Source organism: Asparagus officinalis, chromosome 1 (genome assembly GCF_001876935.1).
Source record: "Asparagus officinalis chromosome 1, Aspof.V1, whole genome shotgun sequence".
In the NCBI taxonomy this organism is placed as follows: Eukaryota; Viridiplantae; Streptophyta; class Magnoliopsida; order Asparagales; family Asparagaceae; genus Asparagus; species Asparagus officinalis.
Genome location: NC_033794.1, coordinates 14,578,929 through 14,651,017, shown reverse-complemented (window position 1 = coordinate 14,651,017; position 72,089 = coordinate 14,578,929). Strand labels below are relative to the sequence as shown.

The 72,089-nt window shown below is 38.1% G+C and overlaps 4 protein-coding genes and 1 pseudogene across 7 annotated transcripts in view; 3 read left to right on the top strand and 2 right to left on the bottom strand.

Annotated features, from left to right (window-relative positions):
• Positions 14,740-22,348, top strand: LOC109851243. The gene is made up of 10 exons (XM_020421286.1): positions 14,740-14,840; positions 14,964-15,436; positions 15,520-15,560; positions 18,113-18,271; positions 19,629-19,715; positions 19,814-19,879; positions 19,971-20,036; positions 20,813-21,127; positions 21,787-21,820; positions 22,136-22,348. Exons 1-10 carry the CDS (start codon positions 14,755-14,757, stop codon positions 22,138-22,140), a joined length of 1,332 nt encoding a protein of 443 aa, XP_020276875.1. The 5' UTR covers positions 14,740-14,754; the 3' UTR covers positions 22,141-22,348.
• LOC109851235 lies at positions 25,313-29,622 on the bottom strand (annotated as a pseudogene).
• On the bottom strand, positions 30,427-39,153 carry LOC109851218 (chaperonin CPN60-2, mitochondrial-like). Its single transcript, XM_020421256.1, has 18 exons — positions 38,987-39,153; positions 38,829-38,853; positions 38,571-38,702; positions 36,560-36,719; positions 34,691-34,866; positions 34,400-34,495; positions 33,555-33,659; positions 33,373-33,459; positions 33,176-33,265; positions 32,990-33,070; positions 32,796-32,864; positions 32,382-32,459; positions 32,198-32,293; positions 31,809-31,908; positions 31,628-31,731; positions 31,426-31,531; positions 31,243-31,321; positions 30,427-30,836 (listed from the first exon to the last, which is right to left on the bottom strand). Exons 1-18 carry the CDS (start codon positions 39,022-39,024, stop codon positions 30,767-30,769), a joined length of 1,692 nt encoding a protein of 563 aa, XP_020276845.1. The 5' UTR covers positions 39,025-39,153; the 3' UTR covers positions 30,427-30,766.
• On the top strand, positions 42,210-44,118 carry LOC109851227 (GDSL esterase/lipase At5g33370-like). Its single transcript, XM_020421266.1, has 5 exons — positions 42,210-42,477; positions 42,817-42,944; positions 43,015-43,257; positions 43,326-43,578; positions 43,684-44,118. The coding sequence occupies exons 1-5, from the start codon at positions 42,234-42,236 to the stop codon at positions 43,914-43,916; spliced, it is 1,101 nt and encodes a 366-aa protein (XP_020276855.1). The 5' UTR covers positions 42,210-42,233; the 3' UTR covers positions 43,917-44,118.
• LOC109851191 (haloacid dehalogenase-like hydrolase domain-containing protein At2g33255) overlaps positions 65,291-72,089 on the top strand; it is a 9,943-nt gene continuing 3,144 nt past the window's right edge. For 2 of the 4 annotated variants that reach the window (XM_020421236.1, XM_020421247.1), the window contains exons 1-3: positions 65,291-65,700; positions 65,785-65,827; positions 71,738-71,798. In XM_020421236.1, coding sequence (XP_020276825.1) covers positions 65,340-65,700; positions 65,785-65,827; positions 71,738-71,798 — 465 coding nt within the window. In that variant the 5' untranslated portion in view covers positions 65,291-65,339. The remainder of the gene's footprint in view (positions 65,701-65,784; positions 65,828-71,737; positions 71,799-72,089) is intronic. The other 2 variants (XM_020421244.1, XM_020421228.1) reach the window with 2 other exon arrangements.

Sequence of the window (72,089 nt, the reverse complement as noted above, 5' to 3'; positions counted from 1 at the left end):
TGATTTTCATGTTTTGAGAGTAAAAACCCATCTGCTGCAGACAACTGCCACAGAAGTTGCTGAACAAATTTGCATTCACTTTTACCACCTTCTGTACTAAGCTTATTAGATGCATAAATACACTAAAGTATGGAATTATTAATAGAATGCACCATATTATTGATAGCTTAAAGAAATGAAAGTATTAAACCATGAACAAATCCAGATATTTCAAAGCATCTATGCATCTAGAGTTTGTTCTCTTTATTCTTGTCAAAACCATGCATATGAAATTTTCAAGAATAAAAATGTGCATTGCTGCAAATTTATAGCATGTTTCAAATGCGAGCATATTCACTAGCACAAGGGGATAAGGGTAGGTTTTAGATGATTCTAACAAATATAAACTAGGCTTTTAGAAACCAATGAAGGTTCTTTGATATTCATAACTTGCAATAATTATTGATTATAAAACAACTATAAGATAAATGTAATTAACTGTTAAATTAAAATAACAGAAATATTTAGCTACAATTTTTTATTATTAATTTTTTTTATTAAAAAAAATAACCAAAACTGTTTACATGAATAGTAACTTTTTAAATAAGACGAACAGTAACGTTTTCAAAATAAATGAATAGCAACAGTTGCATTTTGTGAACAGTAACATTTTTTAAATAAAATTAAAACTGTTTTAAATGAACAGTAAAATCTTTATTTTCGGAATGAACAGCAATAGTTACAAAAAAATTTTTATTTTCCAGAAATTAACTAATAGTATTAATTACTAGTTATGCCAACAAATAATGAAAGCAATTAGATTAGATGAACAATAATAAAATTGCTTAATAAGCAGAAAAATTCCTTGGTGAACAGAAACCCTCGGTGAACAGTAACAATTTTCCTTTTTTAATATTATTTTAATAATAACTAAATTAAATTATTAGTTAACAAATAAACAAGAGCAAGTAAAGCAAATTACAACAAATTAACTATTATTAAATTTTTTTTCTCTCTCTCTCTTTTTTAAACAGAAAGAAATATATATATTTTCCTGGATGAACAGTAAAAATGATGAACAATACTTTTTAATATAATTTTTCCGGATTAAAAGCAAAAGCTATAAACTTCTCAATCTTCTAGATTGTTGGAAATTTTATAAAAACAGAGGTTATAGCATATAAATTAAATCCGAATTAAATAAGTAAGAAATAAGAAAATCAGGTCTGACGGGAGCAGTCGTGTATTCACTGTCCTAGAAGATTGATAACCCGCCTATCGCCCTGGCGCAGATGGTTCCCTCCCCCCCTAGCGGTAAAAGCCCTCGGAAACGGTCGACCTCTGCACTCGGGCGAGAGTGCAGAGCTTCAGCTCAGACGAAGGAAGTTGCCCATAAAATAAAACTAAGATGTAGATGAAAATAATATGTAGGGGAGAGAAGAAAAACAAGAGAAAACTTGTTGTATATTTTTTCTTATGATTTTGAGCTCAACATACGGATATATATATAGGGTTGGAAAAGACGTTACAAATCCCGTAACGTTCGTCATAAATTTTGTAACGTTCCCCATAATTATATAGCCGTTACACATATTTTTAATTGTATATATATATATATATATATATATATCAACTTCAAAAATATCTTCTTTTATATATTTCATAATTTGTTTACAAAAATAATCTAAACAAAAAAATCATCTTTTGAAAATATGAAGTAACGAAAAATGTTAAGAATTGTTCTTTAAAACCAAACATATTTTTGCAAACTGTTCAAATACATTTTCCAAAAAGAAATGAAACTGAAAACGCTAAAAATCTTAATTTTTAAAATCAAAAATATTTTGGCACTCAAACACTTGGTGCCGAAGAGTCTAAGGACATGACTCCTATCAATAAAATCTAAGGCCCTTGGGTTATGATCCTATTTGGGCACATTTTATGCACGTGTCCAGTCATAGCAATAATTGCACAAATGACTCATTCTATTACAATACGTGCAAGGTATTGAATGCATATATTTTTGATGAACTTTTAAATGTGCATGAAAAACATTTTTAAACAAAGGTGGTCTTTTTGGAGCATTTTGTAAATTTGAAACTTTTGCAAAACAAAATAAAATTTTGCTAAATGTCTAAATCTACCATAAAAATCACATTTAAACACACTAACATGCTGGTGATGATCAATGGGTGCATGTGTGTGAGTGTGTGGTGAAGAAACTTTATGAGATACACAAGGAGCAGTAATATTGGCATTAGTGGGTTTTTATGCATCATAGCAAAATTTAGTGAGATGGCCTTTGCGACCACAAATAGAACAATTATAAATTTTGCTATACATGTGTGCATAGTGAGTTTGTGATTTGGAAGAATTTACACGTGATTTAGCACACAAGTTCATAAGTTTCTTATTATTGTCAATGCATTTAGTTAGGGTTGAATCTAAAGAAGATATGCAGTTTTTCACATGATTCAACTCATCATTTGTCATATTTACATTGGCAATATAAGTAGAACAAACATGATCATTTTTAAAAGAATTAAATTCATTTCTAATAGTTTTTACTTCTAGTATGACATCATCTTTCTCATGAGATAAACTAGCAATATCCCTTTTTTTAATTTTTCATTGCTTTCTTTAATATTCATGTTTTCTTTAGCAATGATATCAAATTTAGTGTAGGCATATAAAATTGCTTATAGGTCCCCTAGCATAGCTCGGCACAAACCGACGAACCAACGACATATTTTTAATTGCTAATTAAAACATGTTTTAATTATAAAATTTTATTACTATTCATGAAGGCAAAATTTTCTTTTCTTAACAAAATATCTAACAATATGTATATGTATATGTATATGTAGACATGTATATGTAAATGTATATATACATATATAAACACGACGATAGTTATTTAAGATTTAACCATCAAATCACAAATTAAACAATGGTAAAGTGTGAAAATGACTCGACCAATACACAAAAACTTTGAAGTTAATTGTGAAAATTGAGAGGTGTACTTTTATATTCTACCATGTCCATGTATCTTGAGCGCCTCTTTTTTTTAGATCGAAACCTAGACTCAACACAATAATGTCAATTTTTAGAAAATCCGCTGTAAATTTGTGGCTGATGGCCAGATTTGAACCTGGATTATTCAGATATAACTATTATACTAATATTTCGAAGTTGTGGTGAAGATTGATGGTTATACTTTTATTAACATAAAGTCAGAGGTCTCAAAGAAAACTGCTATGCGCATAACATATCTAATTAAGCACATTAAGATAGAAACTGAGTAGGTATCCTGCACTGAGATCATATGAATTATGAGCAAATTCCTACCGTCTATAAACTTTCCGTCAATTTTTTTTTTGGAAATTTCTTTATTCCTATTGTACATGCACAACTTCGGTAGTATTTAACACCTCTCACCGTGTTACATAATATTTAAGTATCGCCCCTGAATTCATGGAAAAAGGAATTATTTGTAATTTATCATCTTCAATATTTCAATCTCAGATGTGATTAGTGTTAATAAAAAGATTAGCAGATAGGAGCTTACTAAAAATATAAATCAAGAATTTATTTCCAATTTATTCTATTACCAGTGAAGGAAAATGTTTAAAATATTTTAGCTAAAATTGTGTGTTTAGTACTGGCTTGAACTCTTGGAAAAATTACCCCATGTTGTAATCTTGTTTGTTTTATCTACATACATTATATATATCAAAAGTAAGAATCAAACATGAAATATAAATGTAAATATACAAGAGAAGAGATATGGAGAAAAGTGATTCTCATTTTATTCATCTTCCTCATTCCGCTATACATTTTGTAGTCCATGACATACATTATATAGATGAATAATAAGAAGACTAAAGGACATGGGCTAATGAAGAGTCACCTAATTAATTGTTCATATTCAATTATTGTTCACACTCATCTTATCTTCTAGATTTCAACACTCCCCCTGGACATTACTTCGTGATGTCAATGCCTCGTTAAAAACCTCGCTAGAAAAATCCAGTGGGAGAAAAACTAGTCAAGGAAAAGAGTACACGACATAAGTAAATTCTTGTATTGCATTAGTTACCTCATTAAAAACATTTAGCTAAGAAAACCCTATTGGACAAAACTTAGCAAAGGGGAAAAGAGTACAACTATAGACCTTCAAGACCCAATCTTCGGGATTGTCTTGAAAATTCGCTCCCCCTGATAAAGAGTACAACTATAGACCTTCAAGACCCAATCTTCGGGATTGTCTTGAAAATTCGCTCCCCCTGATGATGACAATCTTCTGAGTGTATGCTAAGAAATTGTCTTGAAAATTCGCTCCCCCTGATGATGACAATCTTCTGAGTGTATGCTAAGAAAAACCCAGTAGGACAAAACTAAGCAAAAGGAAAAAAATATGATGATAGACCTTCAAGGTCTAATCTTCAGGATTGTTCTTTAAGAATTTGCTCTCCCTAAAGACGATAGTCTTCCAAGTCTGCGCATACCAATATTGTGAATATATTTCTCAAAAGTTGATGTAGGTAGAGATTTGATGAACTAATCTACAAGATTATCACTTGAGTGAACCTTTTCGATGGTGATTTCCCCATTCTTTTGGAGCTCATGTGGATAAAAGAATTTTGGCGTAATATGTTTTATCATGATTCCTTTTACATATCCACTGCTCATTTGTGCAACATAAGCTATATTGTCCTCATAAAGGATAGTGGGGGTAATATCGTCTTTCGCTAGACCATACGAGTCACAAACGTGTCATATCAACGATTTCAACCATACACATTCTCGTGAGGCCTAATATAAAGCGATAATCTCTGAGTGGTTAGAAGAAGTAGTCATCATGGTCTGCTTAACAGACCTCCAAGAAACGACAGTATCACCACAAAGAAAAATATAACCAGTCTGGGATCTGGCGTTATGGGGATCAGACATGTAGCCAGCGTCCTAATAGCCCACTAATGTCATATCTTGGTTTCTTTTATATAATAGTCCAAGATCTTTTGTACCTTGAAGATAGCGAAGAATATGTTTAACACCATTCCAATGCCTCCTTGTATGAGAAGCATTATATCTTGCTAGAAAGTTCACCGCAAATTCAATATCAGGCCCGGTGCAATTTTTGAGATAGAGAAGCGCTCCAATAGCGCTCAGATAGGGAACTTCTAGCCCTAACATTTCTTCATTATCTTCTTTAGATCTAAATGGGTCTTTACCCACTTTGAGGGACCGGATGACCATTGGTGTGCTAAGTGGATGAGATTTATTCATATAAAATCTTTCCAAAACCTTTTACACGTAGGTCGACTGGTGTAGAAAAATTCCTTCTGGGAAATGTTCGATCTCCAGGCCAAGACAAAACTTGGTTTTTTCCAAGTCTTTCATTTCAAACTCCGTCTTTAGGCATGAGCTAGCTTCTGTAAACCCCTTGTGCGTTCCAATAACATTTATATCATCAACATAGACTGAGATGATACAGAAACCATTTTCGGATTTCTTTATAAACACACAAGGGCATACATCATTATTTGCATATCTCCTTTTCAGGATGAACTCACCCAGTTGGTTATACTACATTCTACCTGACTATTTCAAGTCGTATAACAACATTTGCAATTTAATGCTATGCATGTTGTGATTCTCGTTTTCTCTCAATTCAGGAATTTTAAGTCCATCAGGGACTTTTATATAAAAATATTAGCGTCTAATGACTCATATAAAATGTGGTCATGATGTACATATACTGCATATATAAATTCATAGTTTCTACCATAGGTATTAACTTGCGGATCGTAATACAATCACTAATAGGAGAATATTTTACATCTAAATCGATGTCGGGTCTCTGCGTGAACCCATTGAACCCATTGAGCTATGAATCTCGCTTTATATCTCACCACCTTACAATTCTTATTTATTTTTCTTACGAAGACTCATTTATATCCTGTAGGGATATATAGAGTACAAGTTTAAAATACTTTAGCGAGTTTAGCTCAGCCTCAATTACCACTTTTCCATCTCACCTAGTCTGAGTGCTTCAAGCACTCTGCTACCGACTTAGGTTCTAGATCCAGATTATTTTCAGAGATAATAAGAGCAACTGTAGATGCAACTATGTTGTTGACAACTTTCATATTTCTATTATATATTTCTCCTTTTTTCACAAATTCGTGGCCACTTTAATTCTTATTTTATGTCAACTTATATATTTCTCCTTTTTTCACAAATTCGTGGCCACTTTAATTCTTATTTTATGTCAACCAAATCCTCGTCATTTCCCTTAACAATTGGATTTGGTCATTCCGCATCTCCAGTATTGTGATTATCAAGCACATGCAACTTTACTGGAGATTCCATCTTTAGGATGAACCTCTTTCGGAGGTTATGGGAGTGACTGTCTTTCTATATAGAATTTAGTTTGTCGCGAACTTTTATCTTTTACACTAATATTTTTCATATGCTTCAGGCGTACCAAATCATCAATGATATACTCAACATGAATATGGGGCTTAGTCACTCTTTTCTTAGCAGATTATCATGTGAACTTCTGGTTCAGTTTGACTAGTACGTGGATATAAATATTGAAGATCTTTTTTATTAATGGAATTTCTTGACATTATTTTGTATTTTGGGCACTAATCTCCCCCTAATGTTGAGAATTGATCTTCAATAAAAAATACAGTCAGCGTACCAAATTACAAATTGATCCCCTAACATGGGCCATAGGTACTAAATTATTGATTGTGTTTCATAAATAATGTATGTACCTTCACTGAGGTCCCATAGAGGTACGCTATGGTGGTGATATAAAAAATAAAGAATACGTAGATGAGAAATGTTTCGCTTCTTCACAATGTATTAGATAAAGGGGGGAAATTATGATATGCAGTTGGTCGGATTTGGTTTGAATGCCCCTATTTAATTTAAGGAAATCCGATAAATCATATTTTGCTCAAGATGACCCAATAGCTCATGCCAGAATTTAAAAGAATTTGGGTTCCTAAATTTTAAAAATCATCGCAACATGGTGTATTTTAGGCCAGACAAATTCTAAAGTGTATAAATAAAAACCACATAGGTTCACAAGAGTTTAAAGCAAACTCAAGTTAAATCAAAATTGTCTGAAAGATGCATATAATCCAAATATAGAAAAACCAAATAGTTTACCTTGACAATCTCGATAATACTTCAACGTCCACTACCTCCCCCTCGTCCACGCTTATGAATATTAGTTTGAATTATGACATGTGCTTCAGGCACTACGTGTGAACCAATTAAACTTGCATGAATTATGACATGTGCTTCAGGCACTACGTGTGAACCAATTAAACTTGCATTATGGTTTCTCACAACAGCTGGTTGTGTTTTTAACAACTACTAATGCAATTGCATTATGGTTTCTCACAACAGCTGGTTGTGTTTTTAACAACTACTAATGCAATGATTAGTTCATAATACTTAATATAATTTTTAGTTGTACTATTGTAAGAGTACAAGGTTATTTGTTGAATTGTATTCAGTCGAGGGTTTAAAATCCAAAATTGGCTACAGGATTAGATTTTCTACTATGTTCATAGCCTCCCCCTTGTCCACGCGTATAAGTAATTTTCTAAATTGTAGCATGTGCTCCAAACACAACTCGTAAGCCAACTAGTATAACATTGTGATTTCTCATCAACAATTTGTTGTGATTCTCTACAACTCCAAATGTAGATATCAAAGCAGAATGCTTGGCATAATTTTTGGCCATGTACTGCTGCTGGAGTATAATACTACTTGCATGGAATGAGAAAAAAAAACTTTTCGATCAATTCTGGGAGCTTCACCCGCTAGACAATATGGCACATAGTTGAATCATATTTAGTCATGTATTTGAAATCCAAAAGGTTCCGATTCAGTCTGCCAGTTACGTTTGAGGGAAGATTATTGGCTTCCATAGATCAAAGCGATCCTTCATGGATGGCCCAAAAAAGTGAATATTTTTTAAGTGAGGCATTAATTTTTCACGTCTTAATTGATAGAGAGAAAATTTAAAGTGTTTGCCTTCTGGGCAAATATACTTAAAGAATCAAGAGATATAATCGTGCATAAATCACAAGGGTGTTAGTAAAAATGAACGTTCGAGGCCAAAGATAAGTAATAATTACTATCATATATCATAATGCACTAATCATAGGGACAAAAGATTAGTGCATGAGAAATTAGAAATATTCACATTTTAATAAGATCACACATAATCACCAAAATTATCAAGCCCCTTTTTATAAAGATCTTTATAAAGGTTATCTTTCAAATGTTTGCTTCTGGCAAACTAGTCTAATATTAAAATTCACACAAAAATTTTTAATGCTCGGACGATCAATGGCGATCACAAACTCAAGCAAGTAGAAATTAAACAAAAGCATAATCAGTTTGTGCTATCCTTTCTTATAATCTCAAGGTTGCCAGATTCAAAATACCACTAAGGTAATTTTGGATATAAACTAATATTGCATAATTACAGTGGAGAAGGAGAATCAATGCAATTAGCAATAAAAAATGGATCACTTATGGACGCTAACATGAGCTTTAAAACCCACAACTTAATTTCAAGTTTTCATGAGGCTTAGATTTTACTTCAAGTAAGCAAATAGAATATTTAAAGAAAAAGCATCAAATTGATATATTATGATAATTTTTATGATTGATGTTCTGTCTATTCATACTCTAAACTAGATAGCTAGTATGTTTTAATTTTCTATTTTTTTACAAGTAGACAATGTATTTCGGCAGATTGTAATGGGATAACAATTGATAGAATAAACAAGTTCTAGGAAAGTAATTTTTGGTGGCATGTGATTCGAGTGATAGATACATTTTACCTAAAAATGAATGCAATGTTTTGTAGAACCTCTGACATGATGCTAAAAGTTTTATATACAAAGTCATGTATTCATTAATTACAGGAATCTGTGATTTGATCTTTCATATAGGTTTGATTTCATACATAAAAATAAGGTCATCATGTATGTAAAGGAATACATTGATTCAAAAATTCACTTAGACATAACAGATAGTAGTACATTTGTTATTATTTTCAGAATAAAATATCATAAACTTCTCCCAGAAGACAAAACATATATCAGAAAACAAATTAAAATAAACATCTTTATTACAGAGTTGTATGCTACTATCTAAGATAAATCTACGTTTTTAGCCATGTATATGTAGCCTATATTACAGAGTTCAAAGAAAACCATTTGGATCATCTCAATAAGAGGTTTGGCCATTAACAGAAATGGAGTTCCAACCAGCTATTCATATGTAGGAGCAAATTGCATTATAATATAACGTAAACCACAAAATTAATTTACATGAACTTTTGTTCATTAGATGGGATAATACATTAGGAAAAGCTCTAACAAAGCCAACTAAAGATCAGATAATAGATAGTAGAATAAACTACTTAGTAAGAACAAGACATAAGATTTGCAGATGAAAAGAACATCTTTTTTAGAGGGTTACAATTATTAAAATATACCACAGCGTATTTGTCCCTCACATTTAATGGAAAAAAGTATGATGGTGAAAAAGACAGAGCTTAGAAAATAAATAGAAAAAAAATCACCGAATATCTATTTTTTTAAAGGAATACTAAGGTAATCATTCTGATCAGAATAAAGCAAAATAAAAAAGTATCATGTGAAAATTGTTACCTCGTAAGAGGTGTACACCGAAATATCTCTTACCACCAACGAACGATTACGAACCGGCTAACTAGAGCTTTCGTGCTGATAACGTGTTGTAATCTTGTTGTTATATCTACATACATCATATATATCAAAAGTAAGAATCAAACATGAAATGTAAATGTAAATAGACAAGAGAAGAGAGAGGGAGAAAAGGGCTAAATACCCATATTGGTATTTTAATTCAACCTCATTTGCCAAGAAGGTATTTTAAATAAAAAAATCGGCGTTAAGGCATTTTAATTGATTAAAATTACCAATTAGGTCTTTTTTCTCGTCGGCGACCACTTTTCCGGCGAGAACTCGTTACGTGCGTGGCACGTGATGACTTAATCTGTATAAATATCCATATTGGTATTTTAATTCAACTCAATTTGCCAAGAAAGTATTTTAAATAAAAAATCGGCGTTAAGGCATTTTAATTGATTAAAATTACCAATTAGGTCTTTTTGCTCGTCGGCGACCACTTTTCTGGCGAGAACTGGTCACGTGCATTTTAATTCAACCGGTTTTCTGACGTGGTAGTGGCAGGAAGAATAAGAGTCGATGCATTTTAAAATCCCCCATTTCTAAAATTGGTAAAAAAATTAGCGAAAAATTAGTGGAGAAATTACCGTATAAATAGAACCTCTTTCTCTTGCATCGATCCATGGCCGCGCCGGCGGCAATCTAGTCTGCAGTGATCTTCGTCTTCTCACTCTCTTCTCTCCGAATTCCCATGGCGTTTTCTTCTAGAAGTTCCTGGAATCGGGGGTTTTGGCTGCTTCTGTTAGCGGTAAAGGTAAGATAATTGAGTTGGATCTGAGATCTGGAGTGAATGCGTGGAAGTTTGATCTTTGTTTTGAAATTTTTAGGGTTCGGGTTGGTTTGTTTTGGACTTAAATTGTGATTAAGCCACATCAGCAGCTAAAACCGAGCCACATCAGCAAATCGAGCTACATCATCAGCTAAAACACAGATTAAGTCATCATGTACTACACACGTGACGAGTTCTCACCGGAAAAGTGGTCGCCGACGAGAAAAAAACCTAATTGGTAATTTTAATCAATTAAAATGCTTTAAGGACGATTTTTTATTTAAAATGTCTTCTTGGCAAATGGGGTTGAATTAAAATATCAATATGAGTATTTATACAGATTAAGTCATCACGTACCACGCACGTGACGAGTTCTCGTCGGAAAAGTGGTCGCCGACGAGAAAAAGGACCTAATTGGCAATTTTAATCAATTAAAATGCCTTAACGCCGATTTTTTTATTTAAAATATCTTCTTGGCAAATGGGGTTGAATTAAAATACCAATATGGGTATTTAGCCGGGAGAAAAGTGATTCTCATTTTATTCATCTTCCTCTTTCCTCTATACATTTTGTAGTCCATGACATACATTATATAGATGGATAATAAGAAGACTAAATGACATGGGCTAATGAAAGTCACCTAATTAATTTTCCATATTCAAGTAATGTTCACATAAAAAATGATTTAAGGACCCAAAATATAGGACCAAAGGAGAGGACATGTGAGGTGTCCCCTCCCTATTGCATAATGAGTTGGCCATGCCAACTCATCATGCAATAGGAAGGGGACACCTCACATGTCCTCTCACTTGGTCCCATATTTTGGGTCCCCGTAACAGCACTCTATTCACATTCATCTTATCTTCTAGATTTCAACACCCCATATATACTTTTAGTAGTTTGGCCCTTATCCCAAAGCATGCATGTGTTCAGTGCACCAAATTTAAGCATTCCGTTACAACTGCAAAATTACTTATTACACCAATTAATAAATTAGTAAATGCCAATCTGCTTTGAAAGAAATATGATTAATATCTGAATAATAACTTTTAAAAATTAGAAATTCGTACTTTTTTCCATGCAGGAGAAACTGTCAACTGATACAATGAATATTCGAGGAGAATATGGGTACGATTTTGTTGTCTTTTTCTATTTTTTTCTGTTTACTTTTGTATATTGGCAGAAATCTCAAACAAGATTACAAAATGTATGCTATTTGACGAATCATTGTAAATGTTCTATTATTGATTTCATTAATTTATATATTATTTTGGTTATGCTATACTCATTTCTCAGGTCTAGTTTGCCCTAGTATGTCCCTGTTTCTCAAATTTAATACATTAAAATATTCAAATTCATCCTAAAATGTTCACTTGTTTTCATTAAATTGTCAAGAATCAACTTTCTGAATTAAAGAAAACTATCATTTCCTTTTTAAAAAAAACTCTACTATGTTGTATATTTTAATAGAAGAATTAAGGGTGTGGGAATAGTAATTCGACACAACAGATTCACATATTTAGGATGTTTAGTAATAAGTTATATAATACTTCATTATAGGGTTCTGAAAATTAAGGTTTTTTTTTGTGATTTAGCCCATATTAAAATATTCATGATAATTTAGAATCTTAACTAGACTGTAACTTTTCAGTCAACTGTTTGATTTTTTTTTTTGTCAATGAATGAAATTTTATTCATAACCAAAATGTGCAGTAATATCATACATCCTTTTTCCAGATAAAAACCTGGAAACCCTCCTCACATATACATCACTTATTATAATATCTCAAGTTTTTCTTTCAAATGCAAAGGAAGATTAAGATTCAAGACCTTTGAGTAGATGGACATCTTCACTTCTCTAAAGAGGAAATCTATGCATGTAGCTTTGTTTTGAAAAATCCTCAAATTCCTTTCTTCCATATCATGTACACAGTAACTGAAAGTGTCATTCTCTTAATCTTCTTCAAAAAAACCTTTGCCTTTAAGGCTGTAGCAGTACCACCTGAAGACATGACTCCAATTGCATGACCTTCTAGCATATTTCAGCCAAGCCATAACTTTATTCCATAGCTGAGTTGAAAACTGACAGTCGAAGAACAAATGTTGACAGGATTCTCTTTGAGTTAGGCAAAGAACACATAGATTGTTATTAAGAATCCTCATACGGCATAACCTATCTTGAGTTAAAAGCCTTGAATGAGAGACAAGCCACAAAACAAATGAGTGTTTAGGATAGTTAAAACCCGGCCTCCCATACAGTTTGATTAGTCATGAGTATTTTATCCCTCGTTTATATTAGAGAAAGTTTTTCTAACATTTGAAGTTTGTAGCATGAATTAAGCTTCCTTTTTTCCTTTCTTGAGATGTTGGTACTAATAATGAGACATAGCGGTTGATTTATTGTCATGTGTAATTTTAGAATCCATGTAGCAAGATAAAAGCTTTGATAGTAATTGCGAGGGAAGACGAGGGTGTTATAAGAGGGCTTCATTTGAAGAAGTTGACCTAGCTTGTAGAGGGTTATACTGTTCTAATGATCGGATGGCCTGCGCTTGCAGAAAATGCATCACAAGGTCAAATATTGATCAAAGCTGTTGAAGTTTCTAACTATTACATCAAAACTTCAAAATAATGATAAAAGCTAAGGATTATATTTTAAAAATTCTAACAATAACCACTCTAACAATCCATTTGATGGCTTATAGCTGATAATGTTTTAATCTAAAAATTGTTAGATTTGGGGGTGGAAACCAAACCTCCGACGGCGGAGGAGCTCCGACGAGCTCCAGGATGACGCAGGCGAGCTCCGGTTGTCCAGGCGACAGGCGGCGAGGTCCAGGCGACAGGCGAGCTCTGCGTTCGCACAGCTCTGCGTTCGACTGCCCCCCGAGCTCTGCGTTCGCCTGCCCCCCCGAGCTCTGCGTTCGCCTGCCCCCCCGAACTCTTTTTCTCCAGCTCTCAACGGGAATTTTGAGGGGAGATTAAAAGAGAGATTAAGAAGAGAGAGAGGAATTAAAGAGGGTTTTATTTGTGGGGTATTTATTCTCAAGTGAGAATTGAAAGGGTTCATACCCTTTAATTATTAACACTGTAGCTACAGTGTTTATTTGAGAAATCTCAGTTTTGAGATCTGCTTCTAAATTGTAATTTCTTGTTTGATTAATAAGAAATTATCTGTGTGGCTCCCGAGAACGTAGGCAGTTGCCGAACCTCGTAAATCTTGGTGTACTGTCCTCTATTCTGCGTTTCTGTTGCATTAGGGGATTTAGGCGTTAAATTCCTAACAAAAATTTGTAACCTAAATGGGTCTTGAGATTTCATAACTCAGCTTACACTGGTTAGTAGGATAATTTTGCTTTTTGTCTTCTAGTTATAAATAACAGACGAAACCCATGTGGAGCTCACATGATGAATGGCTGAAAACGAGACGATACTCCTCGCTCAATACTACCGAGCACATCCTCAGAACATTCTGGATCCCCCACTAAACGACAAAAAGGTCCTCACTGACAGACCCGACCCGACATGACCCGACCCGCTTTTATCTTTAGTCGGTCAACCAATTTGATCCCTTTACCGGTCGCATTAGAAAATAGGGTTAACTCCACATAAACCCCCATACTTTTGAGGGCGTTCCGATTTAACTCTCTTAGACTTTGTTTATCTCATTTAACCTCTCTAATTTTAGGGTGTTTTACAAAATCTCCTTAAGCTATAGCATTTTCTGAATGGACCTCCTACTTAAAATTTGACGTTTGTTTCATACAGATAACTTAACCCTCTAATTAAATTTTGTGTTCTGTTCTCTCAGGAAAATTATATTTTTGTTTGCAAATTGCATAAGTTTGTGTTCTGTTCTCTCAAGAAATTTATATTTGTTTGCAAATTGCGTATAAGGGTATCTTGTGAGCAATGTTTCAAAGCTAGGGGTTGTTTGTGATACACTCTAAAGTTTAGGGCGTTTATGTGAAATTAATCCATAAAAATAAAAAAAATTCTTCAAGTACCCAAAATATGGGACCAATAGGGGGGACAAGTGAGGTGTCCCCGTCTTATTGGATAATGAGTTGGCCATCATTCACCAACTCATTATCCAATAGGAGGGGGACACCTCACTTGTCCTTCTTATTGGTGTCATATTTTGGGTCCGGTAGCAAAGCTCTAAAAATATATAGCTGCTCCCTGTAAATGTTATATTAATTAGTTCGAAGAAAAAGAAAAGAAGTGCTCAACATGCAGAGGCACTTCGTCCCTGAATTCGATTTCAAAGAAAACGAAGAACCATTAACCTTTGATTCTCCACCTCCTTCCCCTCAAAAGTTTGATTTTTAACCTTTTAACCATATTTAGTATCTCCTCTCTCTCTCTCTCTCTCTATCTCTCTCTCAATGTTGATGGATTCTAGCAACTTAATCAATTTGCTTCAAAATTTCTCTCTTTAGGCACGCTGATCACGCTGACGAGGGGTCGATAATGGAGCTTGCGTGGCACCAAGGCCCGGTGATTGGCCCGCTCCACGCCGACCCATTTCTCACGCAGCGGACGTGCGTTCGTCGCGCGGAACGAGCAAAGGGGGCGACTTTTAACGGAGGAGGACGAGATGGACACGTGGCTACACAGCATGATCAGGTCGAAGAACGAGGAGAGATCATATTGGAGCAGTCGTCGAAAGGGGTAGTTGTCGTCAGGAGGCTGCGGAGAGAGTTGCGGTGCCGAGGAGGCTGTCGCTGCTGCTGCCTGTCTGCTGCTGCTGCTGCAACAGCAGCAGCAACATCTACGGAGTTTGATGCGGTGGGCAAGGCGTTTGACACTATTTGGTCGCCTGCGAGAGATTCTGGTGGCCGCGGCGCGCACGCGAGCGAGGGGAAGAGGAAGGCGAGGACGGGGAGGGATCCTGGGTGTCACCAGGAGCTAGGTTAGTGTAATATTATATACAGCCTCTTCGTGTTGCTGCAATTTTGGTCTATTTTCAGCGCTTAATTTCCTTCTTTTATGTAGACAAATCATGCAGCGAAGAAAGAGAGCACAATAATCTTAAGGTTTGATGTTTGCGTTCTGCTGAACTATTAAATCTGTCTCTGCAATTGCATCCTGGACCCATTAATTTTGGCCTGGACCTCGCGAGAGCCAAACTGTTGATTAAATATATCTCTCTGCTTGCCCTCTGAAATATATTTTCAGACAAACTTACTTACTTACTCTCTGATTTATCACTTTCCTCACATAAAATGTTCTATTTAAAACACCCGTGATATTAGTTCATAGGATAATTAGTAGGGATAAATGTATTAGTTTAATTAGACGACGCCGAGTGGGATCGACCAAAATGGGCTCAGACGGCCGGTAAGTAAAGTATGGAGTCAATAGTTTAGGGAGGGTGCTAAGGACTAAAAACAATATGGGAGTTAGCATAGACGAATTCAACAGTTTAGGAGTCATCTAGATCTAGGGCCTGAGACCTAATTTTTGCTGTCAAATTATAAATTATTAGCATGCATATAAATTCGAAAAATAAATTTAACAAAAAACTGGCCTGATCGGATAGCAGTCGCGTTGCCCTAGAAGATTGATGACCCGCCTATCGTTCTAGCGTAGATAATCCCCTCTCCCCTAGCGGTAAAACCCCCGGAAACGACGGGTATCCGTACTCGGACGAGAGTATAGAGCTTCTCCTCAGAAGAAGGCGGTTGCCCAAAAGAAAATTTAATAACAACAGAGGATTTTTGAGAGAGAGAGAGAGAGAGTAGTTTTTGATTTTAAGAAGACAGAAGAAAGAAGTCGTAGCTGTGTTTTCCGAACTGGTTTACACGAGATATTTATACGGTTTTAGAAACCCCTAGCCGTTGAAAAATCCGCTGAATCCAAGCCCATGATCGACTTTACCGAACTAGAATACGTACGATATTTGTTACTAGTCAAACCTTTTTACGTAATATTCTAGAGGTAGAATGTTCTAGAGGTAGAAAATACTAGAGAGTCCTAAATTTGTCATGAGAATTATCTGGGTCTATAAAAATATCTATAAATAGGTTAATTTCTAGAAAATTATCTGGGAGAGTCGAAGAGATTTCATGAAACACTTTTGCATAGAAGTGGGTCGAAGTTTTAAGGTTGTGGAAGCACATATTATATTGATGCCTATAAATACCCCACGAGGGATGCTTACAAAACATAAAATATGTAGAAACAACTCTCAAAAACAAATAGTCTTTCCTCCAAACTATTTCTAGTTTTTCCTCTACTAAAATTTCCATCCTCTCTACAAATACTTGGTCCGCTAAAGTAGCCTCTTCAAATTTCTAACAATATTAGTGTTATCATAAACTTCAAAATAGTTGAGTTTTCTTAACAGTTTTTCTGTTTGGACCCAAAATACATCGCATGTCTGATAATTAGTCTTTAAAATATTTAAGCGTACCTTGCTCCGAAATCTTTTCCATTTGGAAACTCTCTTTTCTATTGTTGTGTACCTGCTGCTTTCTCATGGATGCCAACGAATAGAATTAGTTCGTGCAATGTCTATGCAATAGTTAAAAGAAATTTCACGTTCAATTTTTCTTTGTACTAGCAGCTTTGCATGTGCTAAATTTTAAAATTTATTTTTCTAAGTTTATATTAAAAAAAAAGATAGTCATAAGCTAGATTTTTTTTTTTTGGTAAATGAAAAGCTTTATTCATCCACCAAGTATGAAAAAAGATATACACATTAAGATACTCAGTATATTAGTTACTGAGATCACAGAAAAAAAATTACAAAACCCTGTAACCAGCTCTTTCAAATCAAAGAAGGACTGTTAAGCATTATGGTTGAGATTTCAAATTTGATGACCTTGACTAGATGTTCCGCACTTTTACAATTTTGAGTAAGCATTATGGTTGAGATTTCAAATTTGATGACCTTGACTAGATGTTCCGCACTTTTACAATTTTGAGTGAAAAGCCTTGCATTCCTCTCTTGCCATAGGATGTATATTGATGCCATCAGTGCTAATCTTCTGAGCTGTGCTTGTATTCCTTTGCCTCTTGATCTTGTGAACCAGTTCAACAGCAATCTCAAATTGCATGATTTCCACCGAAAATTTAACCAGTCCATGATAGAGTTCCATATATAGCAAGAGAAGTTACATTCAAAAAATAAATGGTCCCTCGATTCCATTCTAGCACCTGAGCATAAGCAGCATGAATTTGCACTGATGATCCCCCTCTTTATCAGTCTATCTTGTGTAAGGTGTCTGTTTTGAACCACCAACCAACTGATAAAAGAATGTTTTGGAACATTCAGTCCCCTCCCAAACAGTTTTATGCCATGGGACTAAGTTTGTTTCAGGGGAGAGTTTCCTATACAATGCTGAAAGTTTTAGCTTTGAATTAATATAGCATGACCTGATAAGATTTGTCACATTGTCAGCACCTCCAAATTCATTCAGCACTTTATCCCTTGTTTTGATCACTTGCTTCCACATCCATGAGTCATCTGGTTTTGCTCTAACTTGCCATATATTTCCATGTTTAAGATATTTTCCATGGATCCATTTGATCCAAAGTGACTCCTTATTGGTGTGTATGAACCATATGCTTCTTAATGCTGAAGCAATGTTCCAGATTTGAGCTGAAAAGATCCCCAAGCCACCTTGATTCATCCCTAAGCATACTTTATCCCAGGACACAAGAGGACTCATGGAGGTTTGATCAGTTGCACCCCATAGAAATTTCCTACAAATCTCATCAATTTTGTGAAGTACCTTTACAGGTAAGATGTAGTTTGATGTCCAGTAGATTAGCACTCCAAGAATTACACTTTTTATAACTTGCAACCTGCCTGCATAAGATAATTTTCTGTTCTTGGTCCAGTTCATGAATTGACCTGTGAACTGCAATCCATGAATGAAAGCCTTATAAGCTAGATTTTTAGTTTAAACTAAGTTATAGTATACTTCGAGCCCATCATTGTCTATTTCTGAACTTCTAATTTTGGAAGATTTATGTTGTAATTGGACATATACATTTTAGCACTTCTTGTCTATCATTATACTTGATCATGAAAACTATACATTGGCTAGGAAAAATCTTAAGCTTGGAATTTATGTACAAAAAATTCCCTTGAAAAAGTGATATTCGTGCATTTAATAATTGTAATTGCACTATTTTTGTTTTTAATTGCCTTTGAAATGTTTAAGTTGCATAAGAACTCAATGGACTCACATATCCTTACAAAATATTGTAAAGTTTTAGTAGTTTTTGCTAGAAAGGGAGTATGTTAAGTGTTTTGAATGAATTTCTTATGAGAGAAATAGTATAGGAAAGTGTGAAGCATTTAATATTTACGTAGAATTACGAATTTACCCTCACTGTCATGTCTTTTAGGGAATGAAGGACGACTTCCTCCCTTTTTTTGGTCAATGAAAAAATTTTATTCATTCACCAAATATGAAAATTTTATATACATCATGATGCTCAGACATTGCTATAAAGAGAAAACTAAGCCTCAAGATATAGTGGGCAAACAATCCCTCTTAGCAAATAAAGGACTATTGAGGATGGTGATTAGAATGTCAATTTTGATCTCTCTAACCAATTGATCTACACTTCTATTCTTCTGCTGGAAAATATTCATGTTGCACTCCCACCAAATATAGTAGATTGTAGTAGTTAGTGCCATTCTTTTTTATTTTTGTTTGCAACTTTTTCCTCTCAACCTGTTAGTGTACCAATTTAAAAGATGAATCCAGTTGCAGGATCTCCAATTGAACCCCAGCCAATCCGTGATATTATTCCAAACTCCACTCGAAAAACTGCATTCAAAGAACAGATGGTTTCTGTTCTCATAACTTGAACCATAGCAAAGACAACATGAATTTGTGATTATAATCCCCCTCCTAAACAGTCTGTCCTGCGTGAGGAGCCTGTCTTGGATTGCTAACCAGCTTACAAAAGAGTGTTTAGCTAGGAATATTCAGTCTCTCCCATACTGAATTGAACCATGGCACACACTCTGTTGTAAAGGATAGAGCATTGTACAGAGCTGACAGCTTCAGTTTTCCATTTCATTCTACCTACATCAATCGAGTGCCTTTGATTCACCAAATGTTCTGTTTCATTGAACAAAGGGTGTACGAGTAGAACACGGCAACAAGAAAAAAGAGGTTCTTACATCGAGAACTCGAGCAGCAGAGGTTCACAATCTCTCTGAACGGGTGAACATCTTTGACTACAAAATGTTTATAACCATCAGCTTATGTATTGAATTCATTCCTAAAATAATCATTATCAAAATTATATGCTCCTTGTGAAGAGACGCAGAGATAAAATAAATGAGAAGATGAAGGCCTTGCAAGAACTCATACCCAGATGCAATAAGGTCAATTATCGGACAACCTTGATATATTTACAGGCTTAATTCTGGATAGTGTATAGTTTCCACTTCATTTCTTCTTCTTTTTTAATTTCAGTCAGATAAAGCCTCAATGTTGGATGATGCAATTGAGTACCTGAAGTCACTTCAATTGCAAGTGCAGGTTATATCTTGAATTCTGCAATTTTCTATTTTGGCTAATGGCATTCCATGCTTCAGCATTTAAGCACCAACTTTGGATCTCAAGGCAATACATATTAGTTTAGCGTATGTAATATATTGGATTGGCATAATTGAAGAGCGTGCTTGCGTGCGTGTGTGGTTATTTAAGCAACGTCCTTCCCAAGAATTTGTCAATGCACCGTGTTTTTAGTGTTTTTCGGTCCAAATATGATAACTGATGACTGTAGAAGATATTTCTGATGATCTTTTCCTATTTAAAAGATGAAATTAAAGTTACATTCTGAGTTGTAATTTATTGCTGTAATATATTGTTTACATCTTGATTTGATCTTTTAATAGTGTGTGTGGTGCATGCGTCTATGTGTAAACTGGTATGAGATTCATTTGGTCTTTTAATGGAGCATGTGCGGTGCGTGGATGTAGGTGTAAAAATTGGTATGAAGTCACAGTTGAGTTTACTCATGAGCAACCCTAGTAGTGAGGCTAATCCGACTACTCACATCAGAGCAGGTGGACCTAGCTAATCATTTGTATCTTCATGAACTCAGTAGTTTTGGTTCAAAGATCATAAACTCAGTAGTTGTGTTTCAAAGATGATTATGTCACAATCTGCTTCTTGATCTTCTTAATTAACACGTAACTTATCGTTGGGTGGAAAGACGTATGAATACCCTTGATACATCGGATTTGTTTATGTTTTCTTTGGAGTGTTAATTATTTGTTGATGAGATCCTCGTAACATCAATTTCGCTGCAGATGTTATCATCAATGCAATACAACATGGGTCACATGATGTTCCCAGACATGCAAAGGTACATGCAGACTCTGGGATTCATGGGCATGAGCATGGCCATGGCTTCAGGAGGCATACAACGTCCAATGATGTCATTCGCACCGATCCTTCCTTATCCCCCCGTAATTGCAACACCGCCACCTAATCCACAACCACGACCAGTGCCATCCTTCCATCTGGCAAATGCTGTTATTCCAGACCAAGTAAGAACTGAAGCATCCAACCAGCAAGACGCAGCATCAAATTCTATCAACTTGATGAACCCTAATATGGTGCAGGTCCCAAATTTTGCAAATCCTTATCATCATTTTGCTCCCATTCATCATTTCTGAGTACCATGACCGGTGTGTATATGTTCCTATAGTATTCTTCTATTTTATGTTATTGTGGATGTTGTGGTGTTGATATAGGAAAATAATCAAAAGGAGAGGGTGACATCTGACATGTCACGAATCTTAATACTTGGTGTGTATTACTGTAGTTCAGTCATTGTTGTCTAGCAATGTGGATGTGACTGCTCTAATAGTGATTGTACCGAGAGGTGGGTGACTGCATGCACTGATACTGGTTTCATAGTTATGTCAAGTGTCATCCTAACCTCCCTCCTTATTTGATGTTTTAAGATTATTTTATCCCGGATATAGTCATTCTTACAAAAAAAAAGGAAAAACAGTTTGAAATACTTGGTCATTTTATGTTATTCAAACCAGTGACTAGGTTGTAGGATGTGATATTTTTCTCATCTAAGAAAACCATGGAAATCCCAACATCTTATAAATTAATATAGCTGCTGTTGTTTTTTCCTCAGAAGATAATTTGCTTAACCAAAAGTTAGTTCCACCTTCAGTTCATCATGTTAAGCCTTTGCTTAGTAAGTTTCATTGTTACCATATTAAATTCGTATATCAACATATATATCCTTTTGATTATTGTACAGGATCATATTCTGGCTAAATCTGGAAAAATCAAGGGTACTGATAACACTAGAGATTAGACAGGTAGCTAATGATTAATCAGACAGTATATCATTTTCTATAATGTGCAAGTCAGGAAAATCCGTTTTCTATACCATAGTGGTTTTCTATAAATTTCCAATTGTTGTTCTAAATTTGCGGCAATTGTTATTGCATCTATCAAAGATCCTCAATATTGAAGATCTCTTGCTGCTTTGTTCTTGAGTCTTGATAGTAACTGATATGCTTGTAGTAATCTTTTCTAGCGATAGTAGTGAAAAAAAAATGGAAATGTATCCAGGCTGATCCTCAAATTTATCCTATGGATTGCAGGTTAAATGACAGTTCGGATCTGTTGTCTGCAGCTGATCGATAAAGTTTTGTAGAGTAGACAAGAGGGGTTGCTGACAAGATCACAGCGGTTGAGGTTAATCTTAATAGTATTTCAGAACAAGTCTATTGATATTATATGTTAACATAAACATTTTATTATATAACTAAGGTTGTTTTATTTTCCTCCTGCGAATATAAGGAAGATATATTTTAGAATGCAGTCTTCTCTTGTTTATTTTCCATGTGTGGTTTGATTTTGGGTTGTGTTCAATGTCAATAATATTTTTAAGTTTGTCTTTGTTGGATTTATTGGTCAAAACCGTTTTCCAAAATAAATTATCAAACTATATATTTACTAAAGTATTTTTCAGAAATCCTTAGTAACGTAGTGAAAGTAAAAGTTTTGGTGTTTCAAAAGATCCTCAGTTCGAGGCTTGCCGTAGGCAAGCCGAGAATTGTTTTGTCTTAAATAAATTAATTAATCCCTCATAAATATTAGTGGGTCGTGGGCCAATGGGCTGGGGATCGGGGCTGAGGCGTTAAGTGACGCTTTGTAAGGCGCACTTTGCACTTCGTATAGAGACATCGGGGCTAGGTGGCGCTACGCAGGCTGCTTCGCAGAATGCGGACGATCCTCGCGTTCGCGAGGCGTGACGCGACCCTCGCGTTCGCGCGAGGGTGCGACCCTCGCATTCGCAAGACGCGACGTGACCCTCGCGTTGCGTAGAAATGCGACCCTTGCTAGCCTCACGTTCAGGCGTTACTATATGTAGCAGTTACAGCAATTAAGTCATTTGCTATTACAATCATAATTATCATTATGATTTGTAACAGTCATATTGATTGTGAATGACCCTTGAGCTAGCTTTAGAGGCCTATAAATAGTGCCCCTTTGGGGCAGCTCTTAGATGTATGCAAACACACTAAAGTGTTGAAAAACTTGAACAGTTTGAATCTGTTAAGCTATTGTGTTGCTGCTGTAGAGTTTAAAAGCGTGCAAGCTTTAGCCTGTGCCCAAAGGAACATAGCCCTGAATCGAAAGGTTTTAACCGAAAGGTCTTGAACCAAAATGTTTTAACAAATCAAGGATATCGTTGCCTTGACGGAAATGTTTTAAAACCTCTTCTTCAAGGGAAGTCAATTCTCAATGCTCTTCGTAAGATACTTCTCATTGAGTGTTTCCCACAATCTTTTTGCCGACGTCTCGTTCATCACGTCATAAATAAGATCCGGCGTCAAGCATGACCGAAGAACTCCACAAGCTCTACTATTCATCTTTTTTCAAACTTTATCCTCCATATCAGCTGGTTTCTCTTATAATTCAAGAGTCTTCTTCAAATTCTGTGCATGCAATGCATCCATCACCTGACACCTCCACAAACTGAAATTGATCTTGCCATAGAACTTCGGAACATCAATCTTCGTATTATTGATGCTTAGACTCTGTATCGTATTCGTAAGAGGCGAACCTGATGTGCTTGCATCTCCCATGTTGTCAATCTAACTCTCCAAATAAGAATCCTTCAGCAAATCCTTTGAATAAGCCTCAATCCAAACCTGAAGCTCTGATACCACTTGTTGTGCGCAGCGGAACTCTAATCACACAAACAAGAACAAGGTAGATCACAACTAAACACAAGCACAAATCACAATCACAGTAAGACAACGAATTTTACGTGGTTCGACAAGTTGCCTACGTTCACAGGACAATGAGGGGGGTTCTTACTATTAGAGATGAAGAGAATACAAAATAGGGTTACAAAATCACTCGAAATCCTAAAACAAATCTTTCTAAATCTCTCACAAATCTCCCACAACTGGATGCAACAATCATCTCTCAAATTAAGACTGCTCAAAACGTCATTGCTTAACCCTAATTAATCATGTTTAGGGTAATATACAAACAGCAAACGAAACGGGTTAAAAACCCAAAGCACAGCTCAGACCCGAGTCGTGGTCAACCGTCGCGGTCGACTGCAAGGCAACGATAGAAACCAAAAATCCTACAGGGTTTGGCCGGTCGACCGCACGTGACGCCGCGGTCGACTGCCAAAAGTCCAGAGACCTCCCAGGTCTCGTGCACGTTTCTGGTCGACCGCAGCTGATCTCGCGATCAACCGCGAAGCTTCCTGACAGTTTTTCTGTCGTTTTTCCTGAGCTTTCTTCAACTGTTCGCCAATCCTTCAGATTCTAGGCGTTTCTAGAGAAGAGGGAGGGAAAAGGTCTTGGAAAAGAGGGAATCCTAACCGGCTGCGCACGCTTGGAAACGTGCGGAGTAGAGGTGGTGCTTGGAATGAAGGAAGTGGGCCTGAGTGGAGGTGATTTGATTTGGTTTGGCGGATGCCAAAAGCCACTGCTTATCTTCAGGGTGAACAGGAGGATGCTCACCAAAATGCCCGCCGAGACGACGCCTCCTGCTCCGCTCCATTTCGCTTAACCGTCTGTTCATCTTTGCCCCAAAATAAAAAATAGAAAAATAGAAAAATAGAAAAAACATTGAACACAAGAGGTTAATTATTACGAAATCTCCTTTTAAGTTCAGTCACTTATTAGGACCCTAGCTTTACCTTCCCATTACCCTCCTGAAGTTAAAAAAATCAGTTAAAATCTATTACTAGAAACGTGATCATGAATTTCAGAAAATAAACTAATCACTTAAATCAAACAAAACATAAAATTGTTAAACTGAAACTTTCTAATATTTCTTGTTGAAGATTTTATGTTTATTGCTTATTTCTTTTACACACAACTTTGTATCATTTGTCATAACCAGATATGGATATGTTTTTAGTGAAGGAAAAGGGATGCAGAAAATTAAAAGTTTAGCTAGTCGGACCAATGACAATTAAATCTTTGCGAACTATACACAAATATGATGTAGAAAATTGAAATTTGAGGCAACTCACTTGCCCTACCTCAAGGGTATAAATCTATGTACGATCATTTCCTGCCACCATAACTAGTAGAACACCAAATGAAACAAGCTGCTCCTCGTATATACCAATCCTGGCATGAAAATGAAAACCAAGTTGCTAGCAAATACGAGGAAAGTAAGTTACAAGTCCAAGTCACAGATTTTGAATAACTATTAACTAGCTTGAACTCATAATTAAAATCTGGGCTAACTTAAGGTTAAATAGTAAATCATGACCCTCCAAAAAAAAGTTGTACTGGAAATTAGAAGCAATAATAATAATGTAAAAAACAAGTCCGTCCGAAATTTGTTTCATCAACATTCTATTATTACAGCACAAAATACAAAACAACAGCTCCAAGTCCAACCACAGCAACATTCATTTTGAACAAAACACCATGCCGATGATACCAGTACACTGTTACGTTTATGCCACCAGGAAAACATAACAGAAAACAGAAGTACAATAACTTCAAAATAGAAAAAGATCAAATTCAATCAAGTAGTCCCCTCTGCATTATTCCCCAGCATTGAGGTGATCGAGAACTTTATCAAGATCACACCAAACCGAAATCGAGAAAGGTATCCTTCACTAAGATCAGGAGGAGAACCTTTAAATATATCAAAACCCATTTCCTTGTAACTTCCTGATGAACGTAGTCGAGGAAAATCTCCTTGAAGAACCCATATATTTGCCAGTACACAGACAGAACCAGAAGAGAAGTTGTTAGCGATGATTTTGATAATGAGAATCAACAGGAATGAGAGCAATGTCATCTTTTGTGAGAGCTCATTTCTCTTGATCTTCAAGCTTTCATTTCCCAATCCACTGCTCCTTGGCTTGATAGACACTGCTTCCAATGGACTGAAACAAGTGACTTCCTTTTCACTAGCACGTTCGACCTTTCCATCATAAATCAGAGAATTTTATAAGGTTGAGATCAAGGAAATACCCAGCAAAACAGATTCAAAGACAACTCATAACAACTTGGAATTGAGAAGTACCTTTTCAGCAAGAGATTTCTGAGAGGTGGATTCGCCCTGTGGGTTCACAGAAAACCAGCGAGGTAGAGTTTTCTCATATCCCAAAATCTGCTAAAAGCATGAGAATTAGAAAATGAATGAAACAAGAAACAGCAAGCAACAAGTATAGCTTTAACGTTACACGACAAACAGATTCGAGCCTGAAACAAATGATTTAATGGCAGCAATTAGTACTCGTTCCAGTTTTTGCACAAGCCCGTTCCTAAGCAATAATACTCTAAAATAGACTTCATTTGCATGTGATTAACTTTCACTTTATTTTCCCATTGAAGGGTTCTCCCAAGTGTGATTTATGTAGAGCACATACATGATATACAAGGTAATATCAGCCAATAACCATGGTGGCCCCTCAATTTTTTCTTTATGAAAAAATCAGTTAATCAAAAGCACCCTGCTGGTTTAAAATAATGTAGGAAAGAACAAGTTGACTCCCTTCAAAACAAAGACCAAATAAAACTTAATGAACAGTCACCCAAGCCAAGTACAACAAGACAGAAAACATGTGCCATAAAGATGTGAGATCGAGGGCCACCAAAAATGTGAAAACATATATGCACAAGCACTCTAGCTTACAGGACCAAAGTTACGAATGGCCACCTGACATAGAGATTACTTTTACGTGAAAAAACTTCCAATGCAGGAAATATTGCATATACCAAGTAGATACAGATCTCCACCATCATAATAATGTATGAGCTTTTCGCAATACAACATGTTTAGGCAGGGAAATAATTCTAAATTCTTAATGTGATGAAAATCTACAACTTGTTGATACTCTTCCGCTAAACTAGTTAGTAGTTTCCACTCAAAGCTAAGGAAATCCCTAGACAAGAAGGATTAATTAAGGCCTAGTGAGGCAGTGGCCTGTAGGAGAATTAATCTAATTAAAGTTGCTGTTTAGGCTAAATGCAAGCAATGAAAAGCTATCCATACACCAAAGGAACCATATAAACAAACTTCGGCTCTAGTCTCCAAAGAGAAATACATAAAACTCTTGAAAGAAGTTCACGAGTTTTCTTCATTTGTAACCTATATCAGTTCATGTATTTTAGGTTTTTATTACACAAGACTGTAAAATGCTATCAAAACGACAAAAATATGATGTTTTCTTTAAAAAAAAGTTAGTAACTTTGTTTATATGAGAATGGAGCTTCCATCTTACCTTGTTTTTTTTACATATGATTATAATAGTGTTCTTGTCTGGTTTTTTTCTCATTATGGACCTACGGCTCAATATAATGGAATCCTGCCATTTATAAAGGCTATAGCTTAGGCTACAGATTAAGTTTATGAATCTTATAGACAAGCTAATGGAGTTATGAAATATGTAATAATTACAATAGTATGTGAAGCTTTGGTGCAACACCACATTCCTCAATCTCTCTTCCACTTACTGCTTTAGTTCATTTCTCAAAGGATGTTGATGCTTTATCACTTAATGACTTGTATATTTAATCAAAGAGATTAATCTATTCCCCCCACTACATAATGTTCCGCTAGAAAGCAACAGAGATATAAATCTTAATATTGAAATTTTAACAAAAAAAAATTTGGAAGTGAATAAATGGACAGGAAACATTATGTGGAAGGTATTTAATCAGCATTTGTCTTCAACAAACAAGATAATAGATGCTTATAAACAAGGTTTTAAATAGCGGATATTGAGGAAATATCAGATAGCCAAAATTCATATCAAATTACGGTTAATCTGATATTGGAGAAATATCGGGGATATGTGGTAAATATTTGAATGCCATAACGGATGTTTGCATGTATAGTATAATGCACTAAAATGTAATCTCAACATACTTAATGGAATCCAAGCATACAAAATGTAAATAATATATGTTTAGGATCTAATCAACCTTGTAAAACAAATAAAATTACAAATCAATGTCACAACATTTCATCTGATTTTTTAGGCTAAAATATCATTTGATATAATAGGAAAATCATGATTCGCCTAAACAAACGCGGTATATTGTTTTGCGACAAGACATATAAAAGGATATATTGGCCAACATATCGATTGATATATCGGCCATATCAGGGATATGTCGCCCAAAATAGCTCAAAAACGGTAAAGAATACTTAGCAAGCCATGTAAAAGCATATATCGGGCGATATATCAGGGATATTTAAAATAATGATTATAAAAGCATCCAACTTAACGCAAAATAGTAATATCATCATTGCAGCAATATGATGAGCCAGCACATATATATGCAGCAGTATGATCCTTACAGGTTGCGTCCAAGATGATAAACCTACCTAAATAGAAACTCCTTTATTATAAGTTTCCTAACCTAAATCATTACAGAGTAATCATTATTATAAGTTTCCTAACCTAAATCATTACAAAGTAATCTATTGAATAATGATCCATAATGTCAACAAGCACATAATTCTTGAGAATCTAGAGATTCGGCAAACTTTTCCAATCTACCATAGCCACAAGACCATTGATTGTAGGCAGGTCAATTGTGCACCTAAGCTTGGAATGAGGGAGGTCAACCCACGTCTCAAAAAAAAAGTACAAGATGGGAAAGAAACACAAAATTCCATAAAGCATAATAAAGTACACTAGCATCTGAAACTCAACATTGACATAAGTCACATACTACTGAGAATCTTAGTGTAAGTCTCTATGAAATGATTATAAGAAACTATGGTTATTAAACAAACCACGAAGGACATATTTTTGGAGGCTAAATTGTACGATCATTTACCTGATAACCAAACAATCAGCGTATAATAATATTTTCTTTTCATACTACTGTGTCATTTACTGATGAAAAATCTATAACATACTACTGTGTCATTTACTGATGACAAATCTATAACACAACAAAATGACCTTCATAAATACTCTCTATCTTTTAACCAAATCATCAATGAAATAAAAATATGTGTAACCGAAACACCCAATTGAGGTTCAAAAACAAGAATTTCAACTTCCCATCAAAAGCTATGGAATAGATGACCAATCAAATAACATTTAAACCAAAAGCCCTAAGCTGGCACAAGGGGGGAAAATGTAATTTTTGATTTCCTAGTTATCACCCCTAAGTTCACAAGGGGAAGGGGGTTTGTATGCAATTTATTATTCTAAATTTACCAATCTAGGGTGCTAAGTGCTAATAAGATAGTTGAGGATGATAGGTAAGGGAGTTATCTGTGATTTACCGAAGAGAAAGTAGTTGTACCATTTTGGAGCCAAGGATGGAGGGGATCGCCGGAGACTCGGAAGCGGCGGCGAGATCGGGCCGGAGAAGGGACCGAGACGAAGGAGAGGGCTGGTACGATCCGAGATCGAGCGGAGCGGTCAGCGAATGAAGAGGACGCAGAGATTGCGAGGGTCGATTGATGAAGGTTCGGTTTAGGGCTAGGGTTTTGGATCGGGCAAGGAGACGAGTCGCCATGATCGATCCTCCCAGAGAGAAGCGAGGAGAGAGAGAGAGAGAGAGAGAGAGCAATGCTCGTTGAGGGAAGAAAGAGAAATTGTGGGTTATTGAGATGGGCCGGATTAGAGATGGACTGTTTTGCTACAACCTGGGCCTTGGTGAACTATAAATACAAAAATTACAGGAAATTTCTCATTTATTGAGAAAAACAATAAAATGTTTTCTTTTTCTATTCAATATGGGATGGGGGTATTTTCTCAAGAAATGGATCACGTGCTAGCAATACGCTTATGTTTCATTAAGAACCTTAAAAAAATAGATGAAAGACCCACCTGAAGCGATCTGGACGGTTAGGAGTAGCAGTGGAAACGAATCAAATAGTTAACAAATAGTTTGATAGTTATTCGCTTGGGTATTTGGTCATATTTGATTCGATAGTTCATTTAACAATAAACAAATAGTGCTTATTACTATGAGTAGAAATTAATCATAGGTATATTCAAACCCTCTCTTACATACATTGAGTTTTGAAATTTTTATATTCCTATTCTCTAGGGTTTGTGGCGTCTTGCTTGCACGAGAACGAGTTGCATCATTTCGATTATCCTTCCGCTTCATCAGGTTCAAACCCCTCTCTTACATACACTTGAACGAACAGTAGGGAGCAATTCAGTTCCGGCTTCGACCCGCAGCGTGACCGTATCGCCCCACTTTTTTCTCATGAATACATAGAAGCTCATTTAACAAAAAGATTACCCTTCATAAAACAACTAACACAATTAGCAACAAATAAGACTTGAACAAATGATTCCGTCAACAAAGAAACATGAGCAAGTGATACTTTTAAACACGTGTTCGCAAACGATACTCAGTATACCAATAATCTGCCGCAGACTTGGGCAAATCGTACCTACAAATAAGGAGGACGATTGATAATAAAGCCAAAAAACTCACATGCAGATGAAAACACGATCGCAGCTTCAAGAGCATCATCACACAACAATACCTGCACATCGTCTACTGTTTGATTTTATAGAATTTTGTACCACAGCCCATCATGGAAATAATCATGGCAGGCCTCTCTTACAAGGCAGCATATAGCGAAAATATTCCTCAAAAACCATCCTTCGTGTAAGAAAGACTTTGCTTTCAACGCAAAAAGAAACTTGCATGCTGCCAGTGATTAGACATGAAAAGACTGTAAACCAAAAAAAAAATCATCTTCCTAGTCCTAAATTATATGCTTGAGTTTGTATGGGAAAATTGAAACTAAGCGTCTTCTTCGTTGTTAGCAAGGTCCACAACGACAGCCTCAGTGGTTGTCATCAAGGAGGAAACACTGCAAGAAAATAAATAAGAAAGGTAAGAAACATCGAGAACATCAAACTAAAAGGTACTAACTAGGCATCAACCAGACAGACGTTAGCCTGTAACTGTATTAAGCTATAATAGAATTAAGACAAGCAACAACATTTTATAACGTGATTCATAGCACAAGGGAATAGGACACATGAGAGTTAATTCCCTCTCAACATAAACTGGAGTAATGCTCGGTGCCTAAAATGTAGGTCCAGAAAGGAAAGCAGCAGTGCAAAGGCAAAGTTACTTAGCTAATTTGGTTCAGAAGTACGTAAGAATTATTTGAAGAGCTTATCATGCTCACTGGAATATTTATTTAACCAGGTGGGTTATATTGTTCCGCCAAAATACAGAGAAATTTTTAAGATTTAAGAATTAGGGATTACCTAGCAGCATCCACCAATGCAGTTCTAATTACTTTCAAAGGGTCAATGATGCCTGCCTTTACCATGTCAACATATTCACCTGCAAACATTGACCAGAAAAATAAAAGAGTGAGAATACGATGGCAATAATTCCAAGAACATTTGGCCATGTATTTCTCAAACAGAGGCATTATTATAACACACCTTTAGCTGCATCATAACCAAGATCGGGATTATCCTGTTCTAAAAGCTTGCCTACGATGACAGCTCCCTCGACTCCTGCATTTGATGCAATTGTGTGCACTGGAGTCTGCAAGAGAGCAGAACAAGTATATCATATTTAAAATAGAGCAAATAAGAACCAAGATAGATAAAACCAAAACTATCATGCAAAATTGGTCTGAACCTTCAGAGCATCCTGGATAATTTGAACTCCAATCTTCTGATCGAAGTTGGCAGTGTGCAACTTATCTAGCTCCTTGGATGCATACAGAAGGGCAACACCACCACCTACGAAAGAAAATTATACACTCAGGTTTTCCTAATAAAGAAGAGAGTACGTAAAGCATAGCGGCACACTAAGATACCTGGCACAATTCCTTCTTCAACAGCAGCTTTGGTTGCATTTAGAGCATCATTTACTCTATCCTTTTTCTCACCGACTTCTGCTTCACTGGCTCCTCCAATCTGCAAAATTCGACAGCATAAACAATTATTACTAAAACAACTATGACAATAACACATCACCTTTCTGGAATTGCCAGAGCTTGTTTTACGAGAGTAGACTAAAGGTGATATAGCCCGATTTCCAACTGAGGAAGAAAGGACTTCTCTAATTTCTGCTCAAGTGAGCTGTCAATTCATCTCCTAAAATGTTCAAATACAAGTTGTGATGAAATTAATGAATACTACATGACTGGTTGTTTCCCATGTCAATGTATCAAGCTGTATCAGTTAATTAGATCTCACCAAGTACCTTTAGGACGGCTACTCCACCAGAAAGCTTTGCCAACCTCTCTTGTAGCTTCTCTTTGTCATAGTCAGAAGTGCTTGCATCGATTGCAGACCTTATCTGTCACAGAAGGATAGATCCATGAACATTATACTACCAATTATACACGGGAATAAAGAATTCATGAAGTGGGGTAAACAAGACAAACTTGATCACATCTCTCTTCAATGGCTTTCTTGTCGCCCGCCCCATCAAGAATAACAGTACCATCTTTTGATATTGTCACCTGCAGTTCATTTAAAATTCGTTAAAGAACATCGAAACAGATTAGCGAAATACATCTACATATCCTGACAGAGATTGTCAACTGCATTATGAACTATCATTGTCTACACTGTTCAAATTACAAAAAACTCCTCAAAAACTGCCACCGTAACTTAATCTTAAAGCCTACAAGGCTAATATACACAACAGAGTAAAAGGTATTCCTTGGTTCCTAGCTACACAGGCACACAAAGAAAATTTGACATATGGTCTACAGACTATAGATTTACCTTAAAGATTTGCATAACACATTTGAGATCAACAAAAAAAAATTTAACATTGCATAAGAATATCTCACCTTCTTACAGGTACCAAGCATGTCAAATTCAACTTTCTCCAGATTCATGCCAAGCTCCTCAGTAATGAGCTACAATGTACAAGAAATAAGTAATGGGTGTGCATGATAATCTTAATCAGACATAGAATGAAACTCATATTGTGAATGATAATCTAAATCATGACAAAATATCAACATTTGAAAATTCAACTCACATCTCCCCCGGTCAGAACAGCAAGATCATGCAAAGCATGCTTCCTATTTTCCCCGAATCCAGGTGCTTTAACAGCACAAACCTACAGTGTTGGAATCTGATTAGAATACCATAAAACTGCTCCTAAATCGTAAACTATGTTAATTGAATTAAGGAAATTTTATATTTCATTTTAAAAGAACAGAACCTTAATTCCAATACGAAGCTTGTTAAGGATAAGAGTTGCAAGTGCATCACTGTCAACGTCTTCAGCAACAATAAGCAATGGCTTTTGTCTCTGGACACACATTAGAGAGACAAATATTAATAAAAGATCAATCCAATTATTAGCACATGATTATTCCACAATCATAGTAAGCTGAATGACGAAAAAAGCTCATGTACCTTTAGCGCTAACTCCAGCACCTTCAACACTGAAGCAACGCTAGAAATTTTTTTCTCATATATCAAAATGAAAGGATCGTCCAGTTCCTGTTAAAAATCGCAAAGGGAAAGAAGATTAGCTAAATTATATTATCCATGAAGCACTAAGATGTGTGTTTGATTTGTCAAAGGTAGTTTCTTACACATTTCTGGTTCTTCTGGTTGGTGATGAAGTGAGGTGATATATATCCTCTGTCAAGTTTCATACCTTGAATGACTTCCAATTCATTGTAAAGTGTTTTCCCATCCTATCGACAGAAAGGTTATGTTAGATATGTAGTATACTACACATGTCAGTAATGAGGATTCAGCCTTTCATAAACAAACAAGGAAGAAGACAAAAGTGACAACACGTCCAAATTCCTCAATTTTCAAAAACATGCAGGAGAAACAAATGAAAATTCAAAAGGTCAAAACCAAACTAAATACAAGTCTGTCATACTTGTGGAGCAAGCAATTTATGGAGTTTAATGGAAATGGTCAAAACAAAAAATATATACATAACAAACATAAGCATGAAAAGATCTACAGCTACAAGCCTACAACATACATAGGGCATATATCTCTGATCTAAACCAACCCCTTAAAGAAGATACTTTCTTAGGGGAAAATGAAGAATATAAGTCAAAGAAACTTAAGAATTAAGATTGTATGAACTCGTACAAAGGAGACAAGGATAATGTCCACATAAGAAAACAAGTACAACAAGCTCATGAGCAATAACAAAACCATTTTTAAGAACCATGGATAGCAAGAAAAACATGAAAACATGACTCACCAGGGAGCATACCACAAAGTCATTTAATATAAGTAAATTAGGATGGAACAGAAAAAGAATTATTATCTTCAACAGTGCCGATTCGTGTGACCCACTACAGTCAAGTGAACTAAAACATGACTTACATGCACAATACACTACATGAATTCTGCATTCATATCAACATCTAACGCATTTAGAACTGTATAACACACATAGATTTTCACTTACTTGAATGGTAATGACTCCCTCCTTGCCAACTTTCTCCATAGCCTTAGCAATGAGTTCTCCAATTTCTCTTTCTCCATTAGCGGATATGGTGCCAACCTATAAATAAAATGAAAACATACATTTAATCTTACGCAAAATGTACGGTATGAATAAACATTTCTAATTTCTGAGTTCATAGGTGCGCAAATAAATAAATCAGATAAAGTTGAGGAAGAAATAACGGAATATGAGAGCTGGAAAGAACATAAAACATCAATTCACTCCTTCAAGACACTTAAGTTGTTTTACTACCTGTGCAATCTCTTCTGAAGTGCTGATCATTCTTGCCCTACTCTTCAAGTTTGTTACAACAGAATCTACTGCCATTGTGATACCACGCCTTAAATCCATTGCATTCATGCCAGCTGCCACGGACTTGCACCCTTCAGTAAATATTGCTTTGGTAAGGACTGTAGCACACGTAGTACCTACACAATAAGCATGAAGAATAATCAGCCAACTAGAAGTGAGAGCATGACAATTATGCAACTGGCAATCCCTGAAACAAATAACTCAGCACTTCATGTCATGCATGTCTACTACTCAAACATTTAACAGACAAGCACAGAACTGGTAAATTTCGCATTGAATTAGTATTTTTGTCAAACCTTTAAATTAGTTAGGACTAAAATAAAAATTATACAAGAAAATCATGCCTCAATATCACATTTATTGTTTCCGTTGTCGTACCTTTATCAATGTTTATGTAGTAATAAAAACCAAACAATTTGAAGTGCATAATAACACCCACTATAATCACCACTAAATGATTAAGCACTATCCTAATGACTTGGTGCATGCTAATAATTAGTTGGTTAATGCATATGCATGTAGGTCCCAAGCCATGAACACCACGAGTTTTGTACAGACAAGTCTACACCACTTAGCACTACCACAGCAACATCAATGGTACAGTAAATAAAGACAGCTTGTTTCTTTCTTTTTTTTTACTTAGCAGATGCTAGCTGGTAATAAGTCAAATGCTGTAAATTTATATACTTTTACAATTTTATAATATTTAAGAAGTGATAAGAGCTATTAAAAGATGACAAAATACCGTGCTATTCCACATGCAATAGATGAAAAGTTTCCTACAAAGATGTGTGCTCCGTTACGATCTTTAAATTTATCAGAATGTTTTAATGAATATTTGCAGCTACTCACAAAGTCACAATAAACTAAGATTTTTAAACACTCATCAAACTACAGACATTTGAGGCAATAAGCATACATACTTGGATAAATGATAATATAAAAACAGTTCAATCATATGTGAAATAGTTTATACTTTTTCTTTGGATTATTTAAACTTTTCTTTTGGGAAATGGGGGAAAATAGAAGCAAATAATTTCCACAAACAGTTTAAATAGTTAATAATAGAAAATAACTGATGACGAAATATATATGCCTTTCCCTGGGGGAAGGTAAGAACCTTAACCTTCTTTATGATGCATAAACATTTTTACAAGCTCTTGTAATCATCAAAGTTAAAAACAAAGGAACATGCATCTAGAAGGAATGGTAGGCTACAAGGTTAAGGATTTAGGAAGAATTATATTAAGGAGATGGACAATGGAGATAGAGATGAATCCAGCTTAGTAAGCTTTTAGATGACTTAACTAATAAAAAAATCATAGACACCAAAAAAAAAGTTAAGCGGAGAAATAAATTATTCAAAACTAACCACAAATATTAGATAGAATCTTGGAGAAACAAACTATGTCCCTAACCCAAGGCCACAGAGTAACTTAAAGAGAGTTTAGGAAAGCGATATTGCATGGAGAGAAAAGAACCCTTCAACATACTTCAAACAGACTGAAAAAAAAGAACCCTAAAACAAATAACATATGACGACTCAAATGTTGAATTCTCAGTCAAATTTGGAGACTGTACACAAAGATCACACTTCAATTACATGTATACATGAAAACAACTGGTGAAGCCTTCTTGTCCTAGTAAGAGCATTAGGGCAGTCGAGATACATGCTTAAATTTAACTGTGTTACAAATAATGAGGAACTTGGATGTTCCAAAATTATATAGCATCAATATTAAACAGTATATAACAAATATACCTAAATAAAGAATGTATTATTGTACAGTAGTGAAACATGAAACATACCATCACCGGCAACATCATTGGTTGCATTAGCAACCTGTTTCACCAAACTTGCACCCATATTCTTCACCCTGTTCTTGAATTCTATGCTCTTTGCAACAGTCACTCCATCCTTTGTAACTTTTGGTGCACCAAAGCTTTGCTCCAAAACAACATTACGGCCCTGCAAATGCAATGACACCCATGTAAAACTATAAATTGTCAAGACCCAAGAATAAGCGTATAACATGATTTGAGAATTGAGAGAACCATTTGTGTCGTAACTCTTTGCAAATCTATACCAATATACTTTTATTGGTACTTAACTAGAACAACTGCCCAAAGATATATCAACATTAGCTAGAAGGTAATTATAAATTGCAGTAAAGACTCAAAAACTAACTGCAATATGATTTGACAATTTACAGAATCATGAGCCGTAACCTATGTTGCCTTGGTACGGGTACGGGTACGGGTACGGGACACGGCAAATTTGTAAAAAATAGGGTACGGGGACACGGCTGTATGTATATAAAATAATTCTTTTTAGATCAATATTAAAGTAAATACCTATTACATTTTTTTTGTTATATAAAGTGGAGATTATAAATAAGAAACTAAAGGAAAGTGCATGTTGCAGGTGTGCATTAAGACGTCGGAATGACAATGATCTCTTTGAGAATTGAAGACAATAATGTTAAAGAAGACAAGAAAGAGAAGATGAACATATAGAAAAATAGATCAATTTTATGTTATATTATTATGTAACATTGATTTGTATAATTAATAGCAAATGTAAGTTAGTAACTGATTTGAAGATAATAGCAAATTCTAATTTTCATTACTTTCATCTTGAGCATATAAAAATACAAGTCTATCTCGCAAAAACGATAGTTAAAAATTACAAGCATACATTCACAAGTTAAAACTATACCCAAAATATTACAAGGATTACTCAAAAGGATTACTCAAAAAATTACAAATATTTTGTTTAAATGAAAGGTAAATATTACAAGTGTACAAAATATTACAACCCTAGCCCAAATTTTTATTTACAAATGCTACCCAATATAAATAGGTAAGAATGGGTTAGGGCTAGGTTTTCATTTTTCTAATTTGCTCCAAGCCGCCGCCTCACTCCAGACTTCTCTCCTCCTTCAGATCCGATGGCTTAGGGTTAGGGTTTTCACTTTTCTCCCTTTTCTCCTTTGCTCCAAGCCGCTGCCGCCTTCAGATCCGAGGCTCTTCTCTCCTCCTTCAGATCCGACTCCAAGTTGATTCTCCGTCGAAGCTGGCCTCGTCCCTCGAAGCTTGTCCAAGTCTCAGACCTCCGTCGAAGCTCGTCCAAGCCTCAGTCCTCCGTCGAAGCTGTCTCTGTCGAAGAATGGGTTACGGGCTGGTCTCCGTCGAAGCTGGTCTCCATCGAAGCTGTTCTTCCCTCCTTCAGGTTCGCAAATTTTCCCCTTACTCGTTGAATCCCCGTGTCCCTGCCGTTTGGGTGCGGATCCGTACCCAAACCGCACCCGACACGGGTACGGCACTCATTTTGCCGTGTCGGGGTAACATAGGCCGTAACTCAAGGTAAATCTATACCAATATACTTTAATTAATATTTAACTAACACAACTTGCCAGAACGGTTGCTTAGTAAATACACCCTGAAATAAATCAGTTTGAAATCAAAATTTTATTAATTTAAGAGTTAAAATACCCCAAAAACCTAACTCCGTCAGTTTTTGAACGATTAAAGGGGAAAATTCAGCTTAACAACTACTAGAATAATTAGGAATATTTCTCAATATACCTTTCTCTGGGTATTGTAACTCAATTTGGTAGCACTGGCTTAAACTAGCAAATATCTTGATTTTTTTCAAGTATGATTTGAAACCCAAACTAGAATAACCAACAAGTGGAACAAGCTTGCATATATTATGAATTATGAACACATGACGCGCAAACACACAAATAATAATAATAATAACGGGAAACTTCAATTGATGAACAGTAACAAAATAAAAGGTTAATGTGAGCAATACCTTTGGTCCCATGGTGACCTTTACAGCATCTGCAAGCTCTTCAACACCCCTAAGCATCAACGCTCGAGCCTCGACGCCAAACTTTATGTCCTTGGACGCATAATTCCTGCTCCAACCAAGCCTACTTCCGATCTATACACAAATCAACAATCAAAGATACAATCTTTTCCGCGTCCAACCAAAAACAAGTAAAAAATATCATAATAATCGGAAAAAAAACAAGAACTAAACACAACCCATTATAGCTCTAGCACTCACCTGTCGACTGCTGCTGCTTGCAGCCCTGAAAAAGGAGAAATCAAGAAAGAAAAATGAGTTATCCATCCAAAAAACTACAAAAATAGTAAGTTCCAAAACCCGAGATCGAAAACTAGAATGAATCAGAAATCTATGGGTTTCTACTCCATTGAACTTACCTAGCTTTGGAAGCAAGACTAGCCGCTGCACGATGCATGATGGTGATCGATTAGGGTTTCGAATTGAAGAGAAATTGAAATGTGGAATATAAAATTGTCGCTCGAGGCTTTTGTGGGTTTTTGGGTGAGAGCGATTCTTGTTGGGGAATAAGCGGGCCGGAAATGGCAAAATAGGAATGCTCTAGAAGCTCCCATTAGGGTTTAGGGTTTTAGTTTCAAATGACACAAGTACAAGAACTGGTTTTGTGGGCTTTACCGGGCTGTGGTTAGGCCTTGGGCTTTATTAGACCACATGACCTAGGTTTTTTACTTAACAGTAGAGTCTTTGTAACTATGCAAGTTTATGGACCAGTAATGGGCCGCCCCTTAAAAACAATCAGACGTATTCGGGCGGAGTGAGGATATTTTGATCGAGTATTTGGTTATATACTGGATTAATATAACTCAATCCAGAGATGCAATAATCCAACAGACTATAATCATTAGATTTTTAGTAATATGCTTAGCTCATTTTTTTATTAAATTTTTTAACACCTATGTTATATGTTTGGGAACTTGTGGTATAGGATTAGGATATGAAGTAAATGTCCATAATGTCCTTATGCTTGCCAAACATGACTAGCTAAATCAGTGACTTTTGACAGAGTTTCAGTACATTTCAAACTTCCCCCATTGTAAAAAGGAAAATGCTAGAGGCACACCCTTAAACCACACTCCTCTCTCGCTACAGTGCACTGGGGCCCACATGAGAATTTAAAAAAAAATCATGTGGGCCTCAGTGCACTGTAGCGAGAGAGAAGTGTGGCTAGGGGTGTGGTTTAAGGTGTGACTGTAGCGACTCTCTTGAAAAAACCACCTAGGAGGGACATAATAATTAGGGCTTTCTTTTTTTTTTCTTTTTTGGGGTGGTGGGGTTTGTTTGGGGGTTGTAAGAGTTGTCTTTTAGTATTCAACTCCAAGGCGAAAACAGTCCTTGGACTACAATAACACTTCCTCTCTCCACCTTTATTTAGTCCAAAAAAATTTTGGACCATTCAATTTTAATTTTAACAGATTAAAAGTTCGATTTTATCTCCCCCGAAATTTGTCCCTATTTTACTATAATGAATAGTGGCTTACTACCGGGCGAGAGCACCCAATCCAAACAATAGTCATATGGACTTCTAACTTTCCATGTTGGAAGTTTTTATTTTTTGTTATTTATTTATTTATTTATTTATTTATTTATTTTGGGTATGAGAAGGTCAGATGAGTTAAACTAGCACGATTTTTTTTTTTTTAAATGAGATCAGCTCTGGACTATTGTTAGTAAAAGGTGCGTATTCGTGTATGCATCAAGGAGCAGACAGAAGTATTCGATGAAATCCGACATTAATTTGACTCGTGAACGAGTGAATGTGACGTGGACTAGGCAGCAAAAGCATTCAATAGCCGAAAATTTAAGTTGGGGAATTTAACTTTTTTTTTTTTTTGATTTTCACGGTCTAGAAGTCATCTGGTAGTTGTCAAACAAGCTTGGAGTTAAACTCGAAGATGAAACCTTTAACATTCTTAATTTAAAAATGGACCTTAACTCCTAGTTTCTCATCATAAATAGATCGATAACCACTTCCATAAAATCATAACTTCCTAATTTTGGAATTTTGATAGTGGATTATGATAAGTGAAAGTACTTGTCAGATTTTATGAGACAGGAGAGCCGGGCTTAATATATGCATCGAAAATTGATGCCACGGTTTCGTTAACTTCCTGAACGCATATCTTAGATGACAAAGACCGAGTACTAAGTAGGAATTGTACATTATCTCAAAGAGTAGAGTTATGAGTATCAGAATTTAGTTGAAGATTTTGTAACTTGTTGTATGCTTGCAGTAAAACAAACTGTAGTTGATATTATTGACATAGTACCAAAAAAATTAAATAGCCTCCAAAGTGAGTTCAGAAGTGCAATTAATGGAGGCGATGCTTTATATATTCCACTTTTTCCGCAATAAAGAGAAGTCCAATATGGAGATAAAATGAGAATCATGAAGATACCAGGGATCATTTTGATAATCAATGGCTCGCCTGTTATAGGACAGCTGTTAGAAATTTTAAGAATATGAAATTGACTGGTTCCATCCCTTTGAACAGCTATAGGAGACAATCGATGCATACATTATATGTGCACATCCTATATGCGTATCTTAGATAATACACCGATAAAACTATCAAGGACTAAATACCAGGTTTCATATAGAACAGAATTTACCTGCAGAAAATTTTATACTCGTAATATAAGTCCTACAGAAATTACCTTAGCTGATGTTATTCAGACAATATATACAAAAGAGAATCAATAGCCCCCAAAGCTAGTAAGAGGTGCTGATTTACTGCAATGCACCCTGCAATAAAGAGAAGCCGGGATTGAAGGATGAGTGAACTAGTAGTCTCTGAGATAAAATTCTTTTTGATCCATATCAGTCACGTATCAGTAATATAGATGCAGTGATGTCATTTTCTGTGTGAAGTTAGATGCAGCTACCTCATTTAAAACTTCTAACTTTCCATTGAAACATTTCACGGGGACAGACTTTGCGCAAAGCCTAACTCAGCCTCTCACAAATATAGTATATGTGAATTCAGCTTTTGTTCGCCTACAAAGTAGGCACTGGTTGATATGTCAACCTAAAGATAAAGTAAGACACGATTGATTCTTAGTATAACATCTTATGTTTACTGGCAGACAATAGTATTAACAGTAAATGTCGGTCATAACAGAATTAGACTAATGTTTGAAGTTTCGGAAATGGAGACATTTAAAAACGGTCAGACAAAATCCATGATAATCAGGAGAAAATTGCGATAGTCAATCATATGATTGAACAAATTAGACGAGATTTATCAAAGTAGCGCTGTCCTAAAAGTTCAGAAAAAGCAGAATTTGTGTATTCAGCCAAACTAACCGGAAAAAAACATTAGATATATGCCATTCTCACTGCTATCTTGATTGCATTATGCTGTACGCAAGCAACAGCAACTATTATTGGCTTGCTTTGAGATATATACATACAAGTTATAGACTAGAAAATTGCATTTAAGTTGGTGATCATACTATCAAAAATATCCCTCATATCTCTCTTTTTAAACATGTGGTGCCCATTATCATCTCTAATATTAAAGGTAATCCATGAGCGAGAAAAAAAAAACACGCTATATAAGGGCAGCACCTTTGAGCTTTGTGTCCACATCATCTCATTTCACAGTCATGGGCAGTTTCTCTCGGATCCTCTTCATCTCTCTAACTGTTTGCTCAGTAGTTGTAGCAAACTTTTCAGTCTCTTCAGAGGCTAGAGCATTCTTTGTGTTTGGAGATTCTCTGGTTGACAATGGCAACAACAATTATCTTGCCACCACAGCTCGAGCTGACTCGCCGCCATATGGCATTGACTACCCGAGTCACCGGCCAACTGGCCGGTTCTCCAATGGGCTTAACATCCCTGACATTATCAGTTACGTGACTCTCTAATACACTGGCAAAAATTAGAAAACTAGTTCCAGCAGAATTAATTAGGATTTCTTCTTCTTCGTAGAGTTCTATAAATATAACGGAGATGAGGGTTTACAGAGAATTTTGACAGAAATTTTAAGAAATCAATGCTCAAGGACTGCATTCTCTCCTCTCTTCGTCCTTTTCTATGTTTTCCGAATTCTAAAAGGATCATATGTTATCTGTTGTTGCTGTCCGAGGACGTAGGACTTATCCCGAACCTCATTAAATATTTTTGCTTGCAATTATTATCTATCTATGCTTTTTGGTAACGTTAACCTGTAAGTTTGATTGACCTCAGGCGAGCAGCTTGGAACTGAGCCAACATTGCCCTACCTGAGCCCGGAACTTGAGGGGCGAAAATTGCTCGTTGGCGCCAATTTCGCATCAGCTGGGATCGGGATTCTCAACGACACTGGCATCCAATTTGTAATCCATTCAAAATTCTATATTTATTTTTTTATCCCGTTCAAATCCTAAATTGAATCATTTTATGCAGTTTAACATAATCAGGATCACGAAGCAACTGAAGTACTTTGAGCAGTACCAGCAGAGGCTAAGCACCTTAACTGGACCGGATCAGACAACTCGCCTTGTGAATGAGGCCCTTGTTCTCATCACTCTCGGAGGCAACGATTTCGTCAACAATTACTACTTGGTTCCGTACTCTCCACGCTCTCGGGAGTTCTCTCTACCTGACTACGTTCGCTATTTAATCTCCGAGTACAAGAAAATCCTCGGTGTATGTTCACCATCACTGAACTGCCTGCTCTACTTATTTTCTTGCCTCTGAGTTCAACTTCTGTGCAGAGATTGTACGAGTTAGGAGCTCGTCAAGTTCTGGTCACGGGTACGGGTCCAATGGGCTGTGTACCCGCTACGCTCGCTCAAAGGAGCCGTGATGGGAATTGTGATCCGGAGCTGCAAAGAGCAGCGGACTTGTTCAATCCCCAGATGATCCAGATCATAAATGAGCTCAACTCGGAGATCGGCACAACCGTGTTCACAGCGGTTAACGCTAGGAGAATGCATATGGATTTCATATCAAACCCTCAGCAATATGGTAACAAGAATTCCAGACTGAACAAAAATATCTACAACATCTGCCGAAAATGTTTGGTGCTTGATAACAAACATACGTAAATATATGTTTGTTTGTTTTTTGTAGGTTTTGTAACGTCGAAGGTGGCGTGTTGTGGACAAGGACCATATAACGGAATTGGACTCTGCACTGTGGCGTCGAACTTATGTCCGAATAGGGATTTGTATGCGTTCTGGGATCCGTATCATCCTTCGGAGAAGGCGAACAGGATAATTGTGAGCCAGTTCATGACAGGTTCTAGCGAGTACATGAACCCTGTGAACCTGTCAACACTGTTGGCTATGGGTGAAAGAACTTGACCGAGAGATCAAACTTTGGTATATTTTATGGTTGGATGTGTTAGGAAAAGTTTGCTAGTAGGCTTTGGTTGGTATGGGGGAGGTACATTAGTAAGTGGTGTTATCTGGTGTGTAAGCGATTGATTATGACTAGGTTATCTGTGTATGAGTTTTTTAAGGATGGTAATGCAGCTAAATTTTCACAATAAATGTGAAATTATGAGCACAATTGGTTTCTCGTTTGGTCTTTGTTTTGAACTTTTTTCTTTAATTCTGTAGTTGTATGGTCCTTGTGCAGTTCGAAAAGAAAACGAAATACACGGGACTGCTAGTCCCGTGCAGTTCGATAAACGAAATGCACGAGACTGCTAGTCTCGTGCAGTTCGAAAAACACTTCCTCAGCAAAACCGACCCTTTCATCTGAAAAGGGTCGGTTTTGCTAAATTTTTTCAGAAATTGTCGATTTTGCTATATAAATTTGAAAAGGGGGTGTTTTCAAAAATTTGTCCGAGAGGATAAACCTTATGGACTTTGTTGTCAAGAACAGAAATTTCAGTGCTTCTTACAACAGGGTTAGAAATCTCAGGGGCTTCGTCACAAAAGAAAGTAAGTTGGAGGCTTTCTTAGAAAAGTGAGTCAAAACTTAGGGTCTTCTCAGACTATATTCTCGCTGGATGTATATATTAAAAATAAAAATATGACGATACACAAAAAAAAATTAAGATGAAAAAACTCACAAAATGATAAACATATCAAAACAGAAAGTAGAAAAATGATGAACGTGGTGCGCTACTGTAAGAAGGATAGTAGGGGGAAATTACAAATTAATCCATTCAATGGTGTAAAATTACAAATACAAACATTAGAGGACCAAATAAAAAATAGGGAAAATTGTGTCCAGGCCCCAAAATGGGGAACTTCATGTGACAAGCCCCCTCGTATTTCACCAAAATTCTCTCCTTTACTCGCGCCATTAATCTTACCTTCTCTTCAAAATGGCTGAGAAGGACATCATTTGCATTGTCTCTTCGGGGTACAAAGCGGTATTTTTGAAGATTAACTCCTCAACCACCATCCTGGATCTCAAATTTGATGTGGCAGAGAGGTTAGGTATTCCATATGAGTCATTAATTCTGTCATACGAAGATGAAACAGCTGGAAGCTTGAAATTTCCTATTGAGAACGAGGGGGACATGATGTCTATGGTGGAGCATTGCCACAATCTTGGACTGAAAGAGGTTCACATGAAAGCTTTTAAAGAAGCTGATGATTTGCAGAATATACACTGCAATGAGCGAGTCCAACCTTGCAAAGAGCAAGTCCCACAAGACATGTAGGTTAACTGCGAAGTAAACGAACGCTAGTGCTAATCGTCTTCTTTTTGTCTATGTTGAATGTTAAACTGGATTTCAGATGCATTTCAACAATATGTTAGTTGTAATCATTGATCTGTTAGTTCTAATCAACGTGTTGTTGCTGAACGGGTTTTTGTTAGTTCTAATGGCTATTTTGTTAGTTCTAATCGCTATTTTGTTAGTTCTAATCGCTATTTTGTTAGTTCTAATGGCTATTTTGTTAGTTCTAATGGCTATTTTGTTAGTTCTACACGATTGCATGCATCTTAGTTCTACACGATTGCATGCATGTTAGTTCTATTAATACATATAGGGGTTTCTGTTAGTTCTAGTAGCTATTTTGTTACTTCTACACGATTGTATGTTAGTTCTATCACCAGTTCCATATGGGGTAGAGCTACTCTAAAGCGTGTTAGACCCCTATCAACACTTTTATTTGTGTAGTTTATGATTAACTATTTTCCTGTTGTTAATATTTGTAGCGCTTCCAGAAGTCTAAACTCGAAAAGTATAGACTGTGGCCCGCCGGAGTTGTCGTCCACAACTGTTGCAGATAAGAATCCCAATGACATTCCTTCAAGAGATAATGTTATGATGATTGATGACATGATTAGCAGATCTGAGAGGATTCCTGCTTGGTGGCACACTGCGTTAACTGGGGAGGGGCAACGTTTTGAAAGTGCGAAGGAGTTAAGATTGGCCTTGCTATACTACTCCATGGCCAAAAAATTCGAATATGAGTTTGTGAAGAATGAACCAAAGCGTATTCGAGTTTTTTGCCGGTTTAAGGTAGCCAAAAATTGCCCATGGATGTTATTTGCCTCTCCGCCGAAAAATGATAATAGACTTGAAATAAAAAGGTTCGTGGACATTCACAACTGTGGACAACATGCCAATAATGCAGGTCAATCTAGAGCCTCTCGTCATTTCATTGCTACCCAATTACAACCCACGTTGAAGGTACGTCCGGATATACGACCTATTGACGTTCAGAAGGAGTTTCTAAGTTCATATGGGCTTAGGGTTGAATATAGTAAGATTTGGTGGGGTAAAGAAAGAGCTCAAGAGCGATTATATGGTGATGTTTATGAGTCCTACGATCAATTGAGATGGTAAATCAGAAGATCATATATACACAAGTTGCTGTTGTTTTCATTTATATGACGTTATAAGTCTCATAACTTTATAATGTTGAAACTAACGCTTAATCTTCAATTATCTAAGTATGTAGATGAGGTTAAGAAGACAAATCCGGGAAGCTACATTCATGTTGAACAAGACGAGGGTAGGTTTACAAGGATATTCATCTGCTATGCGGCATGCATAAATGGTTTTTTACAAGGTTGCAGACCACTTATACACAACAGACAATAGAACTAACAAAACAGACAATAGAACTAACACAACAGACAATAGAACTAACAAAACAGACAATAGAACTAACACAACAGACAATAGAACTAACAAAACAGACAATAGAACTAACACAACAGACAATAGAACTAACACAACAGACAATAGAACTAACACAACAGACAATAGAACTAACACAACAGACAATAGAACTAACAAGAGAAATAATAGAACTAACACAACAGACAATAGAACTAACAAGAGAAATAATAGAACTAACACAACAGACAATAGAACTAACACTCTGCACATTAGAACTAACATGACACTGTACAGAACTAACACAACAGACAATAGAACTAACACTCTGCACATTAGAACTAACATGACACTGTACAGAACTAACACAACAGACAATAGAACTAACAAAACAGATCATAGAACTAACACAACACCTGACAGAACTAACACTTCAGAAATCTAGTTCTAATATCGCTATTATAATTCTATCTCCTTCGTAGTTAACTTTAAGGGCTGTTAACCAATACTCTTTGTAGGTTTGTGGTCCATTCTTTATGAAAGGGCAGATCCATACAACCCTCCACATAAGCTAGTGATAATTTCAGATGCGGATAAAGGGATCAGAGAAGCAGTTAGAGAATTTTTTCCCGATTCTATACACTCTCGCTGTGTGCTGCATCTGGTCGAGAACTTCAGAACAAAGTTGAAGGATTTGGGATTCAAGTCAAAGGATTCTCAGATCTTGGGTAATCTACTGCAATCTGCCTGTTACAAATATACTAGAGCAGAATGGAATGATTATATGGACGACATCAGACTAATTGACGAGCGTGCATACAATATTGTGATGAACTATGCTCCAGAAAACTGGGCCAATGCGTTTTTTCCTGGAGTTAGGCAAGTAATATTTCATTTGATTACCTTACATATAACTAATAGAAGTAGATAGAACTAACACTGTCTATGTTTAGATATGGTCACGTTACATCAAATGTTGCAGAGTCATTCAACAAATGGATTCATGAGGCAAGGCTTCTACAGATACTCCAACTGATAGAGCATATTCGTAAACAGATCATGGTGCGCATGAATGAGCGACGAGTCATGGCTGAAAGTTGGAATCAAGTTCTTTGCCCCAAAGCTGAAATTGCCCTCAAGGAGAACATGGACAATGGACGCCCGTTGGAGGTTCGTCAGTCCCACACAGGCTTATTTGAAGTACAATCCCATAGATCTTGTCAAGTGGATCTAGACAATAAAACATGCACTTGTCGTGGGTGGGATGTAACCCGTGTCCCTTGCAAACATGCATGCGCAAGCATTATGTTTATGAAAAGGGATGTCTATCAATTCTGTGACTGGTTTATGACGGTTGACGCCTTTAAAAGGAGCTACGAGCCTATCATCTACCCTATACCTGACTACGAGAAACGCAGCGTGCCAAGGGATGAGATACAGATCCTACCTCCAATTACAACTAAAAGGAAAGGGAGAAATAAGACCAGGCGAATCAACAACAGAACTGTTTACACCCGGCCAGTTAAATGTTCTCGGTGTCATCTGGAAGGGCATAATCGTAAAACCTGTAATGAAACCATCGCTGACTAAGTGTGATTGAAATGAAAATAGATCTGTTATTGTCCGATTTGCTAAGTGTGTTTTGAGATAAAACTATCGTGGACTGTCGTAAAACATGTAATGAAAATAGATCTGACTATTGTCTGATTTGCTAGCACACTTCTAAAAATAGATCTAACATGGTACCTATTAGAACTAACAAAACAGACAATAGAACTAACAAGAGCGTTAATAGAACTAACAATAGAACTAACAGAACTAACACACTGAGCATTAGAACTAACACAATAGAACTAACAAAACAGACATTGTACCTAATAGAACTAACAAAATAGTCAATAGAACTAACAAAACAGAAAATAGAACTAACAAAGCAGTAGAACTATCAAAACAGACAATAGAACTAACAAAACAGACAATAGACCTAACAAAACAGTCTATTAGAACTAACAAAACAGTCAATTAGAACTAACACAACAGACAATAGACCTAACAAAAATAAGAACAAACAAAACAGACAATAGACCTAACAAAACAGTCTATTACAACTAACAAAACAGACAATAGAACTAACAAAGCAGACAATAGACCTAACAAAACAGTCAATTAGAACTATCAAAACAGACAATAGAACTAACAAAACAGACAATAGACCTAACAAAACAGTCAATTAGAACTATCAAAACAGACAATAGAACTAACACACTGAACTAACTCTCATTACAACTAACAAGAACGTTAATAGAACTAACAAAATAACTAACACAACTAACACACTGAGCATTAGAACTAACAGAATAGACAATAGACAATAGAACTAACAAAACATACAATAGAACTAACAAAGCAGACAATAGACCTAACAAAACAGTCAATTAGAACTATCAAAACAGACAATAGAATTAACACACTGAGCGTTAATGGAACTAACTCTCATTACAACTAACAAGAGCGTTAATAGAACTAACAAAATAACTAACACAACTAACACACTGAGCATTAGAACTAACAGAACAGACAATAGACAATAGAACTAACAAAACATACAATAGAACTAACAAAGCAGACAATAGACCTAACAAAACAATCTATTAGAACTAACACAACAGACAATAGAACTAACAAAACAGACAATAGACCTAACAAAACAGTCTATTAGAACTAACAAAACAGTCAATTAGAACTAACACAACAGACAATAGAACTAACAAAACAGACAATAGAACTAACAAAGCAGACAATAGACCTAACAAAACAGTCAATTAGAACTAACACAACAGACAATAGAACTAACAAAACAGACAATAGACAACAGTCAATTAGAACTAACACAACAGACAATAGAACTAACAAAACAGACAATAGACCTAACAAAATAGTCTATTAGAACTAACACAACAGACAATAGAACTAACAAAACAGACAATAGACCTAACAAAACAGTCTATTAGAACTAACAAAACAGTCATTAGAACTAACAAAACAGACAATAGGCCGAACAAAACAGTCTATTAGAACTAACAAAACAGTCTATTAGAACTAACACAACAGACAATAGAACTAACAAAACAGACAATAGACCTAACAAAACAGTCATAACCTAATAGAACTAACATGCTACACATTATCCGCCCCGGCTGGGTCTAATGGGCGATTATCATTGGGTGTTGGGAGAGCTCTGGGATAATTGGAACCCCCGACTCCTTGGTTGCGGAGAAACAGCTGCCACTGGTCTCTTTCGACCGTCATGTTTCTCCCGTCCCAAACAACCTCAATTAACTCGGGCGTGGATTCCTGAAGCAATTCCAACTTCTCCCCGCTCTGGACCTGCGTCACGGCGTAGCCTTCCTTTATGTTTCCGTCGCCGGGGGAGATGTAACGGAACCTAAGCCTCTTAGGGATTTCAGATAAATTCCTAACCTTCAGAAGAACTCTGCAGTCTGCGAAGTTAGAATGTGTTATGACGTCCCTGGAGCACATGACACATTCACCGACTCCCATGAGCAGCGAGCGAAGAAATTCAAAATTCCACAGGTGGTATGGGACATTGAATAGCCGAATCCATACTGGAAAAGTTTGCGGCAACGTTACTAGCCTCAGATCCTCCTCCCAACGGCGGAATCTACCCTTAAATGTGACCATATCTATCAGTCCGAGTTGAACAGCTTGGGCAAGTATGGGATCACTTGGAAACTGCACCATGAAACTGTTTCCGGCTGTCTGCTTGATTTGGTGGGGCCACGTTCTAAAATTGAATCGATAGGCTAGCATCTCCCGGAGCTCCTGCACGGATGGACGGCCACTTTCAAGGTAGAAAATGGCGTAAGCCGACAGATGCCGGATGGTGCTGGAGGTGTTGGCCGGGATAGTTATCAGCCTCGGAGGGGCACGGGCGGTAAGCTCATGATGACAATTGCGGGAGCTATGCCCCCGCCCATGGCAGTGAACACAGACCAATTCCTTAGCCATTTGCAAGAAGAATTTACGCCGGAAATAGTTCTCCGCTTCGAAAATGGCTTAAGTTCTTGATGGTGGTGACGTGAGTATTGATGCAATGTCGTAATTAAATGTCCACCTTACCTCACTTGGGAACGCGCGAATGTATGATGTGATCAATTGGTACGATGGGACGTGACAGGAGAAAAAGCTGAACAGCTGGAGTAACAATTGGCGGTGATGGAAAGTCATCTCTTCAAACAAACACTAAAATAATACCAATGAGATAGAACAAACGAGCCCTCGCTAGAACTATCACCCATTTAGAACTAGCACTCCTTTACGACTATAACTCATTTAGAACTAACAAGAAAAGAAGTTTATTTTCGTCGAAAGTTGCCTTCATCATTGATTTCATTAAAACTTCAAACGTTACAAATGAATTCAAACAACAAAGAAATAAAAATAAAAATTACAACTTTCTTGAAAATAAACACAAGATCCGTTCGTCGTCTCTTGCTTGCGTGGGTCTTTAGCCAGTGACGGGGACGTCGATATCCGTGGACTACCTGGCAATCAGATCTGATCCAGAAAAATCGGGCAGAGCTTCGTCGATCCGCGAGGAGATCTAGAAACTTGAAGCGCCTATCTCGATAAAAGCGAGATATTTGCTCTTCTTAGTATTACCACAACGGGATAATACTAAGGATCGGGTACGGGTGATGTAGATCTGACGAAGAAACTCTCTTGCGTTGAAGTGCTCGATCACTCTTCACTCCGGCAGGGCTTCGCCAATTCTCCAAAACTCCAGATCTGAAAAAATGAGGCCTAAGGCTTGTATTTATAGGCATGAGGGGTTGCGGAGCGGTTAAAACCACTTAAAGGGGTCAAATCCGTGCTGAGACACCCTAGGGGTGTCTTGGCCTGGCCGAGACACCCTTGGGGTGTCTCGGCTAAACCGAGACACCCTTGGGGTGTCTTGACTTGGCCGAGACACCGTAGGTGCCTCGGTTCAGCTTTGAGACATTTTCAATGCCCGTTTGACTGTTTTCGCTGTAACTTCTTTGTCTGAACCCGGATCTGAGTGATTCCAAATGCGTTGGAAAGCCGACAAGGAGCTCTATCAGCTCCAACGGTTGGATTATCTATAGAATGAATGAGACACGAAGGGCATTGTCCCCTTTGTAAACATTGCGGGGCTCCCGATTAGCCCGCACCTTCGTTATTCCGGAATTCTGTCAGCTCACGTAGTTCGTCGATTCACTTCAAGCGTTCACCGACGTCAATTGAACTCCTGTGAACCGGATAGTGACGTTCATCGTCATTCCTTAATACTGAGCTGTTCGTAGAGACCTATAGGCAATTTTCGATGCCTACAGATACCCCCTCCAAAGCGTTCCGGACTCGTTTCTTTTATAGAAGAGGCTGGAATACTTTGGATGTGATTGGTCTAGCCTTCAATCGGCGTAAAGGACCTGTAGTTAGCTTCAACTCTTGGCTCCTTCGATTTTCAGTCTATCCAGTGCTTTGACGAATAACCGAAGTTCTTCCGGCGCTGCGTTTATCGCCTAGCCGTCGTCGGAATCTCGAGTCTATCACTAGTGGGTTGAGTTTGGCTTGTGTCATTGAGTTGACTTTGAATTGACTATCTCTGTCATATTGTGCTGATTTAGGATTTCAGATCAACGTATGTTAACTTTTTGTCGCAACGCGTTGAGTGACGTTGACCTAGGGTTACGCGTTGACCAGTGTTAACTCTAGGGTTTTGAATGTCGAATGTTGACTTTTTGTCGCAACGCGTTGACCGGCATTGACCTAGGGTTACGCGTTGACCGGCGTTGAGTCGCAACGCGTTGACCGGCATTGACCTAGGGTTACGCGTTGACCGGCGTTGACCCTAGGGTTTCGAACGTCGAACGTTGACTTTTTTACGCGTTGACCGGCGTTGACCCTAGGGTTTCGAACGTCGAACGTTGACTTTTTGTCGCAACGCGTTGGTTGGCGTTGACCTAGGGTTACGCGTTGACCGGGGTTAACCCTAGGGTTTCGAACGTCGAACGTTGACTTTTTGTCGCAACGCGTTGACCGGCGTTGACCTAGGGTTACGCGCTGACCGGCATTGACCATAGGGTTTCGAACGTCGTACGTTGACACAGTTTATACTCGTACGTTTACTGGGGTATACACAGTTTAAGCTCTTAAGGTATTAGAGCACAGCGGTCCCAAGTGTCGGGGTTGCAACTGTTAAAGCTGATTCATCTGTATTTGTGGATCTTATTTTAATATTGTTGGATAATCGAGCCACGAGACCAACTAGCAGAGCTGATGCATCAATGACTCGTACTTATAGAATTTTTGGCAAATTCTCAGCCATCAACGGGTTTGATGAGCCTTTACCGACTACCGTTTGAGTCGGGCTAGCATGCAGATTGTTTAAGTCCGTTCCGCATGTGACGTTAAGCTAAAAGAGTTAACACTTTTAGTGCTACGATATTGAATACGTAGACTTCGTCTTTCTCCTGTGAAAAGAGTAAACAGCGACGTGTATCAGACGTTGACTTAGGATTTTTGGCAAATCCTCAGCCCTCAACGGATTTGACGTGCTCTTACCGATTACCGTTTGAATCGGGCTTACATGCGGATTGTTTTAAGCCCGTTCCGCATGTGACGTTGTGCTAAAGGAATGAACTCCCTTAGACTTGATGCTACGACTTCGAATACGTAGACTTTGCCATTGTTACGGGAATAGACTACCCAGCAACACGTGTTAGGCGCTGACTTATCCTTACTTAGGATTCAGGATAAAAATCCCCAGACTCGGATTCTGGTGTCTTCTTCAATCGGTAAAAGACTAAACCGGCAACGCGTGTTAGGCGTTGACTTATCCCTGCTTAGGCTTCGGGATAAACTTCCCCGTGCGTGTGAAGCACGGATTTTGGCGTTATTAATAACAACCTGACACAATATTGAATATGTGGTCTTTTGTCATTTTTACGGTCAAAGACTAACCGGCAATGCGTGTTAGACATAGACTTTGGGATTTTTGGCAAACCCCCAGCCATCAACGGGTTTGACGTGCCTTTACCGATTACCGTTTGAATCGGGCTAGCATGTGAATTATTAAAACCCGTTTCACATGTAACGTTGTGCTAAGAGAATTGCTTCTCTTAGACTTAATGCTATGATTTTGAATACATAGACTTCGTCTTTCTTACGGGAATAGACTACCCGGCAACGCGTGTTAGGCGTTGACTTATCCCTACTCAGGCTTCGGGATAAAATTCCCCGTGCATCGAGTGCCCGGATTTGACAATCGTGTCTTTTCTAAAAGCAAAGACAGATTGAGAAACGGGAGAGGAAGAATTTTATATTCTATCTCCCGGTGCTGAAGAGGAATTTTCAATCGGTGAAAGACTAAACCGACAACGCGTATTAGGCGTTGACTTATCCCTACTTAGGCTTCGGGATAAAATTCCCCAGACTGGATTCTGGTGTCTTTTTCAATCGGTGAAAGACTAAACCGGCGACGCGTATTAGGCGTAGGCTTATCTCTATTTAGGAGTTGAGATAAAATTCCCTGTGCACAAAGTGCACGGATTGGAAGTTGAAAATTGTGTCTTTTCTCAGGGTAAAGACGGACTGGAAAATGGAAGAGGAAGAATTTTATATTCTATCTCCCGGCACTGAAGAGGAAGAATTTTATATTCTATCTCCAGTTGGAAAGGAAACTCAAGGTGGGATCTCCACCCCCAGAATCTGAAATGATGAAACTAAGAGTGGGATCTCCACTCCGAGAATCGGAAAGATTCAAACGACCCTAACTTTTATAGGATTGGTCATTCGATCCAAAAAAGAGTCCCTCATTTATTGAGGGGAAATTCCGATTTCGACCCTAACTTTTATAGGTTTGGCTGAAAAAGGAAAAGATGGAAGTCTTTCGTTTATCGAAAAAGAATGACTCGATCTTAGTCTCAACTATCTGTAGGTTTGACTAAGTGAGATTGGGAACAATCCTAACTTTTATAGATTTGATTGCTCAATTTTTTGAAAGTGGACCTCTCGTTCATGAAAGGAATCGAGAGGGGACTTTGGTTGTGGCCCTAACTATAGGAAGGTTTGACCAGGTAGGTAGACAGTGAGAGTGGGAGTTTTGAGATGATCTTATCTTTTACAGGATTGATCGTTCAATTTGAAAGTGGACCTCTCGTTCATGGAAGGAATCGGGAGGGGACTTTGGTTGTGGTCCTAACTTTTATAGGTTTGATCTGGAAGCAAAGAAAGTGGAATACAGGTAGCAAAGAAAGCGCCAACTCGTATTATCACTCAAAGGAAGACTTTAATGCTAGGTGATTAGGACCTAACATGTTGAATCTGAGAAATGCCAATGACTGGCAGATGGAAATGTTGGTGGATCCACCGTTAATTAGTTTGATCAGCAGATGGTTTGGTGAGGAAAGATTAACCTATCAGAGGATTGGATCTCATCTCACAAAAATAACTCATAAGAGTTAGAGAATTTTGGTAATAAGAAGAAACGTTCCAATGTTCTGAATTCGAGCAAGAATTTCTTATTCATCACTTCTACAATGATTGGGTTATCCCTAAGAATATTAACATTCTTTTGGGAACTTCTCGTTACACGAATTATCCACCCCCAGCTTTCTTCCAAAACTGGGTGTAACGAGGAGTACGTTATCCTCAATCGCATGTTCAGGTTATCCTTAAGAATATATGATTCTCTAGGAACTTCCCGTTACATGAATCGTCCACCCCCAGCTTCCTCTGCGGAACTGGTTCGGACATTATTCTCAGTTACCTGACCGGGTTATCCTTAAGAATATTAGCATAATATTCCCTAGGAACTTCCCGTTAAAAGTGGGAAACAGTTTAGACTCATATACCTATTGGAGTATGCAGGGAACAGTTTAACCTCTTGCACCTGTTGGAGGATTGAGAAACAGTTTATACTCGTATACTCTTTGGAGTCTTGTTTTGACTTAATTGAGCGATATAACGCCAACTTCAACCAAGGTCTGGATGCTGTTCTTTAAAGTAAAGCATGCCTTAGTGGGATGAAGGATCCTCCTGTGATATGCGCAGTACTTCAGATCCGCAGTATTATCAACTTCCTCCTGATTGACGATAGGTGGTAGCTTGATCTTGTTGTTTTCAAGGAGGGATTCGAAGATGGCTGGAACGTCTTCGTCCTTGAAGGAATACTCTTTTTGGAGTTTCGGTTCCGAAGTCTTTTGCTGCCTTCGGGATTGCTGTTGTGACCTTGATTGTTGAGGCGCCTTTTGTTGCTGCTGTTGCGGTTGTGCTTGCACCTCGAATGTTTGATTCGCGTCCACAGCATTCGCATGTGATTTTCCCTTACCCTTAGGGACAAAGTTCTGTTGCGGAGCATTATTTGCTATTTGACCCCTTTCCGCCTTCTTCATTTTAAGGAATCGCTCGGCTCGTTCTCCTCGCACCTTCAAATCCTTCCAGGTCTTTGGCGGTGTCATTCCCATAGCTTCGAGGATGTCCAATGAAAGATTATTATGACAGGTCTCGAGGATGAAATCTTCACTGATCGGATCCCTGCAATTCATTGCTTTATTTCGGAATCTCTTCACGAAGTTTTCGACCGTTTCACCATTTTTCTGTTTCTCGTCAAATAGTGTGCCGATTGAAATCTCGGTGTCGTCGTCGAAGAATTTCGTTAGAAACATGTCCTCCATGTCATCCCAACTGCTGATACTCCCCGGCTTGAGGTGACGATACCAATCGAAGGCCGCTCCGCGAAGAGTGCCAACGAATGACCGCACCATTAAGGGTTAATTCCCGGAGATTATTCCTAAGTGGGACTTAAAATATATTAAATGTTGGATAGGGGAACCCTTTCCATCAAACGGCGTAAAGTTGATTAAATTGAACTTTGCCGGATATGGAATTGATTCCCACTCCCTTGGGTATGGACATGGTATGCCGGACCTCTTCACTTCTTGGGCATTCATCAATGCGTTGATTTTGCTCTCCAAATCCTTCATTTTCTTGTCTTCACTCGCATCTGTCTTCGAGTGGCTTCTGGGATAGGTAACGTGGTCCTCCTTCGCATTATCATCCGAGGGACCGCCTCCGTTATTGTTGTTGACAGGAGGGATAGTTATGTTGACATTATCCTCTTCCCGTTCATTCTCCTCTTGATTCGGATTATTGCGACGACTGGGTTCTCCTTGGTGAGTTGTCAGTGCCGCGATTTGCTGGTCATGCATCTCTCTCATCTACTGCATGGCCATATCCATCTCGAACTTGAAAGCTTCCTTCTGCTTAGTCAAGGCATCTTCAAGCATCTTGCTTACTTGTTCAGCGCTGATCATAAATGATTCGTAAGGCTGTCCCGCACTAGACGCCGTGTCATCGGATGCTATAGCCGAGTAGGAGTCTGAACCAGCATCTGACGCCTCCTCTTCCAAAGGAAGTCCCTTTTGCATCCTTTGGTAATTCTTTCGCCTATTGATCCCTGACCGCAATCGAGTCATGCGCTGGGATATTTCGGCAAACTGATCTGGGCTAAAGCGTCGTGTCGATTTGCCTCTGCCGGTCATATTAATAGACACTTCTAGGAATTCGTCCTCTTGGCGAACAGGCTTCTTCCTATGGAAACGCCTTGGCTTGGTCTCGGACATTCTGGTGGAAATTCTCTCGAACACCGAAACTCTCCTTGGGGCTTTAGTACAGCAGCATGTTACTGACAGCCACTGCCTTGATTATGTTGGCACACGGACAGTGAAGAATCCGTGTTCTTTGGTGTTCTCTTCCGAGACTTATCCATACCCCCAGGCTCTATAGGTACAAGCTCGTCAGTGTTGATAAGCTGGAGCAACTCATATGAGTGTTTGTGGCAATACTTGCTTAGGTATAGACAACCATCTATCATCAGACGGAATGTGCGCTCCCTCTGGATAGTCGATGCTTTATTAGCGTTTTCAAAAGTCGCTTCGTATCAAGTCTAACCTTTTGAGAGCGTGAAAACTTAACGGGCTCGCTGAACTTGACACTTCGCAATCCAATGCGTGTCGGGTAACAGGGGCTTTCCTTCTGTTATCTTTTTTCTTGGGGATTAGTACGACCTCCAGTCCTGGTTGTTGTTTGGGATTTTCAACGGTCCCAATCGCTCCTTGACAGGTGCTTTACGCTCGGTTTTCCGGTAAAGGACGAGGACGACGCTTTCAAAAGAACCTTGGATCTAAGAAAATACCCACGTTCTTACCTGGCTCCGCCGGAGGGGCAAGGGAAACGGGATCTGGATTTGACGAAGGTTGGACGGCAATTCCGTCCACTTTTGCCTTTGGCGCCGGTTTTGCCTTTGGCACCCACATCTGCTTGTGTTTTGACGGCTTCTTGACCGTCTCCTCTTTCTGCATCTCTTCCGCTTTCTGCAGAAGGACTCGGGCATGCGCAAGCAATGCGCGGCGTTTCTTGATCCGCTCTTCGAGGGTTGAGCGAGTCCTCTTGACACGAACTCATTCGTTCATTTCTGTCTTGGAGGAGGAGTGGGTCGTTCGTCGTTGTTGCACCTGGCGCTGTCTGGACTTTAGATCCTCATTGTAGCGGATCCCGTCCATCGATTCTGCGGCCTTGGCCAACTGTCGCGCAAGGCGTTGACGCCGTCTTTGGCGTGCCCTCTTCGACAAGGTTGGAACACCTTCAGCAGTTGACTTTGCGGCGGAAGGGAGATCTGGATCTGCAGCTTCGACCACGTTAGACGCCATAGGAGCGTCGCGGGGAGTAGGTGCAATAACGGTGAGGGGATCTCGGATCTTCGATCCTGAGGGCCCGCGAGCACTCTTGGAAGAGGAAGTCTTCCTACGCCTGTTTGGAGAGGCGGATCTGGAGGAGGAGGAAGAGAGGTACTCTTCAAACTTCTGTTGATCGAACTCGTATTCGATCTCTTCGTTCACCCGGATCTTGAAGGCCGGTTGCATCACGACGGCCTCGGCAGCGAGGCCGTTGGCTCCCACTGTGGTCGCCAGTTTGTTTTCGTCGAAAGTTGCCTTCATCATTGATTTCATTAAAACTTCAAATGTTACAAATGAATTCAAACAACAAAGAAATAAAAATAAAAATTACAACTTTCTTGAAAATAAACACAAGATCCGTTCGTCGTCTCTTGCTTGCGTGGGTCTTTAGCCTGTGACGGGAACGTTGATATCCGTGGACTACCTGGCAATCAGATCTGATCCAGAGCTTCGTCGATCCGTGAGGAGATCTAGAAACTTGAAGCGCCTATCTAGATAAAAGCGAGATATTTGCTCTTCTTAGTATTACCACAACGGGATAATACTAAGGATCGGATGCGGGTGATGCAGATCTGACGAAGAAACTCTCTTGCGTTGAAGTACTCGATCACTCTTCACTCCGGCAGGGCTTCGCCAATTCTCCAAAACTCCAGATCTGAAAAAATGAGACCTAAGGCTTGTATTTATAGGCATGAGGAGTTGCGGAGCGGTTAAAACCACTTAAAGGGGTCAAATCCGTGCTGAGACACCCTAGGGGTGTCTTGGCCTGGCCGAGACACCCTTGGGGTGTCTCGGCTAAACCGAGACACCCTTAGGGTGTCTTGACTTGGCTGAGACACCGTACGTGCCTCGGTTCAGCTTTGAGACGTTTTCAATGCCCGTTTGACTGTTTTCGCTGTAACTTCTTTGTCTGAACTCGGATCTGAGTGATTCCAAATGCGTTGGAAAGCCGACAAGGAGCTCTATCAGCTCCAACGGTTGGATTATCTGTAGAATGAATGAGACACGAAGGGCATTGTCCCCTTTGTAAACATTGCGGGGCTCCCGATTAGCCCGCACATTCGTTATTCCGGAATTCTGTCAGCTCACATAGTTCGTCGATTCACTTCAAGCGTTCACCGACGTCAATCGAACTCTTGTGAACCGGATAGTGACGTTCATCATCATTCCTTAACACTGAGCTGTTCGTAGAGACCTATAGGCAATTTTCGATGCCTACAAAGTTGTTCTAACTTGGCAACGTGGAGTACCAAGTTGAAGTTGGGACCGAGAACGCATTTTTATACAAATATACACTCCATTCTGTATTTATATAGACATGTCATTCATCACTGTACACCGTTTCGTCTTTACATCTTCGTTCATAACCAGCTATTAATAATTGCGCGGCGAGTCTTGCTCGCATAGCATCAGGTACTTCGCCAGGCGGATTAACACGAGTTGTTGGGCGGCCATCAATTATTGCTTTTATATATAGGTAGACGAACACACCACAGTCAAATCTGCAGAACAGAAGGCAGAACAGAAGACTAAATCAGACATTCTCGCAATAATACAATGTAGCTATAGAACTAATGCAAATAGAAACATGATAGGTAATAGAACTAACCGCCCAATTTGCCGCTCGCATGCGACGGCTTCATATTTGAATACTAAACATGATAGGTAATAGAACTAACCGCCCAATTTGCCGCTCGCATGCGACGGCTTCATATTTGAATACTATGCGCACATTTTGCGCAACAAAATCCACGCGCTGCATATCAAAGAAATTTATTATTTTGTTAACCGGCTCCAACCACGATTCGTGCCCGGCCGAACTATAGTGCTTGACAACATCATCCCTCAGGTCAACTTCAACCAGATGCCAATGGTCGTCCCTGACCAAAGGGATCAATAGATGCATAATGCGGAGGGCGGTATACTTTTCAATGTATGTCAAAAATAGTTCGTAAAAGCTGGGTTCGATGCCGTATAATGAATGCTGCAAGCACGGAGATAGAACTAACATTAAACAGACTAGAACTAACATGATAAGGCATTAGAACTAACAGAACAGACAATAGACAATAGAACTAACAAAACATACAATAGAACTAATAAAGCAGACAATAGACCTAACAAAATAGTCTATTAGAACTAACACAACAGACAATAGAACTAACAAAACAGACAATAGACCTAACAAAACAGTCTATTAGAACTAACAAAACAGTCAATTAGAACTAACAAAACAGACAATAGAACTAACAAAACAGTCTATTAGAACTAACAAAACAGTCTATTAGAACTAACACAACAGATAATAGAACTAACAAAACAGACAATAGACCTAACAAAACAGTCTATTAGAACTAACAAAACAGTCATTAGAACTAACAAAACAGACAATAGACTTAACAAAATAGTCTATTAGAACTAACACAACAGACAATAGAACTAACAAAACAGACAATAAACCTAACAAAACAGTCTATTAGAACTAACAAAACAGACAATAGACCTAACAAAACAGTCTATTAGAACTAACAAAACAGACAATAGAACTAACAAAACAGACAATAGACCTAACAAAACACTAACATGATACGGAATAGACCTAACATCTTACACATTAGAACTAACATTGTACAGACTAGAACTAACATGATAAGGTATAGAACTAACATGATAGGGAATAGAACTAACATGGTACTGAATAGAACTAACAATGTTATTCCGTAGAACTAACATTGTACAGAATAGAACTAACATGATACGGAATAGAACTAACTTGATAGGGAATAGAACTAACATGTTATAAACTAACTAGCATGGTCAATTTAGGTCTAACATGTACTTACAAGAAAGAACATTGATACGAGACCATATCCTTTGCCAAACGCATCCACACTAATCGTGTCCAGCACTGACTCAACCATCTGTAATATTAGAAATACATTAAAGATCTAATTAAGCCATACATTTTCAACTTTGCCTTGAAGTATAATCTAACCTTGTCGTCAAGCCGGCCACCTCGGAGCAAAGTCAACAAATCTGCTCTGCTGATGCTGCTATTCGATGTTTCAATAACCTTATATCTCCTGAAACGCAGAACTAACTGTAATTAGAACTAATACTTGACAAATAAGAATAAAAATAGTCAACTGAATCATACATGTGTATCTTCTGAGAGCAGAATTTGGATAAGAAATCATTTTCAAGTTTGTTGAGTCTGGATGCTGCTAGAGGTGATATAGTAAAATTATGTACGAAAGCACCCGTGCTATCGATAATGCGGATGTTAAACAAAGACGAGTCTGTAATATCTGTATTCAGCTCTGCCAATAGAGCTACCTCTTCACGAGTCATTGGCTTCAATCTCATCACATCCCAGTTACCGATTTGATTATCCGGAAAAAATTGAATAACCGTGTCAACTTTTTGCCCCTTTTCAGGACTTTCAAAAACATCTATAATCGTCATTTGCTTTTTCTTTCTTTTTCCTTCAGTATATGGGGTCCTCCGCCATTTAGATCTCTTGCTTGCCCTTCGTGGCTTTGGGCTACCCATTGCTTTCTCTTCGACATTACCAGTTAGCACTTCTACATTTCTGTCAACGTCGTGCGTAATATTCACAAGATGTAAATCCTCAATTGCTTCCTTTGAAGCAACATGACTCTCATCCGTTAATGTGCTATCTACAATAACCTGTGCATGTTCAACATGATCGTCGTCCCTATTCTCATGTTCCTCTTTCATATGTACATGTTCCTCAGCCTCACTATCTTCTTTCGCATCAACCTTACTATCTACATTTAAATCAACCAGCAAATCACCCAACTTATCAGAAGCCTCTTCCCCCTTATCTACAATATCCTCCTTCTTATCTGCAAAATCAGTAGGTTCTTCTGCAAAAACTTTGATATCTACATCAACCTCGTCTGCAATATGCTCCTCTTCATTACGCTCTTCTACAATATCCTCCTCCTCTCTTTGAACAACGTCAACATGATGCTTAACATCCTCTTCTACATTCTTATGTACATTAAGCTGCGTGTTTGGGTCTTCACTATATACACTGCTCGGTTTAGACCTCTGTTCCTCTTGATTTACCCGCCGCTTCTTCCTTTTTCCATTTGCAATCTTATCATGTCTTCTCAAATCTTCAATTATCCTGTTCAGCCTGTTGATCTCAATCATAAATTCTTTGGTCTGCTTTGTGTCATCCAGCAATCTTTTGAGAAATTTAGCAGAATTTCTCCACAATGTAAGTTGCTGATCTATGGGAAGACATTTGATCTCCTCCTCATTGTCAAAAACGTCAATATGCTTTGCCATGGTCTGATATTAATAAGAGATTATAATTAGGATATTGTTTTTAGTTATTGTAAAATGAGTAAGACTTAACATAAGGGTCTGAATCATACAGAGAAGTTCCCAGGCGTTTTCTCCTGGCTAGCCTTCCTCCTCTTTGTCTCGCGCTTATGATGCGCAACTTTTCTCCTCTGTGCAGCGGGGAACGCCTGCTCAACTAGAGGAGGAGACACTTCCTCAATTTGCCTGTGGACAAATGCTATTGACGCTGCCTTAGCCTTCTCCGTAATAGTCACCACCTTCATAGATGGGACTTTCATGCTATCCGGTGCCCAATTTGTCATTGGAACTAACTCTCTTTAGAACTAACAAGAGCGTTAATAGAACTAACAAAAGAACTAACATAACTAACACACTGAGCATTAGAACTAACAAAGCAGACAATAGAACTAACAAAACAGTCACTTAGAACTAACATGCTGCACATTAGAACTAACATTAGAACTAACACGTAAACACATAGAACTAACATGCTACACATTAGAGCTAGCATGACACTGTACAGAAATAACTCTCATCAGAACAGCAAATAGATCTAACATGGTACCTATCAGAACTAACTCTCATTAGAACTAACAAAACAGTCAATAGAACTAACAAAACAGTCATTAGAACTAACAAAACAGTTAATAGAACTAACAAAACAGTCAATAGAACTAACAAAACAGTCATTAGAACTAACAAAACCGTTAATATAACTAACAAAACAGTTATTAGAACTAACAAAACAGTCATTAGAACTAACAAAACAGCCAATAGAACTAACAAAACAGTCAATAGAACTAACAAAACAGTCATTAGAACTAACAAAACAGTTAATAGAACTAACAAAACAGTCAATAGAACTAACAAAACAGTTATTAGAACTAACAAAACAGTTAATAGAACTAACAAAACAGTCAATAGAACTAACATCATGTTGAATAACATGTTGTACAACATAAATAACGTGTTGTATAGTAGAACTAACATAAAATAAGATAGAAATAACATAACCTAATTTACAACAAGCTAGGAATAAGACAGAACTAGAATGAAATAAAATAGGTAAAATTATGAAACTTACACATAGTAGTGTCATGCAACCTGGGACATATGCCTTCTTTCGCTCCTTCTTTCCCTCCAGCGCAACACCAATGCCCCTGATAATTTCATCATAAAAGAACCGGGCCCATGCAACAGACTTGACCCTCTCAATGTTATCCAGATATCTGAGTACGGGTCTAGGGATACCTTCCCCTGCTCTGGGGCTCCATATCATAGAGCATTGGTACAGGATTTGTAGCAAAACAAATTCCTGGATATCCCCCGTTTCTGTTGATTCCACTAACCGTTCCAGATGCCCTTCGAGGTGTTTGCGCTGGGAGGTTTCTGGTTTTTTCGACCTCTTGCCTTCTTCAGAAATGTAAAGATTTACAAAGTATTTCATCCATATTCTGCTGTTTGAGTCCCGATTGTTACTTACAACTTCATCATTCATAGGAAAATGAGTGTGGTTGTGGACCCATTGCAGATCAAATTTTACCTTTCTAACAGCCCCGCTATTTGAATCCGGTATGGAAAATGTGCTCTTGTCTCCGTCATAATAGCGCAGCAGCAATTCCAGAGTGGGCAGATCGGGAGCAGGAGCACCGAATACAATATAGTGCTCAAACACAGAACCGCGGTAGGCATCCCTATGATACTGATTGATCTTCGGGGCTATTTTCTTCATGAACTTCCAATAGGCCCCAAGATTGGCGGTCAGCCTTCGTGACTCGGCCGCACCTGTAGGTGCTTTGAATCAACCTAGAACTAACATTGGAATCAATCCAGCACTTACATCATGTGTACTCATCTACAACTGGTATTTTTGAGATGAACTGAATTTACGCAAAATTAGGTCGATTTCCCAGATTCTCGATAACATAGAACATACTGTTTTTCGGGGGAGGGTTGGATGGTACGCTCGGCCGTCGAGGGTCGTCTTTTGCTGTCTCGACGTGCTATCGCCTCCTTTTGCATCTCCATTAGGGTTTGCGTCGCCTCCTCCGCGCTTTCAAGCCCAGACGATACGTCTTGGCCTTTCGAGGCGCGTCGGTGGTCGACCTCGAAATCGGAAAATGATCCTTCCCTGGACGACATGATTCAGGCGAAAACCCTAAAACTGTTGAACGGCGGTGAGAAATTGGACACAATCTCGAGTTTCTGAGACAACGAAGAGGTGGAAGAGAGAGAGAGAGAGTACTTGAATAAGGATGGGGCGCGTTAACTGAGTACAGTCCCATCAGAAGGACAAGAGCGTAACTTCCGCCTTTGTTTTTCTGAAAAAGAGTAGTTAGGGGTCCCATAACAAATATTGTGCGTATTTGAGGCTAATACACATGGGCCGAAATAAGAGGGGGCTTGTCACATGAAGTTCCCCATTTTGGGGCCTGGACACAATTTTCCCTAAAAAATAACCTGGCATTTCAGGTTAATATGGAAGAAGGGGATTGAGAAAAAAAAAAGCCCTCGCTGAACGTATCTGAACCAAAAGCGACCGAGCCCTTCCCTACCACTGGATAATAATCCACCGCCAAATGCTCGCTTCTCCCCTCATCAAACGCTGCCTGCTCTCACTCTCACTAAAACCCCTCCCCCCTCCTCGCTCCCGTCACCGCCTTCTCTCCTCCATGTCGATTCCCGTCACCGCCTCCGTCAAAAAGCCCAGCCTCCGCGGCGTCGTCTTCGACATGGACGGAACCCTAACGGTCCCCGTCATCGACTTCGCCGCGATGTACCGGGCGGTGCTCGGCGACGACGCCTACGCTTCGTTGGGATCGGGGGGCGTCGACATCCTCCATCACATCGAGACGTGGGGCCCGCTCGAGCAGCAGAAGGCGTACGAGACCATCGCCCTGTTCGAGCGCCAGGGCCTCGATCGCCTCCAAATCATGCCAGGTTTAGGAATTGATGCTTGTTTTTATATATATATTTTTTAATTTTGTGTAGGTGTTTCTAATTTTTTTTTGGAAGTGATTTCAGGCGCTGTGGAGCTCTGTCACTATCTCGATTCGAGGAGCATTAGGTATTCCTCTCTTTTTCCATCTCTCGTTCAGTTTTTGGTTATGGCTGTTTGGTTGGTTTCCTAAAAACCAAAAAAAGGAAATCGATACCAGGAAATCAATAAAATAATATTTTTATCCATTTCCATCCCTAAAACTCACCCACAACATCCAATAAAATATTATTTTTATCCTCCAACTCATCTCATTTCATCTTCTTTCTTACCTTTAAAAATAAACCAAACACAAGAAATGTGTCACATCATCCAACTTGTTGGTCAGTCAACTATATCAAGCACCGAAAGGTGACTTGCTTTCGGTGGCCGTATTGACATAGAGAGGGGTGGCTGAAGCTTGACAAAATCAAGCATGATTTTGTTGACAAAATCAAGCATGATTTTGTTGACAAATGGTGTATGTTTTTTCCTATATAAAGCATACGGGAGATAGAGAAAACAAGATGAGCCTCTGAGTCTTCTTGAGATTTAGTATCAGAGCTTAAGAAATCAACGAACAGAGCTTGAGAGACAGAGAGTGAAAGCCACACGAGAAATCTGTGAGCTCTCTATATTTTGTATGAGTGTTGTATGTTGAGAAAGAAATATAGTGATACACCCTCTTGCCGTGGACGTAGATCAATTTGATCGAACCACGTAAATATTGTGTGCTTGTGATTGTCTCTCTATTTTTCTTGCTTTGTGTTTAATTATCCCAACAAACTGGTATCAGAGCTTCTCGGTTCTAGGACAGCTTTCAATCATCCACAATGGCTTCTGTGAAGTTCTCGGTGTCGATCTTTGATGGCCAGAACAATTTCGGCCTATGGAGGATAAAGATGAAGGCTTTATTGCGACGTGAAGGCACGATTAAAGCTATCGATGGGAAATACCCAGAAGATATGACTAGTGCCGAGATCGAAGAGATGGACGAAAAGGCTCACAGCGCCTTGCAATTGTCACTATCCGACAATGTGCTTCGTGAAGTTGCCGATGAGGAAACGGCAGCGGGGTTGTGGTCAAAGCTCGAAAGTCTCTACTTGAAGAAATCTCTTACTACGAGATTATACCTGAAGCAACGGCTATACACATTGAAGATGAAGGAAGGTACACCCATTCAGGAACACCTTGATGAATTTAATAAAATTGTCATGGATATGAAAAAAGTCAGAATGCTATGCTCTAAAGAAGAAAGACAACCAGCGTGGTGAAACCTCAGATTCAGCTAATACGGCAAAGGCTGATACTGTCGTTGTTGCTGAGACGGTTCTTACAGTATGTCCCTTGGATGGCCGTTCCGATAAAGAATGGATCTTGGATACAGGTGCGTCTTTTCATATGTGTCCAAATAAAGATTGGTTCACTACTTACAGATCTATAAGTGGTGGATCAGTTTTGATGGGCAACAATACAGTTTGCAAGACAGTTGGCATTGGTACAGTTCGCATCCGGTGTCACGATGGGATAGTGAGAACTTTGTCAGATGTGAGACACATCCCGGACTTAAAGAAAAATCTAATTTCTTTGAGTTCTTTGGATTCTGTTGGATGTTCTTACACTGGTGGAGGTGGAGCTCTTAGAGTTACTAAGGATTCATTGCTTGTGATGAAAGGTAGTAAGGTGAACAGTCTTTATGTTCTCCAAGGCAGTACGGTGACAGGCTCTGCAGGTGTGTCTTCTGATGCTGATAGGGACACTACTCAGTTGTGGCACATGCGTTTAGGCCACATGAGTGAGAAGGGGATGACTATTTTGAGTAAACGTGGCTTACTCTGTGGTGATCATACATCATCACTGGATTTCTGTGAGCATTGTGTGTTTGGGAAGCAAACTCGGGTCAGCTTCTCGACTGGCTCACATACGACGAAGGGCACTCTCGACTACATCCATTCAGATTTATAGGGACCTGCTTAGGTTCCATCCAAAGGTGGTGCTCTTTATTTTCTGACGTTTATTGATGATTTTTCCAGGAAAGTTTGGGTTTACTTTCTCAGACGCAAAAGCGAGGTGTTCGAAACTTTCAAGAAGTGGAAAGTACTTGTTGAGAATCAAACTGGAAAGAAGATTAAACGTCTCCGAACAGATAATGGTCTAGAGTTCTGCAGTGGTGAGTTCAATCAGTTCTGCTCAAATTCTGGGATCGTACGACATCGCACGGTCAGGCACACTCCTCAACAAAACGGGGTGGCAGAACGCATGAATAGAACTTTGATGGAGAGAGCCAGGTGTATGCTCTCAAACTCTGGCTTGGATAAAGGCTTCTGGGCTGAAGCTGTTAACACAGCTTGTTACTTGGTGAATCGGTCTCCTTCTACAGCCATTGAACACAAGACTCCAAATGAGGTATGGTCAGGTAAACCAAATGACTATTCAAATTTAAAGGTATTTGGATGTCCCGCTTACTATCATGTTAGAGAGGGTAAGCTTGAGCCTAGAGCTAAGAAATGCATATTTATTGGTTATGCTGATGGCGTTAAAGGCTATCGTTTGTGGAGTCTTGAACCTGATTCTCCTAAATTCATTATTAGTAGAGATGTTACTTTTAATGAAAGATATATGCTTGATCATGGGAAGGTTTCTGTTGAGTCTACAGGAAATGTAGAGAAGACCATGGATAAGGTGGAGCTTCAGGTGGAGCTCGAGGGAGAGACGTCTCAAAAGTCGTCTATAAAATTTGCTCCTACAGCTGTAGAAGAGCAACATGATTCAGGCTCAGATGCTGATGATGCTGAGACTGAAGAACCTTATTCCATAGCCACTGGCAGAGAGGAGACAGATCAAACCTCCTCAAAGATATGCACATACTGAATTAGTGGCGTATGCTCTCACGACAGCTGAAGAGATGAGTATTCAAGAGCCATCAAACTTTACTGAAGCTGTCTCATGCGGAGAATCTGGACGTTGGGCCACAGCTATGACAGAAGAACTCGAGTCACTCTACAAGAATCAGACTTGGGATTTGGTGCAATTACCTAAGGGTAAAAGGGCAATTGGATGCAAGTGGATTTTCAAGAAGAAAGAAGGGATCCCAGGGGTTGAAGATGCTAGATTCAAAGCACGGTTGGTGGCTAAGGGTTATAGACAAAAGGAGGGAATTGACTATGATGAAGTGTTCTCTCCGGTTGTGAAGCATACCTCCATCCGTGTATTGCTTGCCATGGTTGCTCTATTTGATCTGGAGCTTGAGCAGCTTGATGTGAAGACTGCATTCTTGCATGGCGAACTTGAGGAGACTATCTACATGTCTCAGCCAGAAGGATACATCGTAGAAGGTAAAGAAGATCAAGTTTGCAGATTGAAAAAATCTTTGTACGGCCTGAAGCAATCTCCCAGAAGGTAAAGAAGATCAAGTTTGCAGATTGAAAAAATCTTTGTACGGCCTGAAGCAATCTCCCAGACAGTGGTACAAGAGGTTTGATAATTTTATGCTTAGTCATGGGTACTCAAGAAGTACTTATGATAGTTGTGTGTACTACATGCATCTAGGAGATGATTCTTTTATTTATCTTCTATTATATGTCGATGACATGCTTATTGCTGCTAAGAACATATCGCAGATTCTTATTTTGAAGAAACAACTCAGTGATGAGTTTGAGATGAAAGATCTTGGTGTAGCAAAGAAGATATTAGGTATGGAGATCAGGAGGGACAGGAAAGCTGGAACATTATATCTCTCACAGAAGAGTTATATTGAAAAGGTACTTGAACGTTTTGGGATGAAGAAGGCCAAGCCCGTTACGACTCATTTGGCTCCTCACTTTAGGCTCTCGGCTTCAGATTCACCTACAAGTGAGAACGAGAAGAAGGAGATGTCCCGAGTTCCATACTCTAATGCAGTGGGTAGCATTATGTATGCTATGATTTGCACTCGTCCAGACATTGCCCAGGCAGTCAGTGTAGTGAGCAGATACATGGCTCAACCAGGGAAGGCACACTGGGAGGCAGTGAAGTGGATCCTTCGGTATCTCAGGGGTACCTCAGATTTGGGTTTAGTTTTTGATAGCAATACTTTGGGAACCTCTGTTGTAGGTTTTGTGGATTCTGACTATGCAGGTGATCTCGATAAAAGGAGATCTTTGACTGGTTATCTTTTTACTCTTTCTGGCTCAGCTATTAGTTGGAGATCGACTCTACAGTCGACAGTTGCCTTGTCTACTACAGAGGCAGAATACATGGCAGCAGCAAAAGCGGTAAAAGAGGCCATTTGGTTGAGAAATCTCGTGAGGGAGCTTGGACTTCTACAGGAGGCTAGTTCAGTTGTATTTTGTGACAATCAGAGCGTAATACATCTAAGCAAAAACTCAGCACATCATGAGAGGACAAAGCATATTGATGTCAGATATCATTTCATTCGTGAGGCAACTGCTGAAAGAAACATCACGATGAAGAAGATTGGTACTACAGACAACCCAGATGACATGTTGACCAAAACGATCCCGGCCTTCAAGTTCAAGCACTGCTTGAATTTGGGAGGCATTCGCACTTGTTAAGTGGCCCCTTTTGGGGCATTGTTTGTAAGATGGGTGAAGACTCACTAGTTATTGGTGTCGGCTCAGTTTTTTGGGAAAACTTCATCGAGGTGGAGATTGTTGGTCAGTCAACTATATCAAGCACCGAAAGGTGACTTGCTTTCGGTGGCCGTATTGACATAGAGAGGGGTGGCTGAAGCTTGATTTTGTTGACAAAATCAAGCATGATTTTGTTGACAAATGGTGTATGTTTTTTCCTATATAAAGCATACGGGAGATAGAGAAAACAAGATGAGCCTCTGAGTCTTCTTGAGATTTAGTATCAGAGCTTAAGAAATCAACGAACAGAGCTTGAGAGACAGAGAGTGAAAGCCACACGAGAAATCTGTGAGCTCTCTATATTTTGTATGAGTGTTGTATGTTGAGAAAGAAATATAGTGATACACCCTCTTGCCGTGGACGTAGATCAATTTGATCGAACCACGTAAATATTGTGTTTGTGATTGTTCTATTCTTTGGTTTAGTGGGTAATTTCCCTAACACAACTCATCACATCTCATCTTATCCCATTTTTAAAAATCACACACATCATCCAATAATATTGTGACAACTCATCTCATCTCATTAAACATTTCTTTCCATCCATTTCCTCAAAAAAAAACAAGAAATTGATTTCTTTAAGTATGTGTCACATCATCCAATAATATACCTCCAACTCATCTCGTCTCATCTATTTTCTTATTTTTAAAAATGAACCAAACACAAACAACCTCAAAACATCATCCAATAATATACCTCCAATTCATTTCCTGTTCTTTTTAACCAACCAAACAACCTCAAAACAAGTTTTTTTAAAAACTCACTCACATCATCCAATAATAAGGTGACAACTCATCTCATCTCCTATTCTATAATTTCCTTCTTTTTTAACCCAACCAAACAACCTCAAAACAATTATTAGAGGAAATAGGTTTCCTATTCTTTAATTTCCAAGTTTTTTTTGCGAAACAAACGGACCCTATATGGAAGAAAGCTGTTTTGATTGTAGCAGGAGAGTACTATTGTTATTCTGATTGGAGATGAAAGTTATCTTCTTAATTTTTTATTTTTTTTTTCCGCCCTTTTAAACGCATTCTCTTATATTCTCAATAATTTCTAAACCCACCAATTTTCAAAATCATTCATAAACCAAAAACCTGATTTGTTACCTAACCGAGATTCGGTAGTTTGACTCCTTCGCTGTAGCAGTTTAGATCGAATTTTAGCTCTTTACAATACTTTATAGCAGATGAACATAGATTCTGGGTTTAAAAATAAATCAGATTGGATGTTTCGATTTTCGAGTGTGCACGATTTCGGAATTGTAAGTATAAAATAGACCCGGTAAAGCAATATTTTGAAATCCGAAAACCTTATTCGTATGTGGACAGTTTTATTATTTATAACTCGAGAATTTGGCTTTTTGCAGAAGGGGATTGATAACGCGAAACGTCAAGGTTGCGGTTGATTTTTTTCATCAACGGTTTGGGGTAAGTAGTTCTATGACTCGGTTCCGTGGCATGTCATGCAATTTGGTGCATAAGATGTCTTGGCATTCATGTACAAGTAAAGGTCGTCCTTAGAAAAGTTACGAAATAGTAATAGACTTAATAAAAAGTCAGTGCAATTTTTGGACTAATTTAGTTCTCAACATCTCTTTGAGGCTTGTTTACCTCCCAGGTTCCACATTGCAAAATTGAGGAAAGAGTTATGGAGTTTCATAACAACTTAATTTTCTGGGTTAGTTTGATTTCTGTCCTCTTGTCTAAAGCCCATTAGCT

Coding starts and splice junctions, on each gene's coding strand:
- LOC109851218 (XM_020421256.1), bottom strand. CDS start 39,024: ATGCATCGTGCAGCGGCTAGTCTTGCTTCCAAAGCTAG. Junction 33,460..33,554: donor ACCAGAAGAACCAGAAATGT/GTAAGAAACTAC, acceptor GATTTTTAACAG/GAACTGGACGATCCTTTCAT. Junction 30,837..31,242: donor GCATTGGTGGATGCTGCTAG/GTAATCCCTAAT, acceptor ATTTTCTTGCAG/TGTTTCCTCCTTGATGACAA.
- LOC109851227 (XM_020421266.1), top strand. CDS start 42,234: ATGGGCAGTTTCTCTCGGATCCTCTTCATCTCTCTAACTGTTTGCTCA. Junction 42,945..43,014: donor ACGACACTGGCATCCAATTT/GTAATCCATTCA, acceptor CATTTTATGCAG/TTTAACATAATCAGGATCAC. Junction 43,579..43,683: donor ATCAAACCCTCAGCAATATG/GTAACAAGAATT, acceptor TGTTTTTTGTAG/GTTTTGTAACGTCGAAGGTG.
- LOC109851243 (XM_020421286.1), top strand. CDS start 14,755: ATGCAGAGGCACTTCGTCCCTGAATTCGATTTCAAAGAAAACGAAGAA. Junction 14,841..14,963: donor CCACCTCCTTCCCCTCAAAA/GTTTGATTTTTA, acceptor TTCTCTCTTTAG/GCACGCTGATCACGCTGACG. Junction 15,437..15,519: donor TGGGTGTCACCAGGAGCTAG/GTTAGTGTAATA, acceptor TCTTTTATGTAG/ACAAATCATGCAGCGAAGAA.